This window comes from Nicotiana tabacum, chromosome 10 (genome assembly GCF_000715075.1).
Source record: "Nicotiana tabacum cultivar K326 chromosome 10, ASM71507v2, whole genome shotgun sequence".
NCBI lineage: Eukaryota > Viridiplantae > Streptophyta > Magnoliopsida > Solanales > Solanaceae > Nicotiana > Nicotiana tabacum.
This window is the reverse complement of record NC_134089.1, coordinates 142,055,496-142,127,584: the sequence shown is the minus strand read 5'-3', so window position 1 is coordinate 142,127,584 and position 72,089 is coordinate 142,055,496. Positions and strand designations below refer to the sequence as shown.

General features: G+C 39.9%; 1 long non-coding RNA gene across 1 annotated transcript; it reads left to right on the top strand.

Moving 5' to 3' along the window:
• Positions 1-18,540: 18,540 nt before the first annotated feature.
• Positions 18,541-54,634, top strand: LOC107764978 (uncharacterized). Its single transcript, XR_012695798.1, has 2 exons — positions 18,541-18,882; positions 54,430-54,634. It is a non-coding gene; the product is annotated as an uncharacterized LOC107764978 (long non-coding RNA).
• The last annotated feature ends 17,455 nt before the right edge of the window (positions 54,635-72,089 follow it).

The following is a 72,089-nucleotide window of genomic DNA, read 5'->3' as shown; positions in this document are numbered from 1 at the left end:
AAAGAAAGCAGAGGGTGCGTTTGATATGAAGAAAATATTTTCCTTAAAACTAGTTTTTATGAGGGTAAGTAATTTTCTTACATATTTTCTAGTGTTTGTTAAGTAAACAGAAAATATTTTTTAGAAAATATAACGTGACAAATTAACTAATTTTTGGGAGGTGGGGGTTGGAGTGGAGTGCGTTTGGGTGGTGTGGGGGTTTGGGATGCGTGGAGGCAAGAGTGGAATGGGAGGGTGGGTTGGAAATTAGAGAGTTTCGATAAATGGCTTTCCTCTTCTTGCTTGGAAAGTCATTTTCCATAATAATTAAGTTAATTAAATATGAAAAAATAAAAATAAAAATATTTTCCTCCGTACCAAACTCCACGGTACAACTTGGGTTATAGGGTTAGGCATCTTAGGCCACATTGGTCTAGAGCCTATTGGCTTAGATTAAACCAGCGGCCTCCTAATTAAATTGATTTTGGGGCATTCTGGCCCTAACATTGGTCTGGCCTCTAGCTAATAATGCTCAATTTAAGGCTATTCTGGCCCTAAAATCAAAATCAAACCTTTAAGGTTCTGCTTGTGGAAACTTGAGTGCTATTTGGAAGAATCAAAACTTTTTTGATGTTTTTTTTTGGACAAAAAACACTTTTCTATTTCTTAAAAAAAAGTTACATAAATGAGTAAAACGCATTACTATATTGCGAACTACTTTAACGAAAATTAGTCCGTTAAAGTAAAACGCAGTAGTACCATACTGCGTTTTATTTTAATTTTTTTTTTTGTAATTCGCAGTACCATACTACGTTTTACTTTAATTTTTTTTGTAATTCGAAGTATAATACTGCGTTTTATACGAAAATTTGGGCCCAACTATTTTATTAAAGCTGTTCGCAGTATTATACTGTGTTTTACTTAAAACGCAGTATAATACTGCGAACAACTTTAATAAAATAAACCCCCTTCTTCTTCCTTGGACCATTGAACCGAGCCCCCCTCTTTTAAAAATTTCGATTCTGCTGGTCTCCCCCTCCCCCACCCCGCGACAAACTTAAAAAAAAAAATTCGGCCCCACCCGTCACCTAAAGAGCAAGGAGTGTAGGTCCCACATACAAGATAAGCTTTGGATTCCTTCTTTCGGGTGCAAAATTCGATTTCAATCAAATTCAAAAAACTTAAATCAAGGTATTTCGATTTTGTTTATGTCGAAACTCGTATAGTACATGCATATTTGTATTGTTTAATGTGTTTCCATGTTAATTTGTGTTATGTTTGTGTTTAAATTTGTATCTTATTTATACCCGGATTGATTTATTAGCTTTGGTACAAAAATTGTTAAAATTTGATAAATTATTTGTATTGTTAAAAAAATTAATATTATTTATTTTGTTTGTTGTTCATATTTGTATTTTATGTTAGTTGTTTTTATATGTAATATTGACCTTTTAGCGTAGTAAAATAAATAGCCTTTTAGCGTAGTAAAATATAGAGCCTTTTAGTGTAGTAAAATATAGAGCCTTTTAGTGTTGTAAAATGTAGAGTCTTTTAGCGTAGTAAAATGTAGAGCCTTTTAGCCTAGAGTCTATGTAGTTTAAGTATGTAGTAACTGCAAACTCTATCCAATTACACTTTACAAAATTAATTATTTAATTTATAACAATAAACTTACAAAAGTAACAAATTAATATATGTTGTAAAATTAACTCAAATATCGAGCCTGGAACCCATACATAATTATTCAGTCCAATTTTAAACATAATTAATTATTTAATTTATTAAGGTAACACATACAATTCTAAAAATGTTGAAATTAACACGCATAATAATTAAGGATAACTCGGTGCTACCGGGTCTCAAATATCGAGCCTGGAACCCATACATAATTAATCAGTCCAATTTTAAACATAATTAATTATTTAATTTATTAAGCTAACACACACAATTCTAAAAATGTTGAAATTAACACACATAATAATTAAGGATAACTCGGTGCTACCGGGCCTCAAATATCGAACCTGGAACCCATACATAATTAATCAGTCCAATTTTAAACATAATTAATTATTTAATTTATTAAGCTAACACACACAATTCTAAAAATGTTGAAATTAACACGCATAATAATTAAGGATAACTCGATGCTACCGGGCCTCAAATATCGAGCCTGGAACTCATACATAATTAATCAGTCCAATTTTAAACATAATTAATTATTTAATTTATTAAGCTAACGCACACAATTCTAAATATGTTGAAATTGACACGCATAAGTCATGCAATGCCTTGTCAGGATATTTCTTCTGGAAATTAGCCTTTAGGTGACGCACACAGTAACGATGGTATGCATATGGTTCCTGTCATTCAGGCAAGTGATGTACAGAACTTAAAATACCACCATGCCGATCTGATATTAGACAAATACCTGAACGCTATTTGACAACGTGCTGCTTCAAGCGGTTCATAAAAAGCGTCCATGTCTCTTCACTTTTGTTGACACATATGGCAAAAGCTAGTGGAAATATTTGCCCGTTGGCATCTACTGCAACTACAATCAAAAGCTTAATATCATACTTTCTATAGACATGAGTACCGTCTATGGAAATAACAGGACGACAATGCACAAAACCATCAATTGCTGGTTTAAATGACCAGAACACATAGTTGAAAATATATTCGGGTCTGTCCGGACTCCGCTCACGCCTCTATTCAACAATAGTCCCGGGGTTAAAGTGTTGCAGTGCAGCCATGTACCTGGGCAGATTTGAAAAAAACTTATCCCAGTCGCCATAAATAAGTTCAAAGGCACGTTTGCGACCGAGATATGCCTTTCTTTTGGTTATAGTACAACCATACTCCTGGTGGACGGCTGTAATACACTCTTTAATCTTGAACCTAATGGATACTTCCAAATATGGAATCAAGACAAGAGAAATCAAGTCCACATCCAAGTTGAAGTGATTCTCATTGTATGTGTCCATTTCACATCTGTGCTCGCTAATAAATTTACCCACTTTCCACAAACCTGATTTCTTATTGGTGGCACGCAACATCCAGTGACAACCCATAAAGTCTCTACGACATACAACCTTGTATTTCTCTGTAGTTGACTCACTTACCGTCATCTCACGACACTCTCTTATATTGTAGATTTTTACAGTCCTAATTAAGCGAGCTTTATTAAGGAAATACATGCCCTTTGTCAGAACAACTGGTCTAGACTCATCCCACATCGCTGACCGAAATTCATCATCATCCCTTGTGAGGGAATCCACGTTCGGCATGCTTGACAAATTATCAAGGTAGGAAATATTCCTCTCATGAAATGGCATGTGGGACTCGTACACTCTTGGTCTAGCGGGAGGTGGAGGAACATGCTCCCTCGCCAGCTCAGGTTCAACATTTACTTTCTCCTCATCATCACCCTCATCGTGGAAGGGTGTGTCATCCCCAGACTCATCCACATTGTTGTCATAATCACTATCAACTTCCTGACTTCGCGCATCTGCCAAATCACGAGTAAATACATCGTCTATGGGCAACTGTGTGAGGTTAGGAGCTTCAAGAATCTCGTTTTCACTGCACAAAAATAACAAAATGATAATATACCCAACTAGATAAATACTTTAGATATAGCTATATCACTTTACTTACAAGTTGTGCAGTCTTGATGTTTCATGATGGATATTTGCTTGTTGGTGATGACTCCCGGATGGACCACCGTGGTCCAATACTCCAGAACTACACATATTCCAACTAGGGGCGGGGTCATAACTTGTAAAATTCGTATCCGGACGGTACCCCCTATGAAAAATATGAGTGTTAATACAAATCCAATTAAAACATAAAATAAACATCGCTAAAGCACCCACAGAATTGAAGTTTACCAGTCGTCTTGTTGATTATATAAAGTCGAAAAATTATTTTGCGGCTGCTCATTCGCTGGTGGTGATAAGTTTAAATCAAGGCAAGCTCTTTCATCAGCAATCTGTCCGGCAAAAACTGCTCCAGAATAACCACCCGTTGACTGGGGGTTATCCCTACTATGCACGCCCTCATTATTGGGAACGTCTTCCACCTTGACGTACATTTCCAATAATTTTATTACAATAAATTCCCTATATTCATCCGGAATCTGCAAAAAATCTCTAAGAGTTTCATCATCCTCGATGTTAAACTCAGAATAATAAGCAAACCTCTGCGGAGTCACTGAATACGAAAATCTACCGGTTATTTTAAGGTTAACCGAACGCCACCTCTCATTCATTTTTTTTACGTAACAACGATACCAATTTATCGTACTCCATAGTAAGCGGCAATTTAACATGACATTATGGAGGTGAGCTATACCTCACAGAGTTATTCTTCAACACAACCTCACCCCCCAATATAGTGAAACCCTTATTTTTGCCACTTCAGATATTGTAAAAAAATGACTGATAAGAAGAAGAGAGAAGTATGAACGTAAGTTTGAAGATTGAATGAATTTTCATAAAATTGAAACGCCTTTAAATAAGGCAAGTCCGAATGTAAAACGCAGTACAATACTACGTTTTATGTATTGAATTATTGTTATGTCAGTTCATTATTGGTGGGCCAAAAACCAGAGTAAAATATAAGTAGAACGCATTATTATACTGTGAATTACAAAAAAAAATAAAATTTAAAAGTAAAACGCAGTATGGTACTGCGAATTACAAAAAAAAATTAAAGTAAAACGCAGTATGGTACTGCGTTTTACTTTAACGGACTAATTTCCGTTAAAGTAGTTCGCAGTATAGTACTGCATTTTACTCATTTATGTAACTTTTTTTTAAGCAGTAGAAAAGTATTTTTTGTCCAAAAAAACATCAAAAAAGTTTTGGACTCCTATTTGGAATCACATAGTTTTTCATCTGCCTCTATCCCCTATAACTTGCTGCCTTTTAGAACCTTAAAGTCTATTTAAAAGGTTTCCTGTCTCAGTTCGGCTTTAGGCATAACAGAGAAATTAGAATTTCTTATATCGGTGGCATTATATTTTCCCTGGTGGAAACAATTAGATCCTCATTTCTTAATGCTTAACATTTTCATTTCAGGAAGCCTATCAAAAAAGTTTGGAGGAATAGCGTTAAAGTCAACCGGAATAGGAAGATGGTAGCTCAACCCAAGTGTTACTCAATGATGTAGCTTCAATATGGTCACAGGTGGTTGGTGATGGAAAACATGTATAAACAGCGGAAGCAAATAGCCAGGATTACTTGCATGTAATATAGACAACACATAATCACAAATAATCAAACATAAAATTGATATTTATCTCTTGAAGCGTGACTGCGATAGCGAAAAGAAACTCCAAACAAGAGCAAAAACGTCCATGAGACCATCCTCCAGTTCCACAGTCTTCTGCTGTGTGACCCGAATAATGCCCGGAATTAGCGAAACTCGTGTGGGCGAGTTTCTCCTAGAAAAATAGTAAAAACTATGGCCTCCTTATGGAATAAGACCCCTTTATATAACAATAGGTTTTAGGGTTTAAAACTTTTTCCTAAACCTGTTGGGTCTTCCTTTTCCACCAAGAAATATTATTTCATTTAATTCCTAATTATTCGGCCACAACAGGGACCGCAATATTTAATTAACGAGGCTTCTTATTATGGACATAATTCGAAATATCCGAATTAATACTGTAAGCATGCAAAATTTATTGAATTGAAATTCAATAAAATATTTTGGACCGCACTTTAAATATATGTTAGTCCAAATAAATATTATGGGTCAATATGATTAGATTAATTATATGAGTCCAATATACATATATTAAATAAATAAGTTTTAATCTTTTGGGCTAGCCCATTTAATTGGGATAAAGTGATGAGCCCACTTAATTAAGCCCAAGATGTCATCTTCCTAGAGGCCCAGTTTGGTGCCACATGTCAAATGACGTGGCACGCCAAGTCAAACGAAAGAGTCAATAGGACTATGCCACATGTCAAAATGACAAGGCATGTCCAGTCATGCTAAAAGGCCAATGAAATTGCGCCACATGTGCGAGTGATATGTTTTGGCCAATCAAATGCAGCCATGTCACACTTCAATTTGATTGGTCGGAAAGAGTTTGTTTTTATCACAACTCTTCCCTTCCACAACTATAAATAAGGGTCTTTATAACTCAGAAAAGACACCAGAAGTTATAACAAGAAGCAAAAAAGAGCTCGTGGATCAAACGCTACAAATTCCTCCACAAGTTTCAGGCTTCAAGTTCAAGTTCAAAAAATCAAGTGCAAGTCCAAGAACGAAAAACAAATCAAGGTCAAGTTCAAGCAATCAAGTTCAAGCTCAAGAACAAGATTATCGTTCGAGGCAACAAATACATATTCAAGATCAAGCTCAAAGGCCCTTAAATTTATTTACTATTGAAAAGAAGAATCAGAGGATTCATAGAGATTGTAACACTCAAATATTCGAAATAAAATACTACGATTGTTGCGATATTTTTCGGTTTTGATTTTATTTTCTCGACGCAAATTTATTGTCTACAAATTCTGGCACGCCCAGTAGGATAATCTCTACCTCTCATCTCAACTTTTCAATCACCAAAGTTCAAGAATATTGAAATGTCTTCGAAGAAAATCAACTCCAAATCAACATCCACCAAGGCTGCTAACTCCAGGTTCTATGCTGATGTGGAAAGCATCCTCGATGTCACCTTTGGAAGATTTGGACCAGTTACGAGGAGCAAAACAAGCTCTTTAGGACAACAAGCACCCCAAGTGTCGTCCGCATCAACCCCTGTTTTCAGATCTTCCTCCTCAAAAGGAGCAAGATCTTCCACAAATGCATCTGAAGGAGGAAGCGATGTTGCTGAAAAGATCAAGAAAACTCTTGCTCTGCTTGACCTCTCCGGCTCCAAGCACTCTGCTATGAAGGAAGATGATGATGCTTCAAGCGATGGATCCTCCCCACTTACACCACATAGCGTGACCCAGTCAAGGATCAATCTGTGTGAAAATCCATGCTATTCTCCGTCATCGATGACAATCATGCAAGCCATGGTGACAAACACTTCATCTATGGAGGAGCAGTTGACAAACTTGATGGAAGCAATCACTGGCTTGACCAAATGCATGCAAAATCAAGAGGCTAGAATTGACAAGCTAACAGACAGGGTGAGAATCTTGATGGAATAAGAATCTACCCATGCACCCGGCAAGCTCCCAAAAGTTCTAGAGAGTGACTCTCCCCCAAGACAAGCAGCATCCACTAAGGCTATACCTGTCTCATCTGAAGGGATGATTCCAATCGATCAACTGAAGGAGTTCATCAAAGGAACCATTAAGAACAAATATGAAGTTGTTGCCAAATCTTCCCTTACATATGCAAAGCCGTACACTGCAAGGGTCGATATGTTGAAGATGCCTACTGGCTATCAACCTCCAAAGTTTCAACAGTTTGATGGTAAAGGTAACCCAAAGCAACATATTGCGCACTTCGTTGAGACGTGCAACAATGCTGGGACTTATAGAGATTACCTCGTCAAGCAGTTTGTTCGCTCGCTAAAAGGAAATGCTTTTGACTGGTACACGGACCTCGAGGCTGGATCTATCGACAGTTGGGATCAACTAGAGCAAGAGTTCCTCAATCACTTTTATAGCATAAGACGCACGATGAGTATGATAGAGCTCACAAATACTCGTCAATGAAAGGGGGAACCAGTTATCGACTTTATCAATCATTGGAGGAATGCAAGCCTCAATTGCAAAGACAGGCTTAGTGAAGCTTTAGGCATAGAGATGTGCATCCAAGGCATGCATTGGGTATTGCGCTACATCTTGCAAGGTATCAAGCCTAACACATTTGAAGAACTTGCAACTCGTGCCCATGACATGGAATTGAGCATGGCTTCCGTTGGAAATGAAAGGCTACCCATCTATGAACCTCGCAAAGTGAATGATAAGCAAGAAGTCAGGAAGTGGGGCAAGTTCGTACCCAAGTCTGAAAGCAAAGAAGCTATGAATGTCAATACGTCACTTGTGAAGTTCACGACGAAGGAGAGTAAGAAGCAGAGTATGAAATCCACTTCGTTTCAAGATAAGCCAAGTGGGAAGTTGACTCTAAAAGAAATGCAGGAAAAAGAGTACCCATTCCTAGATTCTGATGTGCTAGCCATTTTCGAAGAACTCCTCGATTTAAATCTCATTGAGCTTCCGGAGATGAAGTGACCAAATGAAGCTGGGAAAATAAATGACCCGAACTACTGCAAATATCACCGACTTGTAAGCCACCCTCTGGAGAAGTGCTTTGTCTTCAAGGATAAAGTCATGGACTTGGCTCGCGAAAATAAGATCGTGCTTGAGGATGAGAAAGCAAGCGCAAACCAAGTCTCTATCACCTTTGGCTCACTCAGTCCGGATGACTTATGTGGTTTTAAAGAAAGTAAAGATGAAGAATTACTGGAGAGCAACAAAGCTGAAGTCAATCAACCTGATGACGATGAAGGTTGGACATTGGTGACTCGTCGTAGGCACCACAAAAGGAGCCCACAAAAAGAATCAATAGAACAACCAACAAGGAAGATGATGGTAAAAAGACCAACGAAAAAGAATCCAGTTAGGCATTTGAAGAAAGCAAAAGTGGAGATGCACCATCCTCAAAAGCCACGAAATCCAGTGACCTTGGAGGAGTTTTTACCAAGTTGGTTCCGCACGAAGATTGCCCATGAGGGCATTGATGCCTCTTGTTGCCATGCTGACAAAGGGGAAGAAAAGATTGATGACCTACCGCTGGCACCACCTTCGGAAAAGCCCATTGAGTCCACTCCTCAAGAAGCTAATGTTTGTGAGGAAAAGGTCATGTTCACAAATGACGATCTTTTGCTAGGTGACACTCTTCATAACTGCCCATTGTACCTGGTTGGCTATATGTGAGATGAAAGGGTAAATAATGGAGGATCCTCAGTGAACATTTTACCAATCCATACTGTGAAAGAACTTGGTATTCCCATGAACGAACTCTCAGAAAGTCGTGTGATGATCCAAGGATTCAACCAAGGGGGGAAAAGAGCCGCGATCAGGCTGGGAATCACTATTGAAGATATGCGATCAAGTGCATGGCTGCATATGATCGGCGCGAAGACTTCATACAATGTTTTTCTTGGGAGGTCTTGGATACATGATAATAAAGTTGTTCCATCTACCTACCATCAATGTTTGAAATACTACGAGGGCGAAGTCGAGAAAACGGTAGTTGCTGATGATGAGCCATTCACCGAGGCTGAGTCACACTTTGCCGATGCAAAGTTCTACTTGAAGAACTGCATTGTGAAGGAGCTGAAAGTTGATGATGGTATGAAAAGCAAGAATGACGAACCCATAACTAAAAGAGCTGAGGTGACTATTGGTAAAGCCAAATTTATTACCGAGGAGATACCCGCCAACGTGAATAAATCTCATAAAGGGGGTATTGCGTCTTATGGAAAGAAAGTAAGTCTCACGCTCCAATATGTCCCTAAAAGGAAGAAAGACGAGGGCGAATCATATAATATCTAAACCAAGACGCTAAGGGAGTTAACTCTTCCGGTAAAACGAATTGAGGCAGTAAAGTTGCCCTCAAAGTCGCTTGCAGGGTTTGTAGCCCATAATCGTTTGCAGAATGTGGCACTCCCTACAAAGCGAACAGATGAAGGTTTTGATCCTAACGCTTACAAGCTATTTGCAAAAGTTGGATACAATCCCAATGAGCTGTCAAAGTTAGGGAAGCTCCCATCAAAAGCTGCAACGAGGCAACCCCGTGAAGGTCTGGGATACAAGCAACCGTCACTAGTGTGTATCTCAATAAGAAGGGCAAGTAGCAATTATATCACTGTAGAAGACGAATCTGCCGCTTCTAATAGGCCTTCTGTCTTTGATCGGCTTGGAAAATCAACTGTGAGAACTTCTGTATTTGAGAGATTGGGTCCATTAAAGAAGGGGAATAAATTCCAGAGAAATCATCGAAATACAAGAACGCTCGCTTCACCTAAAATTCAGGAGATTTCTAAGGATTTCCAAAGTTTGGTTCCTTCCAAAATGAGGCGACAAACAAAACTGATGGTTTCATGTGAAGAAGTACTGAAGGTAAAGCCATATACTGTGGTCTGCACTAAGGAACGTAACGAAGATGAAGAAAGTGTAGGTTCTTCGTATCATATCACTGTACAAGGCGAGAATGATGTTTCGTCTTCGATGGAAGATAATGTGGAATTGGAGGATGCTTCGTCATGTTATCACATATCCTTCAATGATGGGGACCCTCAAGAAGATGAAGATGCGAAAGATGCTCCACCTGAACTTGAAGAAGGAGTGAAGACGACAGTTGATGCCTTAAAAAAAGTTAACCTTGGCACCGATGAGGAACCAAGACCCACCTACCTAAGTGCTTTACTAGAAGCTGATGAAGAAAGAACTTATATTGAGTTACTCAAAGAATTCAGGGATGTCTTTGCTTGGAGTTACAAAGAGATGCCTTGCTTGGACCCGAAAGTAGCAGTCCATCACCTTGCAGTCAGAAATGGTGCTCGCCCTGTTAAACAAGCTCAAAGGCGTTTTAGGCCAGACTTGGTTCCCCTGATTGAAACTGAAGTTAACAAACTCATTGAAGCTGGATTTATTCGGGAAGTTAAATACCCAACATGGGTTTCAAGTATTGTCCCTGTAAGGAAGAAGAATGGCCAGATTCGAGTATGTGTTGACTTCAGGGACCTCAATAATGCATGTCCCAAAGATGAATTCCCGCTTCATATTCCAGAGCTGATGATCGATGCTACTACTGGTTACGAGGCAATGTCTTTCATGGATGGTTCGTCGGGCTATAACCAAATTCGCATGGCACCAAAAGATGAAGAGCTTACTCTATTTCGCACCCCAAGGGTATTTATTGCTACAAGGTAATGCCTTTTGGCTTGAAGAATGCTGATGCTACTTACCAAAGGGCTATGTAGAATATTTTTGACGATCTTCTCCACAAGAATGTCGAATGCTATGTTGACGACTTGGTGGTGAAATCAAGAGAGAAGGGTGACCACATGAAAGACTTGAGGATGGTATTTGAATTGCTCCGGAGGTACCAACTTAGGATGAATCCGTTGAAATGTGCCTTTGGAGTTACTTCTGGAAAGTTCCTTGGTTTCATTGTCCGGCATCGAGGGATTGAAATTGATCAAGCCAAAGTGGATGCCATTTTGAAAATGCCTGAGCCTCGAGATATCCATGAATTGAAGAGTCTGCAAGGAAAGCTAGCATACCTTAGAAGATTCATATCGAACCTGGCTGGGAGGTGCCAACCATTTAGTCACCTCATGAAGAAAGGTGTTCCTTTCAAGTGGGATCAAGCTTGTAGTAATGCCTTCGAAAGTATCAAAACCTACTTGATGAAGCCTCCAGTTTTAGCAGCTCCTATACCAAAAAAGCCATTGATACTATACATTGCGGTGCAGGAAAGGTCTGTTGGAGCATTATTGGCCCAAGAAAATAGTGAGGGGAAAGAAAACTCTCTTTACTACTTGAGCAGGATGATGACACCTAACGAGTTGAACTATTCGCCAATTGAAAAGTTGTGTTTGGCGCTAGTCTTCTCAATTCAAAAGTTGAAGCACTACTTTCAAGCTCACGTTGTCCGTCTTATTTCTAAAGCAAATCCCATCAAGTTCGTGATGTCAAAACCTGTTCTTAGTGATCGACTAGCGAGATGGTACCTCCAATTTCAACAATTCGAGATTTTGTATATCCCTCAAAAGGCTGTAAAAGAACAAGCATTGGCAGACTTCTTGGCAGATCATCCGATACCTGATGACTGGGAGCTAACTGATGAACTACCTGATGAGGACGCAATAGTCGTTGAAGTTCAACCCCCATGGAAGATGTACTTTGATGGTGCTGCGCATCGTGGGGGAGCCGGGGCTGGCGTAGTATTTGTCACTCCTCAAGGTGAAGTCTTGCCCTACTCCTTCACCTTGACACAACTTTGTTCCAACAATGTTGCTGAATATCAAGCATTAATACTTGGGCTTGAAATGGCCGTTGATATGAAGCAATTGCAATTGCAAGTCTTTGGTGACTCCTAGTTAGTGGTCAATCAGCTTTTGGGTAGTTACGAGGTCAAGAAGCCTCAACTACGCCCATATAACGATTATGCAAAAAAGTTGATGGGGTGGCTCAGCGATGTGACTATTCAGTATGTACCAAGGAAAGAAAATAAGAAAGCTGATGCTTTAGCTGCTCTAGCTTCATCATTAACCCTGCCTGACCAAGCGCAAGTTACCGTATGCCAAAAATGGGTAGTACCGCCGCCAAATGAGGTCGAATGTGAAGAAAACGAACTCAAGCATCTTGTTGTTGTTTCTGAAGTTGATAAAGAAGAATGGCGACAACCCATCATCGACTACTTATGCTATGGGATACTTCCAGAAAATCCGAGGAGGAGGACTGAAATCCGTCGTCGTGCACTTCGCTTCCTTTACTATAAGGATACTCTATACAGAAGGTCGTTCGAGGGAGTACTCTTGCGATGCCTAGGAGAAGAAGAAGCTCTCCAAGCTTTGCAAGAGGCACATTCTGGGGTATGTGGGTCACACCAGTCCGGACCAAAGCTCCACTTCCATATAAAAAGGATGGGATATTATTGGCCAACGATGGTAAAAGATTGCTTGGACTACGCTCGAAGATGCAAGGCTTGTCAATTCCATGTGAATTTTATTCATCAACCTCCTGAAGTGTTGCACCCAACTGTTGCATCCTGGCCATTTGACGCTTGGGGATTGGATGTTGTTGGACCACTACCAAAGTCCTCTGGTGGGCATCTATACATCTTGGCTGCAACTGACTACTTCTTAAAATGGGCTGAAGCTGTTGCTCTTAAGGAAGTAAAAAAGGAAAATGTTGCAAGTTTCATCCGAGTAAACATTATTTATCGCTTTGGCATACCTTGTTACATAATAACGGATAATGGAAAGCCATTCGATAATAGGTTGATGAACAGGATTTGTGATCTCTTTCGCTTCAAGCAACGTAACTCTTCGATGTACAATACTGCCGCCAATGGTCTAGCTGAGGCATTCAACAAGACTCTATGCAACTTGTTAAATAAAGTTGTCTCCAAATCCAAACAAGATTGGAATGACCGTATGGAAGAAGCTCTATGGGCATATAGAACGACTCATCGCACGCCAACACAGGCGACTACTTATTCACTCGTTTATGGAGTCGAAGCTGTCTTGCCACTTGAGCGTCAAATACCTTCGTTACGACTGGCTATTCAAGAAGGGATCACTGATGAAGAAAATGCTCGACTTCGATTAGCAGAGTTGGAAGCTCTTGATGAAAAGAGATTGGAAGCTCAACAAAGTCTTGAATGTTATCAAGCTCGATTGTCTCGCGCCTTCAACAAAAGAGTTCGTCCGAGATCCTTTCAAGTAGGAGATCAAGTCCTTGCCGTACGAAGACCCATAATTACTTCCCATAAACCTGTAGGGAAGTTCACTTCAAAATGGGATGGACCATATGTCGTACAAGAAGCTTATTCAAGTGGGGCTTACAAGCTGGTTGATGCAGATGGTATGAGAATTGGCCCTATCAACGGCAAGTTTTTGAAGAAGTATTATCCATGAAGTTGAAAGTCATGATGCTCCTCGACGTACGAGCGTAAACTGCAAGTCATGATGCTCCTCGACGTACGAGCCTAAACTACAAGTCATGATGCTCCTCGACGTACGAGCCTAAACTGCAAGTCATGATGCTCTTCGACGTACGAGCCTAAACTACAAGTCATGACGCTCCTCGACGTATGGCCTAAACTGCAAGTCATGATGCTCCTCGACGTACGAGCCTAAACTACAAGTCATGACGCTCCTCGACGTACGAGCCTAAACTGCAAGTCATGATGCTCCTCGACGTACGAGCCTAAACTGCAAGTCATGATGCTCCTCGACGTACGAGCCTAAACTACAAGTCATGATGCTCCTCGACGTACGAGCCTAAACTACAAGTCATGACGCTCCTCGACGTACGAGCCTAAACTGCAAGTCATGATGTTCCTCGACGTACGAGCCTAAACTACAAGTCATGACGCTCCTCGACGTACGAGCCTAAGCTGCAAGTCATGATGCTCCTCGACGTACGAGCCTAAACTACAAGTCATGACGCTCCTTGACGTACGAGCCTAAATTGCATGTTGCTACACTCCTATCCCGAAAGAGTATAAACTGTGTACGGCCCAAAAAAAAATAGTCCGCTAGGTTGAAAATCTCGAAAGAGGCGGCCTAGGCAAATCTACCTAGTCTGAACTATGGTATGACTTGATCCTCTTCACCGAGGTACGTAGGCAGCTTAGAGTTTCATTCTAAGTTTAGTCGCATAAGTTAAAAAGATATATATTGCCCCAATTAGTGTTCGAGTGAAGTATGGAGGAATGCAAAATCAAGCTGAAATGCCATGCTCTTGTGGAACTTTGATCTCATTTGATTTAAAAGGGTCAACCCTCCATGGTAAATTGATATCTTTAAGTCCGTCGGTACTCAAGTTGAAGTCCCCAAGTTGAAATCTTCAACTCCGTCGGTCTTCAAGTTGAAGTCTTCAAATTCGCCGATCTTCAAGTTGAAATATTTAGGCACTCCAAGTCTCAAAGTTGAAGTCTTCAAGTCCGTCGGTCTTCAAGTTGAAGTCTTCAAATTCGCCAGTCTTAAAGTTGAAATATTTAACCCCCCAAGTTGAAGTCTTCAAGTTCGTCGGTCTTCAAGTTTCAGTCTTCAAATTCGCCGATCTTAAAGTTGAATTGTTTAAGCCCTCTGAATCTTCGAGTTAAAGTTTGGAAAGTCCGCCAAATCTTCAAAGTTTTCCAAGTGTTCAAGTTGATGTCATCTTCAAGTTGAAGCTTTATAACTTTCCAATCTTAAGGTAGGCATATAAGTCCCTTTGCACCTTAAGTTGGCCTCTTCATGAGTTTGTCCTTAAAAGGAACTATAACTTTCCAATCTTAAGGTGGACATATGAGTCCCTTTGCACCTTAAGTTGGCGTCTCCGGTAGTCGGGCCATTTTGAGAGTAATCTCTCCAAGAATTGGGCCACATTGAGAGTAATGTCTCCAAGAATCAGGCCATTTTGAGAGTAATCTCTCCAAGAATCGGGCCATTTTGAGAGTAATCTCTCCAAGAATCGGGCCATTTTGAGAGTAATCTCTCCAAGAATTGGTCCACATTGAGAGAAATCTCTCCAAGAATCGGGCCATTTTGAGAGCAATCTCTCCAAGAATCGGGCCATTTTGAGAGTAATCTCTCCAAGAATCGGGCCATTTTGAGAGTAATCTCTCCAAGAATTGGGCCACATTGAGAGTAATCTCTCCAAGAATCGGGCCATTTTGAGAGTAATCTCTCCAAGAATTGGTCCACATTAAGAGTAATCTCTCCAAGAATCGGGCCATTTTGAGAGTAATCTCTTCGGTAGTCGGGCCATGAAAGTAATCCCTCCGATATTTGGGCAGGGATGAGTACCCATCCCCTCACATCCCAAGATTATCTTCTCCAAGAATCGGGCCATTTTGAGAGTAATCTCTCCAAGAATCGGACCACATTGAGAGTAATCTCTCCAAGAATCGGACCATTTTGAGAGTAATCTCTCCAAGAATCGGGCCATTTTGAGAGTAATCTCTCCAAGAATAGGGCCACATCTCCAAGAATCGGGCAAGGATGAGTACCCATCCCCTCACACCCCAAGATTATCTTCTTCATGCATGGATAATCTTATTGAAGAACATATCTTTCTCGCTTGACCTACAAAAAAGAAAAAAAGAAAAAAAAGACAACAAAGAAGAAAGCACAAGAAAAGAAGAAGAAGAAATTACCTTCGCATCAATGCCTCCAAGTCGTTAAAAGTAGACTCAAAGCAATTTGAACACACGCTGAAATTGGTACTAATAGAATGAAGAGTGTGTGGTATTTATAGATGGCATAAGGTTGATAGAGAGAGCTAGATATCGATGTGGGATGGCTGCTGTGAACGAAATCCAACAAGGATTTGAATTGTACTAGTTAGTCTCCTAATTGAAGTTGGTTCACGTGAGAATCCAATAAGGAGGATATTTCCTTAAAGAAAGGATACCATATCCTTCTCCAATTGGAAGACAAGAAAGTCACGTAATGCAACATGCTAAGTATTCATAAATGAATTATTATATAATTTACTAATTGCTACTCAAACACTGGAGTCATGCTAGCATTTACGTATATCACTGAAATGCCACGTGAAGCTACGTACAAAAATAATGAAAAATGAAAGAGTGATCCTCACATGTACTTCAAGTCTAGTCTTAAAAAAATCGATAAGCCTTGAAGTAGGGGGCATTTGTAAGCATGCAAAATTTATTGAATTGAAATTCAATAAAATATTTTGGACTGCACTTTAAATATATGTTAGTCCAAATAAATACTATGGGTCAATATGATTAGATTAATTATATGAGTCCAATATACATATATTAAATAAATAAGTTTTAATCTTTTGGGCTAGCCCATTTAATTGGGCTAAAGTGATGAGCCCACTTAATTAAGCCCAAGATGTCATCTTCCTAGAGGCCCAGTTTGGTGCCACATGTCAAATGACGTAGCACGCCAAGTCAAATGAAAGAGTTAATAGGACCATGCCACGTGTCAAAATGACAAGGCATGTCCAGTCATGCTAAAAGGCCAGGGAAATTGCGCCATGTGTGCGAGTGACATGTTTTGGCCAATCAAATGCAGCCATGTCACACTTCAATTTTATTGGTCGGAAAGAGTTTGTTCTTATCACAATTCTTCCCTTCCACAACTATAAATAAGGGTCTTCATAACTCAGAAAAGACACCAGAAGTTATAACAAGAAGCAAGAAAGAGCTAGTGGATCAAACACTACAAATTCCTCCACAAGTTTCAGGCTTCAAGTTCAAGTTCAAAAAATCAAGTGCAAGTCCAAGAACGAAGAACAAATCAAGGTCAAGTTCAAGCAATCAAGTTCAAGCTCAAGAACAAGATTATCGTTCGAGGCAACAAATACATATTCAAGATCAAGCTCAAAGGCCCTTGAATTTATTTACTATTGAAAAGAAGAATCAGAGGATTCATAGAGATTGTAACACTCAAATATTCGAAATAAAATACTACGATTGTTGCGATATTTTTCGGTTTTGATTTTATTTTCTCGACGCAAATTTATTGTCTACAAATACTACCATAATAAATTACGAATTATTGCACTAAAAATTCGTAACTGCACTCCTCAGTTCAATTTCGAAATTCTTCCATGAAACCTTATTTAACTCCCCATGTTAAGCTAATCGAATAAATTAAATTATTGACAATTTAATTCATTGATTATTTCCTTTAGACTTTCGCTTAACTTATTTCATGCGACGGATACAAAATCCACCTGCAGGGTTTGCACATGAAAACTTATAAGCTTTCATAAAGGTGTATCATCAATCTTTAAACCGAGACATAGATTCCATCAACTAACTATTATTCGCCAATGTACATTATTATTATCCAATTTACCAGGCATATTGACCCACGAAAGAATCTTGCCTTTTAATAAATCAAAATAATAATAATGTACACAACTAATAATAATTATATCAAGATTAAGAGTATAAGTATATTTAATGGCTAGAGAGTTTATTTTATTAAGTCAGTATAAAATACTTATCTCTACTTGGTCCGTTCAATACATACAAAATGTACTAGCGGAAGAAGTCGAAATTAAACCATTCCCATAATCAAGATAAATAATATTTAATCTTGTGCTACAATCATTCATGATGGGTTGTCCAATTCCATCATTAGATTTTGAACATGATCTTTATACTTATAAGAACCGATAATTTAACCTTCTGTGTATAAGCTAAACTTTATATACTAAATCATCTACTATATAAATAAATGACACAAATGAATATATGATCTATTTAAAATATTATTAAAATTGAATAAATAATTATTCCATAATAAATACTATATCCAAACCAAAATTCATGGTTAATAGTATATATCCCAACAATCTCCCACTTAAACTTTTAACCATGGCAATTATTAGAATGTACTATATCTAAAAACATGGTTAATAGTATATGCCCTAACAGTGGCGAAGCCAGAAATTTTATTTAGGGTGTTCAAACTTGAAAGAAGTATAAAAAATCTTCAATAAAGGGTGTTCAATATATGTTATATACCACTAAAATCTAATATTTTACCTATATATACCGTGTAAATTTTTGATGAAGGGTGGTCAGTTGACCACCCTTGGGGCTACATAGCTTCGCCCATGTGCCCTAACAATCTCCCACTTAGACTCATAACCATGCATCTATAACACTACTGAAAATTGGACCTATGGCAACAGTTTTTGCCGCAACGGTTTTACAACCGTTGCAATATATGGTCTATTGCATCGGTTTGAACTGTTGCAAAAACATCCTGACCCTATTGGAACACTTTCGCAATCAAACCGTTGCATTAGCTATAAAACCGTTGCAATAGAGGTATTTAATCAGAACAATTACTTTAATCGTTCCACTAAATTCCTCAACAACAACGGTTCATTAAAAATATTAGCTATAGAGACGGTTTTCAGTTCCCTCCCCACTTTCCCTCTTCTATTTGCCCAAGTCCTTTTTAAGTCTTTTTATATTCTACTTTTGTTTGTTTTTTTGTCAAAAACAGAACACATCGAAGCTTATAGCACTCTCAAACACATCGAAGCTCTGAAATCTCTCTGTGGGCAACAAACCTCTCTTAGAGGAGCCGAGAATCAAAGCTTTGAAATTTGATCTTCAAAGGTTAGAAGAACTGTGTCGAATCTCTGAAGGAGCTCTGAACTCGGTGTCTTGATCTCTTCAACTTGCTTCATGGTTGTATGATCAAAGGTAAGCAAATCCAGATCTAGACCTCAGTTTCTCGATTTTCAATATTTTTCTGGTATTTTTCGAATTTCTTGAATGATGATGATTTATGTGCGTATGTTTTTGTAGCTAGAGTTTTGAATTTATGGGTTTGTAGTTAGAGTTTCGAATTGAATATACTGTTGTTGCGCATGTATAGTTTTGTACATTCAGATCTATCAGTTTTATGTATGCGTGTGTATTTTTTTCTTTTTTCTTTTTCATTCTTTCAAGTAAGGGGGTAGTATTTAAACCCTAAAGTTGCTAGTATTTGATTTGGTTTTCTGGGGTTAATTTTAATTTCTGCTGGTTAGAGTCCTAAAATAAAATTCTTGGTATAATAAACAGAGAAACCCATGCCTATACTCCAAAATTAACGAGATTGGAGAAAACGATACTCTTGCCGTGAAAAGTATTTGCAGTTTTTCTATAGTCATCTTCCTCTTTGAAATTTGGAGACCATCTAAATACAATATTCGATCTGAGATCATACTTCTGAGGTACTTTTGCCTTCAGTCAGACTTATTATTTCTTACATACCCCATGACAAAGCCACGGTAGAGAACTGCATTCTACAGGCCTAGGTAATATTGAACATATGTGACACACAATGACTTTTTTGAAGGCATACCCATTACATACAGTGCATTGCCAAGCATTACAAATTTTTTCTTTTGGTTCATGGCTTAGTAGACATTATTCTTAGCTTTTGGTTTACATTGTATCATTCAAGAGGAAATGCTTGAATGATATATATGTCTACTATATATATAAGGATAAAATTTAATCTTTCGTGTCCCGCTGGGCATGCCAGGGTGAGGTTAAAGAAATAAAAGTTAAGAAAAGAGTTAAAATCTTTAAAAGATTGGGAAGAAGAGATGAATAGAGTGGAAGATTAAAAAAAAAAAAGTAGTAACGGGGTAATATCAGTTCATAATTTGGATAATATGTTAACTGTACAAGTCTATAGAATAAGAGAGGGAGAGTACCGAGTAGGATTTTCACAAACATAAGTTTTTAACCGCCGCAAAATTTTTACTATTAATGTCCAATAATCGTAACAACTATACCCATCCAGAGAGCTTTGCTAGAAGAATTCATACTAGACATAGAAAAATTCATATTAGACATAGAATCAGGATTCTATTCTATAGTAGATCTGTAATAGTTTTAATTAATTTTTCTATTTCGTTTTTCGTAGATATTTTTTCTAGATTAAACTTATTATTCAAGAGTTGTATTTTTCTATCTATTTCTAGTTCTTGTGATTTTATGAAGTCTAGATTTTGTTCTAATTTTTCTAGAGTCCTTTTTTGTTTGGTTTGTAATACTTCTACTAGTTCTAGTGTTCTTAATAAATTTTTATTATTTTCTTGTGTTTTTTCTCCAAAATTTATTATTAAGTCTATTAAAGTGTTGTATTGCTTATCTTCGCTATGTAATATATGTTCTCCACTACTAAAATTGCACTTAATTATCGTATTATCTTTTAATATTCTATACTTCTTTTCCGGATATATTTTTAAATCTAAATATTCTAGGTTCTTTAAATTAGCTATTTTGATTAACATAATGATATCCAAATTTTTCTGTTCTTAAAAAATTTTATTCTTTGATTTTCTCTATATATTTCTCCTTCTATATATTGTATTTCCCACTCTAAAGCTGATATGGTTTCTGAACTAATACTACGTTTTACTATAAAACTTGGTTCTCTATTGATTTTTAAGTCTAATTCTTCTATTTGTTTAGCTAATTCTAAAGTTGATATTAATAAGATTTTAGTCTGTCGTAGTATTTTCTTTAATTCTTCTTTTCTCAATATTTCTCTTCTTAAAAGCCAATAATTACAGGCTATCTCTTTAGTTATAGGATGTTGTCTTAACATATGTTTTACCCTAATGGAATATATTTTATCTTATTTCTAGTTGTTAGGTGTCACGACCCGAATTTCCCACCATCGGGTGTCGTGATGGCGCCTACTATCGGAGCTAGGCAAACAAAATGTTTAAAACACCTTTCCTGCTTTCTTTCAACAATATAATAAGCGAGACAAAATCTAAGCAAAAGACTTTAAATTTAAAACAACTGAAAACCAAAAGTGCGGAAGTTTGAACCAAAATACTACCCAGAGTTTGGTGTCACTAGCTCACAGACTACTACAGAATGCTACAAACAATGTCTGAAAGGAAAATACATCATGTTTGTCTAATATAAGATAAACAAACGAAAGGGACTTCGGCCTGCGAACGCCAGCTAGGCTACCTTGAGAGTCCCTGGACTGAAGATAGCTCCCAAAAGTCCTACTGCTGCGGTCCGAAAGCTGCTCCCTGATCTGTGCACAAAAATGCACAGAGTGCAGCATCAGCACAACCGACCCCATGTGCTGGTAAGTGCCTGGCCTAACCCCGGCAAAGTAGTGACGAGGCTAGACAGGACCTACCACAATTAACCTGTACAGATATATATAACAAGTGCAAGAAAACAATAACAGGATAATACAAAGTAAAGCTGGGAGGGGACATGCTATCGGGGAGTAACAGATAAAAATGAAATATCGGAAATAAACAGAAGAAACTCCGGTTTCCATAATATATATATATATAGTGGACGGCGTGCCACACGATCCGTGGACGTCGTGCCACACGATCCCATAATATCATATATAAGTGGACGGCGTGCCACACGATCCCATAATATCATATATAAATGGACGGCGTGCCACACGATCCCATAATATCATATATAAGTGGACGACGTGCCACACAATCCCATAATATCATATATAAGTGGACGGCGTGCCACACAATCCCATAATATCATATATAAGTGGACGGCATGCCACACGATCCCATAATATCATATATAAGTGGAAGGCGTGCCACACGATCCCAATTCATCTTTATCACAGTGCACAATATGTCACCGGCAACGGAGGTCAATAACCAAGTGGACGACGTGCCACACGATCCCATAATATAGTATATAATATCTGACTTCATATAGTAGGCCCCTTCAGGGGAGGATAACAACTCAATACCTTTAACCCGACAAGGGTACAGCTAACAGGCCAAAATATCCCGACAAGGGAGAGTATATATCAGTCTACACATCCCGGCAAGGGAGTACTCACAACACATTCTCTTTTTAAATCATTTCTTCCTCAACTAACACATTCATGTTCGAGCTAACGCTCCAAAAGTACACCAATCACAATTCTACCTCAATCGTTCACATTATATGAAACTCATCAAGTAAACAAGGAGATTGTGTCACATTATTCGAATTAAAAGCAATTAAGACTCACGATCATGCTAGACTCCGGTGCATAGATAACCGTCACCATGCCTATACACCGTATTCCACATTAGCAAGTAGCAAATAACATCCTAATCCTATTCCCTCAAGCCAAAGTTAGAACAAACACTTACCTCGATGCCTTGAATACCACTCAAGTCTCAATTATAGCTTTACCTCTTGATTCCACCACCAATTCGCTCGAATCTAGTCATAAGTTACTTCATCACATTAATAATTACTAAATGAATCACCCCCAATGCATGAAAATAGATTTTTACAAGGTTTTTCCCCAAAAGGTCAAAAATACCCCCGGACCCACGTGGTCGAAACTCGAAGATCGGACCAAAACCCGGTTACCCATTCCCCTATGAATCCAAATATATGATTTATTTTGACCCCAAATTGAGATCCAACTTCTCTATTTGTAGAAAACCTAGGGTCTACCCAAAACACTCAATTTCACCCATGAAAATCTTTGATTTGAATTTGAAATCATGTTAAAAGATGTCAAGGAATAAATAAATTAAGTTAGAAATCACTTACCAATCGTTTTGGAGAAGAAAAGTTGTTTGGAAAATCGCCTCTTACGTTTTGGGTTTTTGAAAAGTGGAAAAATGACTGAAAATCCCGAATTTATACATTTTTGCTGGGGGCTGGCGCGGACCGCACAGAAATGCACCGCGCCCGCACCGAGGGAGGGAAGAAGTGGGCTTCCTCTGAACCCACCCAGCGCGGACCGCACTGATTTGGTGCGCGGCCGCGCTAGTCGACCTGGCTACCCCCTCTGAACCCCACCACGCGGACCGCACAGAAGAGTGCCGCGGCCGTGTGGCTGCCAGCGCGGACCGCGCGGAAATGGCCGCGGCCGCGCCAGACCTGCAACACCTGAACCTGTATTTTTTTAAGTTAAGACCTCCTGGGCCCCACTAGAAACTCACCCGAGCCCTCAGGGCTCCAAACAAACATGCACACAACCTTAAAACATCTTACGGACTTACTCGTGCGATCAAATCGCCAAGATAACATCATATACATAGAATCAAGCCTCAAAACATATGAGTTTCTCTCAACTTTCATAAAACTCAAATTCCCCATTTTAAGTCCGAAACACATCATATGACGTCCGTTTTTAGCCAAACTTTACAGATAGTGCTTAAAACATATTTAAGACTCGTACCGGGCATCGGAACCAAAATACGAGCCTGATACCATGGTTTTCCGATCAATTGTTTTCTTCATTTTCCTTAATTAATTTCAGAAAACAATTTCACACAAAAATTCATTTCTCGGGCTTGGGACCTCGGAATTTGATTCCGGGCACACGCCCAAGCCCCATATTTTTTTCTAGGACCCTCTGGGACCGTTGAATCACAGGTCTGGGTTCGTTTACCCAAAATGTTGATCGAAGTCAATATTATGTATATTAATATCAAAATTCATCAAATTTCTCACAAAATTCGCATATTTCAACATAAAAGCTTTCCGGCTTCGCGCCCGGACTGCGCACGCAATATCGAGGCAACTAAAAGCGATATTTTCAAGGCCTCGGAAGCACGGAACAAGGAAGAATTACGTTGATGACCCTTTGGGTCGTCACATTCTCCACCTCTAAAACAACCATTCGTCCTCGAACGGACAAAAGAAAGAAGTACCTGAGTCAGGAAATAAATGAGGATAATGGCTCCGCATATCGGACTCGGACTCCCAGGTCGATGCCTCAGGAGGCTGACCTCTCCACTGAACACGCATCGAAGGAAAACTCTTCGACCTCAACTGTCGAACCTGCCGGTCTAGAATAGCCACCGGCTCCTCTTCATATGATAGAACTTTGTCCAATTGGATAGTGCTAAAATCTAACACGTGCGATGGATCTCCGCGATACTTCCGGAGCATAGATACATGAAACACGGGTGTCACACCTCCTTTTTCACCCGCGCCACCGCCAAGGGGCGGAGGGAGTTTTTCCAATTAAAGGACAATCGAAACGGGATTTATTATTTAATTCATAGTCGCCACTTGGGAGATTTATGGTGTCCCAAGTCACCGGTTGAATCCCGAATCAAGGAAAAAATTGACTCTGTATTACAGTCCGCGAACCAGAAATCTGGATAAGGAATTCTGTTAACCCGAGAGAAGGTGTTAGGCATTCCCGAGTTCCGTGGTTCTAGCACGGTCTCTCAACTGTCATATTCGACTTATTTATCTGATTTTAATACATGTTGAACCTATGTGCAAATTTTAACTTTTTACCGCTTTTATTATTATTATTTTTAATGAGAATTGCAACGTCATGAAAACGTATCTCGAACCACGTCACATCAATGTACCCGTGGTTATCGACACATTTCGACTCCGTTGAGATTTGGATTTGGGTCACATAAATGTGCACCCGAGTTTAAGAAAGTAAATTATTAAAGGCGCGCCTAAAACGACTAGAGTATCATTATTTTGGGTAGGGCCATGAAATTTTGCTAAACGACCCATCCCGAAGTCTAAGGAATTTTACAAATACTTAATGAGGGCCCCGCATCTTATGTATTTCGTTCGTCGAAGCTCGTCTCGTTCATTATTAAAAAAGAATTGCAATGTCATGGAAATGCACCTCGAATCACGTTACAATCAATGTACCCGTGATTATCGACGCATTTCGACTTCGTTGAGATTTGGATTTGGGTCACATAAATGTGCACCCGAGTTTAAGAAAGTAAATTATTAAAAGTACGCGCCTAAAGAAACTAACGCATTGTTATTTTGGATGAGGCCGGAAAATTCGCTAAACGGCCCGTCCCGGAATTTAAGCATTTGATATATATATATATTTACAAAGGGCCCCGCCATTATGCGTTTTACGAAGCGAGGCTTATCTCGTTTATTTTAAAAAGACAATCCTAAGGTGACTACACTTTCTATTAAGTTCGTCTCTGAAATAAAAGAGAAGAAGTCCTAATTAATTAATATTATAAAAGCGGGCTTCGAGTTCAAGTTCGAGTCCAAACCAAAGGACGGACCTTTAAATTTGAACCCGCTACCTAACTCAAAGCCCCCAAACTTATATTGTGCTAATTATATACTGAGACCTTTAAATCAGGCCCAAATTAAATGGGCCAACTAATTCTACTTGTGAACGAACAACAGGTGGGCCTTGAGGCAAACCCAAAACCCAATGGGGCGTGCATTGCTGCGTAGGAGAGATCGAGCCCCTGAGGTCAAGCATTTACTTATTCATTTGCATGTCATTAGGTAAGCATCCTAATTTTATAGTGAAAGCAGTACATCGTTCTACTTGGAAAAACTTGAACAAAATATCCACAACACTCTTTGCGGGCCAATTTTAACATGCCATGATGTAGTAAATAAACAGTCCTATTTTAGTACCAAAAAAAAAAAAACACCTGACGACTATTACTAAAGGTTGATTGCAATGTGAATTGCTTTCAAATGACTTCACGAAACAAATTACCAAAACTGAAATTAATCTAACTATCCTATTAACCTAACATAAAACTAAATACAACCACTGCTCGAGATCACATGCTTACATACATTCAAGACATATTGAGTGATTATCTAGCTAATAAAGAAATAGTTTTATTTTATTTATACAGTCATGTCAAATAGAACTAATAGCTGCATTCCCATTTCATCTCAACTTCAACTCCAAATTCGAGCTTACATCAACACAAGTTTTTTGAATGTGTACCTGGAGATGGAATACAATGGAGAAGAAGTAGGATCAACAACAGTAGCAATACAACAGATGGTACATCACAACATCAACAGTAACAGATATCCAGCAGCAACTCAGGAAAAATAGTTAAAAAGGATTCCCCAGTTATACCATACAGCAACACAAACAAACCAACACAGCCATAACAGCACCCAATATAAACCCAACTTGAAACCAACTTCAAACCAAAAGAGTAGCAGAAAACAGTCCAAAAACCAATTTTAACAGACAGCACACTAGTTTCCACTTCAGATTTTCAGAATGTTTTCCCTCTTAAAGCCTGGCCAAAAGAATGGCCCGAACCAACTCAAAAGCTTGGAAAATAAACTGATTTTCTATTCTAAAAACCAGCCTTCTACTCTGTCCAAAGGAACAGACAGACCAGACTCAGAAGCTTGAAAAAGAACTGATTTTCTGCTCCCAAAAACCAACCCTTTGACTGTGTAAAAAAACTGTACTGTGTACACTCCTCTCCAGATCTTTTTCTCAGAAGGAAAAATTCGTGTCCAAAACTCCTCCCTAAAATCTGTCCTAAGTGACTCTATTTATCACCAAACACTGACCCTGCCCCTCAACTTTCAAAAGCACTTTGGGCAGAATTTTCCCACTAATTCTGCCCATCATCTCCTTTTAATTCCACTAGTACATGTTTTGTTCCCCACTACAATTGTCTTTTCTTTATTCAAATAGGTATGGGCACCTATTTCTTAATCCATTTTCTTTAAACCTTTCCCCCACCATTATGTCTTGTTCCCCATTAGCAGTAAACAATTGTATTAGTTTAATGGTATTTTAGTACCCTACTATCAGCCCACTTAAACTAGCCAATTTCTGAACATTTCAATCCCCAAAATACCCCCTTAACCCCTGTGATTACTATCCTACCCACTCCCTTTCACCCTGCATTGAGCCTTTCAACTCCAACCTATTCAAATCTACCCACTAGCCAAGCTGAATTCAACAAACTACAACAGCTATAATCAATCCAGCCTACCAAGTTTCTAACAACTAAATGACTAAGGCTGAATTCTAACTGGAACCAATAGACTGAACTTGAATCAAAACCATATTAACACCACACAGACCCCAACAAAATCATTGAAGCTAAAGCTGAAACTGAATCAAACAACGCGTTGATACAGGGATTAAGCTATCACAATTCTAACCTAGACAAAATAGATGAACACTGAACGAAAACAAACTGAACTCATACAAAAGAACATGGTGGATAACCATGAGAAAGGGAAATTGGAACACTTCGAAACAACTGATTCCATCAGGCTTACTTCAACACAACATTAGAACAGAGAAGAAATAGGAAGGTAAACCTACGTGGATGAACCAAAATTTAAACTATTATCATGATAATCTAACATTCAAACATAACAGACTAATCGACGATACTTATTCAATTAATTACACCCATTACAACATACAACAACCGACAACAAACAGAAATGATGATAAAATTAGACCAAATAAGAAGGTCTGATGGAGAAGGAAAAAGAGTAATTGATAAAATACAAATTCGAACTCATCTTAAACAAACAAACAAACAAAACATGAAAACAAACAGAGAAACAAAAGAAATACCTCTAAACTCAGACCTATCTTTCACTCGCTCTGCTCGTAACTCCGACTTGAGCCTTTTGGGGTAAAAACGGACTTTAATCGAGTGTTCTCAACTGGGAACACTCGACTAAAGTCGATTAGAACCCCCAATTTTCCTCGGACTGCCTCTAGGTTTAGGGTTTTCTCGTTCGATTTGGGACTTGAATAGTTTCGATGAGATTCGAACGAAAATAGGGTGTGATTTGGGGCTGGGGAGGTCTAGTGGTCAAAAGGTGTGAGTTTGGGAGGGTATAGGTTAGGCGCCACCACCAGGGGATTTTGTGGAGGCGCTAGGGTTCTTGGCTCAAAATCAATATTCGAACGGCTGGGACTAGATTCGAAGGAAGGGGAAGGTGGATTTGGAGAGAAGAAGTCAGGGCGGAGCTATGGTGTGAAATTGGGGGTCATTGGATGAACTAGGGTTCCGACCTTATTTCGATCTAATATTCAACTCAAACGGCTGGGATTCGAGGGATAAGGGTTAGGGGTTCTGATTGGGGAGGTCGAGGAGAATCAATGGTGTAAACATGGGGTCGTTTGGACCACCGGAACCGTCGTGAGGCGATTTCCGATGGGCGGTGCACGGTGGCAAGAGGCGGGGGATCTGTTTGGTCTCTGAAGCTCAGAAACGAAGAGGTGGGGGGCTTGGTTTAGGGGGCGGGGTAGGATTTAGGAATATATACCAGGTGGGGAATTTAATCCCGGCCGTTAGATCAATTAAGATCAACGGCCAGGATCAAGGAGATTAACCTAATACAGTGTCGTTTGGTTTAGTGTTGGGGTCGGGGTCGATCCGGGTAACGGGTCGGGCCAGGGAATGGGTAAGGGGCATTGATCTGTGACCGTTGGATCAAGTCGTATCAACGGCTATGATTAAGAGTGACCAAACGACGTCGTTTTAAGACGTCTCTGACCAGGCCAAACTGGACCTGGTTCATGGGTGATTTGGGCCTGATTTTTGCACTGAAATCGGCCCAATGTCCACTCTTTTTCTTATTCTTTTTTCTTTCATTTTCTTTTAATTCCTTTTCAAATAAAATCCTTATTGAATAATAACATTGACAATTAACCTAAAACATTAACTCTTAATAACAGCTATCACATGCAATTAAACACCCAATAAAGATAAAATCACACAATTCGGACATTAAACGCCAAAAATGCAAAGTACATATTTTTTGTGATCTTTCCATTTTGTAGAGCAAACTTGATTGTTTAATTAATTCCTAAATTGTAAAATTAAATCCTAAATGCGCATGCAACACATATTTTTGTTTTTTTCTTATTTAAAGTAGAAATAAACATGCATAGACAAAAATACAAATAAATCACAAACAACACAAAACCATTTTATTTTGAATTTTTGTGGTAGTAGTTCTTGTAGGGCAAAAATCACGTGCTCACAGCTGCCCCTCTTTGTCCGGAAACATGAAGAGTTTCCGTGCAAAGATAAAGTGAGCGGATACGAGCGATTTTTTCCCGTTCGGCTACTCCATGTGAAGCATTTTTTTGTAAGATTTGACCGAACCTCTGCTTCAAAGGTTTCCTACATATCCCCGGCTAAAAGGGAATCAGGTCAATGTAGTTCGGATAATTTTGGTAGCAGGGACTACCCTGGAGCTGTGGATTTACTGTTACTTCTGTTGCTGCTACTGCCGCTACTTACTGACCTCCTTGTTACACCTTGATAAAAATAAAGAAGTTATACTAAGCTTTGGTCTATGAATTACAAAGATTTATTCTCAAACTTGGTCATGTGACTGTTGTTGCCTTGTTGCTTTGCTGTCTTGCTGTCTTGTGTTTCCTCTGATGTTTCTTTGCTTCTGACTTGACTCGTATTCTCTCTTGATTGCCGAATTTGAACTCCTTATTTCCTTCTGGTGAGCTTCGAATTACTTTTCCTTCGAAGCTTGAACTGCCTTCTTCTGACTAGTGTTGCCTTCCTTCCGACTTCTGAATTTTAACTTATGCTGGGGATTTTTTGTTGTAACCCTCCGCTTTACTGACTTCAAACTTCAATGTATTCCCCTGTTATATGGGCGGGCTCCCAGCTTCAAAACAAGAAAATAAAATGCCATTCCTTTCTTCAGGTGGGCTCCTGACCTCAATAACAACTTCGAAAAATAAAGCACCATTCCTTTCTTCAGGCGGGCTCCTCACCTCAACAATAACTTCAAAAAAATAAAGCGCCATTCCTTTCTTCAGGCGGGCTCCTGACCTCAACAACAACTTCGAAAATAAATCGCCATTCCTTTCTTCAGGCGGGCTCCTGACTTCAACAACAACTTCGAAAAATAAAGCGCCATTCCTTTCTTCAGGCGGGCTCCTGACCTCAACAACAACTTTGAAAAATAAAGCGTCATTCCTTTCTTCAGGCGGGCTCTTGACCTCAACAACAACTTTGAAAAATAAATCGCCATTCCATTCTTCAGGCGGACTCCTGACCTCAACAACAACTTCGAAAAATAAAACGCCATTTCGTTCTTCAGGCGGGCTCCTGACCTCAACAACAACTTCGAAAAATAAAACGCCATTCCTTTCTTCAGGCGGGCTCCTGACCTCAACAACAACTTCGAAAAATAAAACGTCATTCCTTTCTTCAGGCGGGCTCCTGACCTCAACAACAACTTCGAAAAATAAAGCGTCATTCCTTTCTTCAGGCGGGCTCCTAACTTCAATCAGCAACTTCGAAAAATAAAACGCCATTCCTTTCTTCAGGTGGGATCCTGACCTCAACAACAACTTCAAAAAATAAAAATGTCATTCCTTTTTTCAGGCGGGCTCCTGACCTAGGACTGTATTCTAGGCCGGGCCCGGGCCTTCGTGGGCCAAACGGGCCGGACTTCGTGGGCCTGGGCTCTGATGGTCCCGAGCCTGGCGGTCCCAGGCTTCGTGGGCTCAACGGGTCGGGCTCGTGGGCTTAGCGGGCTCCTGACCTCAACAACAACTTCAAAAAATAAATCGCTATTTCGTTCTTCAGGCGGGCTCCTGACTTCAACAACAACTTTGAAAAATAAATCGCCATTCCGTTCTTCCCATTCCGTTCTTCAGGAGGGCTCCTCACTTAAACAACAACTTTGAAAAATAAATCGTCATTCCGTTCTTCAGGCGGGCTCCTGACTTCAACAACAACTTCAAAAATAAATCGCCATTCCGTTCTTCAGGCGGGCTCCTGACCTCAACAACAACTTCGAAAAATAAATCTCCATTTCGTTCTTCAGGCGGGCTCCTGACCTCAACAACAACTTCAAAAAATAAAGCGCCATTCCTTTCTTCAGGCGGGCTCCTAACTTCAACAACAACTTCGAAAATAAATCGCCATTCCGTTCTTCAGGTGGGCTCCTGACTTCAACAACAACTTCGAAAATAAATCGCCATTGTTTCCCCTTACCTCCTGAACCATTTTCCTTGTAACTTGAATTATCTTTCTTCAAAACTACTTCCCTCAAAACTTGTACTGTCTTCCTTCTTCAAAACTACTTCCCTCAAAACTGGTGTCTCATTTCTCTGCGAACTGCTGGGGATAACACTTTTTCAAAAATATGTTATCTTACTCCTTCAAAGGCTACTTCCCTTAAGACTGATGTTTCATTCCTCTGCAAATTGTTTCCTTTTGCAAAACTGGTCTTCCTCTTTTATTCTTTTTCTTCTTTTTTTTTTCTTTTTCTTCTTCCTTCAAAGACTACCTCCCTTAAAACTCGTGTTATCTTCCTCCTGACATTGCTTTCTTTAAAACTTATTTTGCCTTCTCCCGAAAACTGCCGGGGATACCTCTTTTCACCAAACTTGTGTTAGACTTCCCGAAAATTTTCGAAATGAACAAAAAATTTCTGTCCCAGTTTGACAATCTTTCTTGTGGCGCATCTTTCCGTCATCAGTAACATTCCCTGTCCCTGTCAAATCAAAGAAAATTTGGTCTGTTTAAAACGTGGTGGTTGGTTGTGATACTCATGCTGGGATGCTATCAACCATTTTCCCATCTATGCGTCGTCTGACCATCTTGAAACTTGGTTGATACCTTCCGACCTTCTTGACGATTCGTTATTCACAAACCTCTCAAACATTTTCCAGTCTCCTTATCTGACCTCATGTATTTTCATGATAGCTGATTTCACTTGAAGATCTTGCATGTTCATTGATTAATCACTCCCTCCATCGTCTGTATTACTGAAATACCTTTTTCCGGTGCAGACCCAATATCTTCTTTTGCGGTACTGTCCGTGAACTGGCATTTCCCCAACCTTTGAGTCTCCTATGAATTTCCCAATTATGTCCATTGCTTTCCGCGTTATTCTTTCTTGATTTTCCGCTGGCCTTGGCCTTATAACCCTCGATTTCTGTTGGGGATATCCTTCTTGACACTGGTCCATCCTTTTGTCAATCTCATCATCGAATAAACCTTCGGTTCAATCCCCCTGGCCCTCTTTTTGTTACATTGTCCCTGAATTGATATGGACCAATCTTGGGTATTTTGCGCGAACCTCAAAACACGTTGACTATTACCAGCTCATTGTGCTTGTTCTTTCCTGACTTATACCACTTTGATGTACTAGTCAAATCTCGTCTTGCATAATTGGAAAGTTGATGGCAAATTTTGAAATCATTTCTCGCTTATTCTGACCAAAGAGACTCAAGAAGAGGAAATGACAAAGGTAAAAGGAACAGAGTAAAAGGCAAAAGAAAGAGATGACTCCTAACAAGAAAACTACAAAGTAAAACCTATCAGATGTGGATACCAACTCTATTGGCCATGACATGCACACGTGGCCTATCCTCCGTCGTTAATCGCCTTTCACAATCTTCGTCTGGTGCTTTCCTGTATGATTCTCAATCTTTATTCGACTTGTAGTGCCCGAAGGGTTTTCACTATCAAGCCTCTCTCATTTTGATTTTTCTCTCAACTTATAGCCGCCTCAAGGTGCCCGTGAAGGTTTTCACCGATAAGACTCTCTCATTTTATTACTTTCTGTCGGGGATCAGAGTGTTATTCTCGACTTCCATTTGCATGACTTGGCATCTTTCGAAGATTGGTCAAAAGGTCTTTCTTTGGACCTTAACGTGGGATTTTGGATAGGTCTAGAAAGAAAGGGTATTAGCGGCTCAAAACGAATCAATTTGGGTTCAAAATTTACAACCTTGGGAACCAGATTTCTTTACATTAAACACAACTTCTGCCCCAGTTTTTGCTTGGGAATTTTTGATTTTTTGTTACACTATGACCGAGCCGTGAAGCGCCTACGTATCCTCTTTGAGGAATCAGGTCAAGCGTAGTTCCCAATTCCCTTTTTTGTCTTCCTTTCCACTTATTTATTATTTTCTTTTCTTTTTCTTTTTCTTTTTCTTTTTCTTTCTCTTTTGCTCATTTCTCCTTTCTCTTTTCTCTTTTGTTGTTTTGTTGTTTCTGTTGTTTTCTTTTCTTTTTTTTTCTTTTTCTTTTTCTTTATCTTCCATGCTTGTGTTTTCTAATCTTTGCTAGTGATTCCGAGCGAGGGGTATAAAAGAAAACCAATAAGGCTCAAAGGGTTAACGAAGGATAAAGTGTTTAGATAGAAGAATAAAATGCCTTCGTCATTCCAATCTTCAAAACATGCCAAGCACAAACAACACAATTAAACATTCGCCACATCTTCTGATTGTGCCGGACTTGATAACCATATCCACACATTTGCCTTTTCATTTGTCATTTTTAAAGCACCGTTGGGCAATACTCTCACTTTCGTTACATGAACGGCCTCCTTGTCAATATGGCTAACTTGCTTTTATGGTTTTTCTTTATGTTTTACTTGCCCCAATTTCACGTGGCTCGGGCTTCAAATGACCTCAAGCTGTTCTTATTTCCCTTAAGTGTCCCGATCATCTCCCAATGGCTTTATAATTAACTCTTAAGATTAGGCCCAAACTGTGCGTGCATGTCATGTCACTAGAATCGGCGTTGAACAAAGACAAAACAAAAGGATAAAAAGAACTAAACAAAGAAGATAACCGGAGGTAACAAAAGACCTAAATTTGCATTTAGACAAGCGGTGAAACGGTTCGTATAACGAAACAAGCAAAACAACTGGGGTACAACCTTGGAACAAACCTAAAACAATCCTAGACAACACTAAACAAACCACTATGACAAAAATGGAAGGATAGGAGGGTTTGACACAAGACAATGTCCGGATTACAACCCTGTAAATAACCCGCACAATAGAAATGACAACGAAATGAACCACCAAAGCTCCGCTCCGACTGACCAAGAAAGGAAGCGTCTTCCCAATTACCAAGCACGACATCTTAGCCACTGAGCTTCGCATCAAAACCACTATCTGCTTCCACATCTTCAACTTTAGTCAATATCCTAAGAGGGTTCATATGCTCTTTATTACTGTCGTCGATCACAACCACTCCTTCGTGAATCATTCTGTCTATTTCCTTTTTCAACGAATGACATCTCTCAATGCTATGCCCTGGAATATTGGAGTGGTATGCGCATCATGTAGTAGGATCAAAGCTTCTTGTACGTGGATCTGGAGTATATCCGGGGAGCGGCTCAATCAGGCCAGCATGCTTTAGCCTTTCAAATAGACTTGCATAAGATTCTCCGATAGGGGTGAGAGCCCTTTCTCGTTTCAGCAACCTCTCGTTCCTAAATGCCTGATTTGGCCTAAAACCTGATCCAAGGGGTTTCTGGTGTGCTCATGGATAGTCCTTTTGGGGAGTTGGGTACTTGGAAAGTGAAGCATGTATTTGGGAGTCCCGTGGAGAGAAGTAGCGTCGGGGAGGGGAGTAGCGTTGAAAAAACATAGTTGGACGACGAGTGATGGAGCTACTCGGGTGGCTGGGAAATCTGTCATAGGTGGGTAGATATGGAGAGTATGGAGGATCATCCGTTATTGTGTGAGGTGTTTGGGTAAGGATAGAGTTCAGGAAGCTAGGTGGTGGCGGGGGTGGTGCTATCCCAGTCATCCATGCCCGATACATGTCTGCCACATGCTGTCTCAATATTTTTACCTCTTCTACCAACCCGTAGTCCTGTTCAACCAACTGCTTTCGGGCATCGGCACCAACCCACTCAGTTCTGTTGCTCTCTGCCATTGTCTTTTGCCTTTGTGTTGCAGGGAAGCGTTACTTTAGAATCACAACCAACCACCCTTCTGGTTATTGAAAGAGGACAAAATAGAAGCAACCTGTTAGCGTTAGGGTTTTCAACAGATAAGAAAACACACATTGAGGATGCAATGCAACAAAGCAATTAACCCTTTCTATCATGCATTTGCTTCAGTTACGTGCGTCATTCCGGCTTCTTGTAATTGTGCTCACTTTTTCTTCTTTTTTTTTTCTCTTTTTTTTTCCTCTTTTTTTTCTCTTTTCTTTTTAATGGTGGTCGAATCTTATGTGGATTGCCTACATATCATGTCCCCGCATGAATCAGACCGTGCGTAGTTCTGACATAAGTGCGGAAAATAAAGACACTATTTTTTGGATTTTCCAACATTTACTAGCAAAACGTTTTATTACAAGGCAAAATATTTTTGAAAGGAAATTGACAGACTTGATACAGACTACAGACTTTATGCCAAAAAGGGAAATACAAACTCCGACGGACAACAAACTCTGAAGACAAGGAAAATACAGACTCAAACTATGAATGTCCTAGAGTTTTTAATTTTGGGCGCCCGCGGGGGATCGTTTGGCCTCGCCGCGGGTTTTGGTGCATGGCCTCTCTGCAGATCTTTTAAATTTTCCATGATCTAGTGGACGTGAATCCTTATTGAAACAAATAAGGTGGTACAGGACATATCCTCACAAGCTAGGCACTCTATGGTGATGTAGTGCCCGATATCGTCGATCCTTCCCTTGATTCTGTTCCTTTCCGTAAGCAATCGCTTTGTTTGTTGATTCCGCATCCCCAGCACTTGAGCGTTGTAAAAGTGTTGATCCTGAAACTCATTCATCTGTTTCTCCATTCGGGCCATCAGATCATAGCAGCGCTTCCTATCTGCTCTGGCATCTCGGGCTTGTCTAAAGATCCGCTCTTTGAGAGTGGATATTGTTTTTCTCAATATAGCGATGTTCCCTTCGTAGTCCCTCTTTATTTGCCGCGTATGCTTTGCTCGCGCTTATGTACCCCTCGAAGAAATCTGCCTCGGCTTTACAAGCTGTGAGAGCTCAGTACATCTTGGATACCATCATGGGGCAAGCGTGCTTTTATTGCTGGTACTCAGGGTTTTGATGACTCTTGCCACCTTTAAATCAATATTTCTGTCTTTTTCGGAGAAGCGCCACAATGCCCAAGGATGCTACCATGAAGGCGAACCGCCTACGTTCATCCCATTTTATCTGATTCCCTTTGTTGCAAACCCCGCTTTTTGGATCATCGAACCCTCATATATGCCCATGAACTGCAGAGTAGAAAAACTTTATCCGACTTAGAGTACGGGACTCCCTTGATTATCTTTAGTAGATCCATGACCTGGTGCGTATCGACGGCTCTTGGAGCAATCTGATATTTGTGCCTTAGCCCCTCAGTAATGTCCATATAACCTTCTACCTCTTGGGGTGAGTTTAAAATCTGAGAAGTGGAATACATTGTGGGCCGTGTTCCAAAATATGTAACCAAAGCCTTTATGATATCCCCCTAGGATTAATCTTCAGCCACCCAGTGAGGCCTCCCAGGTATAGCTTGACCACGTCGCGCTCTGATCCGCCCAAATCATCCCACCACATGTGCAACTCCAAAGGGATCTTGTTCACTATTGTTATGTGTAAATTCTGACTTGTGCTCATTCTGCACATTTATTAGGGTGTTTAAAATTTAAGATTTATTTGACTCAAAATAAAATTAACACACATTTTTCCCAAAAAATAAAAAATAAAAAACCTGATTTCGCACATACGGCCTTTCAGCATTTCGAGAATGCAGATTTTAAGGCTGTATGGATTAACTGATCGAAATCTTAAAACGACCAAAGGTGGCTATTTATGCAAAATTGGCCTTCCGTCGTCCCTTTTGGGGACATTTGACTATTTTTGACAAAAACGACATCACCCGATTTATTTATGTTGACTATTAAAATTTAACATTTTTGGCTATTTTTGCAAAAAGGGTGGTTGGACCCGATGAGGGTTGCCTACGTATCTCACACCCAATGAGAATTAAACTGGCGTAGTTCGGGCCAATAAAACAAAATTCTTTTGAAAACAAGACTCTTTTTCATTGGTAAATAAAACTATTTTTCATAAACAAAACCCTTTTTTTTTCTTCTTTTTTTCTTTTTTTTTTCTTTTAATTTTCTCAAAAATTCGGCAGAGTTTCGACACTATTTGGACACTAGTTTTTTCAAAACAAGCGATTTAACTCTTCTTAACCCTCGTACCTCTATCTCTCTTTCCTAAAAAATATTCAAAAGTCGGTCAGCATGCAAGTCCGAAGCAAACAAATGCACAAGTAACAAGTAAGATGCATCAGGATGGTCTTTTGTCATTTTGGTACACCTGTCCTAGACAGACCCAACCCCTGTGTTGAGCCTCCAAAGTCAAATGCACGTGATGCAAACACACGTTCCTACTAGGGATCCGACATGAAGCTGAGTTATTCTAGGTTTATACCCTGGGTATTTGTTCTAGACTGTGTACCCGAGCAGACAACTCGAGTCGAGGAGGGGGCTACGTACCGGGAACCAAAAGGCCATCCGGCTTAGTAACTTGTCCGGCCTCTTTCTCATTTCAGGGTATGACACTAACAGAATAGGGAGTCTCAACCAGTAAGCACATCCCCAGAGATGAGAAGAGAAGGATTTCGTAACAGTTTATATATAGTTCGGATAATATCAAAGCGGTAAAAAGCAGCACTTAGCACATTAGGCCCAAGCATGTGAATAAAATCAGATAATAAATAAAGCCAAATATAACAATTATTCTAAGCTCGAATTCTTGAACCCTAAACCAGAGATTCTGGGTTGGTATCCCTAGCAGAGTTGCCAGAGCTGTCACACCTCCTTTTTCACCCGCGCCACCGCCAAGGGGCGCAGATGGAGTTTTTCCAATTAAAGGACAATCGAAACAGGATTTATTATTTAATTCAGAGTCGCCACTTGGGAGATTTCTGGTGTCTCAAGTCACCGGTTGAATCCCGAATCGAGGAAAAGATTGACTCTGTATTACAGTCCGCGAACCAGAAATTCGGATAAGGAATTCTGTTAACCCGAGAGAAGGTGTTAGGCATTCCCGAGTTCCATGGTTCTAGCACGGTCGCTCAACTGTCATATTCGGCTTATTTATCTGATTTTAATACATGTTGAACCTATATGCAAATTTTAACTTTTTACCGCTTTTATTATTATTATTTTTTAATGAGAATTGCAACGTCGTGAAAACGTATCTCGAACCACGTCACATCAATGTACCCGTGGTTATCGACATATTTCGACTCCGTTGAGATTTGGATTTGGGTCACATAAATATGCACCCGAGTTTAAGAAAGTAAATTATTAAAGGCGCGCCTAAAACGACTAGAGTATCATTATTTTGGGTAGGGCCATCAAATTTTGCTAAATGGCCCATCCCGAAGTCTAAGAAATTTTACAAATACTTAATGATGGCCCCGCAACTTATGTATTTCGTTCGTCGAGGCTCGTCTCGTTCATTATTAAAAAAGAATTGCAATGTCATGGAAATGCATCTCGAATCACGTTACAATCAATGTACCCGTGATTATCGATGTATTTCGACTTCATTGAGATTTGGATTTGGGTCACATAAATGTGCACCCGAGTTTAAGAAAGTAAATTATTAAAAGTACGCGCCTAAAGAGACTAATGCGTTGTTATTTTGGATGAGGTCGGGAAATTCGCTAAACGGCCCGTCCCAGAATTTAAGCATTTGATATATATATATATATATATATATATTTACAGAGGGACCCGCCACTATGCGTTTTACTAAGCGAGACTCATCTCGTTTATTTTAAAAAGGCAATCCTAAGGTGACTACACTTTCTATTAAGTTCGTCTCTGAAATAAAAGAGAAGAAGTTCTAATTAATTAATATTATAAAAGCGGGCTTCTAGTTCAAGTTCGAGTCCATACCAAAGGACGGACCTTTAAATTTGAACCCGCTACGTAACTCAAAGCCCCCAAACTTATATTGTGTTAATTATATACTGAGACCTTTAAATCAGGCCCAAATTAAATGGGCCAACTAATTCTACTTGTGAACGAACAACAACAGGTGGGCCTTGAGGCAAGCCCAAAACCTAATGGGGCGTGCTAAGTTGTGTAGGAGAGATCGAGCCCCTGAGGTCAAGCATTTACTTATTCATTTGCATGTCATTAGGTAAGCATCCTAATTTTAGAGTGAAAGCAGTACGCGTTCTACTTGGAACAACTTGAACAAAATAACCACAACACTCTTTGCGGGCCAATTTTAACATGACATGATGTAGTAAATAAACAGTCCTATTTTAGTACCAAAAAAAAAACACCTGACGACCATTACTAAAGGTTGATTGCAATGTGAATTGCTTTCAAATGACTTCACGAAATAAATTACAAAAACTGAAATTAATCTAACTATCCTATTAACCTAACATAAAACTAAATACAACCACTGCTCGAGATCACAGGCTTACATACATTCAAGACATATCGAGTGATTATCTAGCTAATAAAGAAACAGTTTTAGTTTATTTATACAGTCATGTCAAATAGAACTAATAGCTGCATTCCCATTTCATCTCAACTTCAACTCCAAATTCGAGCTTACATCAACACAGGTTTTTAGAATGTGTACCTGGAAATGGAATACAATGGAGAAGAAGCAGGATCAGCAGCAGTAGCAATACAACAGATGGTACAACACAACAACAACAATAACAGATATCCAGCAGCAACTCAGGAAAAATAGTTAAAAAGGATTCCCCAGCTATACCATACAGCAACACAAACAAACCAACACAGCCATAACAGCACCCAAAGTAAACCCAACTTGAAACCAACTTCAAACCAAAAGAGTAGCAGGAAACAGTCCAAAAACCAATTTTAACTAGACAGCACACTAGTTTCCACTTCAGATTTTCAGAATGTTTTTCCTCTTAAAGCCTGGACAAAAGAATGGCCCGACCCAACTCAAAAGCTTGGAAAATAAACTGATTTTCTATTCCAAAAACCAGCCTTCTTCTCTGTCCAAAGGAACAGACAGACCAGACTCAGAAGCTTGAAAAAGAACTGATTTTCTGCTCCTAAAAACCAACCCTTTGACTGTGTAAAAAAACTGTACTGTGTACACTCCTCTCCAGATCTTTTTCTCAGAAGGAAAAATTCGTGTCCAAAACTCCTCCCTAAAATCTATCCTAAGTGACTCTATTTATCACCAAACACTGACCCTGCCCCTCAACTTTCAAAAGGACTTTGGGCAGAATTTTCCCACTAATTCTGCCCATCATCTCCTTTTAATTCCACTAGTACATGTTTTGTTCCCTACTACACTTGTGTTTCTTTATTCAAATAGGTATGGGCACCTATTTCTTAATCCATTTTCTTTAAACCTTTCCCCACCATTATGTATTGTTCCCCATTAGCAGTAAACAATTGTATTAGTTTAATGGTATTTTAGTACCCTACTATCAGCCCACTTAAACTAACCAATTTCTGAACTTTTCAATCCCCAAAATACCCCCTTAACCCCTGTGATTACTGTCCTACCCACTCCCTTTCACCCTGCATTGAGCCTTTCAACTCCAACCTATTCAAATCTACCCACTACCCAAGCTGAATTCAACAAACTACAACAGCTATAATCAATCCAGCCTACCAAGTTTCTAACAACTAAATGACTAAGGCTGAATTCTAACTGGAACCAGCAGACTGAACTTAAATCAAAACCATATTAACACCACACAGACCCCAACAAAATCATTGAAGCTAAAACTGAAACTGAATCAAATAACGCGTTGATACAGGGATTAAGCTATCACAATTCTAACCTAGACAAAACAGATGAACACTGAACGAAAACAAACTGAACTCATACGAAAGAACATGGTGGATAACCATGAGAAAGGGAAATTGGAACACTTCGAAACAACTGATTCCATCATGCTTACTTCAACACAACATTAGAACAGAGAAGAAACAGGAAGGTAAACCTACGGGGATGAATCAAAACTTAAACTATTATCATGCTAATCTAACATTCAAACATAACAGACTAATCGACGACACTTATTCAATCGATTACACCCATTACAGCATACAACAACCGACAACAAACAGAAATGATGATAAAATTGGACCAAATAAGAAGGTCTGATGGAGAAGGAAAAAGAGTAATTGATAAAAGACGAATTCGAACTCATCTTAAACAAACAAACAAACAAAACATGAAAACAAACAGAGAAACAGAAGAAATAACTCCGAACTTAGACCTATCTCTCAGTCGCTCTGCTCGTAACTCCGACTTGAGCCTTTTGGGGTAAAAACGGACTTTAATCGAGTGTTCTTCACTGAGAACCCTCGACTAAAGTCGATTAGAACCCCCAATTTTCCTCGGACTGCCTCTAGGTTTAGGGTTTGCTTGTTCGATTTTGGACTTGAATAGTTCCGATGAGATTCGAACGAAACTAGGGTGTGATTTGGGGCTGGGGAGGTCTAGTGGTCAAAAGGTGTGAGTTTGGGAGGGTTTAGGTTAGGCGCCGCTACCAGGGGATCTTGTGGCGGCGCTAGGGTTCTTGGCTCAAAATCAATATTCGAACGGCTGAGACTAGATTCGAAGGAAGGGGAAGGTGGATTTGGAGAGAAGAAGTCAGGGCGGAGCTGTGGTGTGAAATTGGGGGTCATTGGACGAACTGGGGTTCCGGCCTTATTTCGATCTAATATTCGACTCAAACGGCTGGGATTCGAGGGATAAGGGTTAGGGGTTCTGATTGGGGAGGTCGAGGAGAATCAATGGTGTAAACATGGGGTCGTTTGGACCACCGGAACCGCCGTGAGGCGATTTCCGGTGGGTGGTGCACGGTGGCAAGAGGCGGGGGATATGTTTGGTCTCTGAAGCTCAGAGACGAAGAGGTGGGGGGCTTGGTTTAGGGGGCGGGGTAGGATTTAGGAATATATACCAGGTGGGGAATTTAATCCCGGCCGTTAGATCAATTAAGATCAACGGCCAGGATGAAGGAGATTAACCTAATACGGTGTCGTTTGGTTTAGTGTTGGGGTCGGGGTCGATCCGGGTAACGGGTCGGGCCAGGGAATGGGTAAGGGGCATTGATCTGTGACCGTTGGATCAAGTCGTATCAATGGCTTTGATTAAGAGTGACCAAACGACGTCATTTTAAGACGTCTCTGACCAGGCCAAACTGGACCTGGTTCATGGGTGATTTGGGCCTGATTTTTGCACTGAAATCGGCCTAATGTCCACTCTTTTTCTTCTTTTTTTTTCTTTCATTTTCTTTTAATTCCTTTTCAACTAAAAATCCTAATTGAATTATAACATTGACAATTAACTTAAAACATTAACTCTTAATAACAGCTATCACATGCAATTAAACACCCAATAAAGATAAAATCACACAATTCGGACATTAAACGCCAAAAATGCAAAGTACATATTTTTTGTGATCTTTCCATTTTGTAAAGCAAACTTGATAGTTTAATTAATTCCTAAATTGTAAAATTAAATCCTAAATGCACATGCAACACATATTTTTGTATTTTTCTTAATTAAAGTAGAAATAAACATGCACAGACAAAAATACAAATAAATCACAAACAACACAAAACCATTTTATTTTGAATTTTTGTGGGAGTAGTTCTTGTAGGGCAAAAATCACGTGCTCACAACGGGATGCACAACTGACAAGCTAGGTGGCAAGGCAAGTCTATAAGCCACCTCTCCCATACAATCAAAAATCTCAAATGGACCGATGAACCTAGGGCTGAGCTTGCCTTTCTTCCCAAATCTCATCACGCCCTTCATAGGCAATACACGGAGCAATACCCGCTCACCAACCATGAAAGCAACATCTCTGACCTTGCTGTCTGCATAACTCTTCTGTCTGGACTGAGCTGTACGAAGTCTATCCTGAATCATCCTGACCTTGTCCAAGGCCTCCTGAACCAGATCCGTACCCAATAATCGAGCCTCTCCCGGATCAAACCATCCAACTGGTGACCGATATCGCATACCATACAACGCCTCATACGAAGCCATCTGAATGCTGGACTGGTAGCTGTTGTTGTAGGCAAACTTTGCTAACGGCAAAAACTGGTCCCACGAGCCTCCAAAATCAATGACACAGGCTCGGAACATGTCCTCAAGAATCTGAATAGTCATCTCGGGCTGACCGTCCGTCTGGGGATGAAATGCTGTACTCAACTCAACCTGGGTGCCCAACTCTCGCTGAACCGCCCTCCAGAAATGCGAGGTAAACTGCGTACCCCGATCCGAAATGATAGATAGCGGCACCCCATGAAGGCGAACAATCTCCCTGATATAAATCTCGGCTAACCTCTCGGACGAATAGGTGGCTGCAACAGGAACAAAATGCGCTGACTTGGTCAGCCTATCAACAATAACCCAAACCACGTCAAACTTCTTCCACTCGGGAAGCTCAATCCTCTGAAATAAACCACCGGGCCTCTGATGCTCGTACTTAACCTGCTGACAGTTCAAATAACGAGTCACATATGCAACAATGTCTTTCTTCATTCTACGCCACCAATAGTGCTGCCTCAAATCCTGATACATCTTCGCGGCACCCGGGTGAATAGAATACCGAGAACTGTGGGCCTCCGCTAAGATCAACTCTCAAATCCCATCAACATTGGGCACACAAACTCGCCCCTGCAATCTCAATACACCATCATCATCTAAGGTCACTTTCTTGGCACCTCCACGCTGCACCGTGTCCCTCAAGACACACAAATGGGGATCATCGAACTGCCGATCACGGATACGCTCCAATAACGAAGAATGAGCGACCATGCAAGGTAATACTCGACTAGGCTCAGAAATGTCCAACCTCACAAACTGATTGGCCAAAGCCTGAACGTCCAAGGCAAGCGGTCTCTCACCGACCAGAATATAAGCAAGACTGCCCATACTGGCTGACTTCCTACTCAAGGCATCGACCACCACATTGGCCTTTCCCAGGTGATATAAGATAGTGATGTCATAATCTTTCAACAATTCCAACCACCTCCTCTGCCTCAAATTCAACTCCTTTTGCTTGAACAAATACTGAAGAATCTTATGATCCGTGAACACCTCACACGCCACACCATACAGATAGTGTCTCCAAATCTTCAATGCGTGAACAATGGCTGCCAACTCCAAATCATGCACTGGATAGTTCTTCACATAAACCTTCAACTGCCTCGAAGCATAGGCAATGACCTTGCCATCCTGCATCAACACTGTACCAAGTCCAATACGAGATGCATCACAATAGACTGTATAGGGCCCTGAACCTGTGGGCAAAACCAATACCGGTACCGTGGTCAGAGCTGTCTTGAGCCTCTGAAAGCTCGCCTCACACTCGTCTGACCATCTGAATTGAGCACCTTTCTGGGTCAATCTGGTCATAGGGGCTGCAATGGATAAAAACCCTCCCATGAACCAACGATAGTAACCTGCTAACCCCAGGAAACTCCGAATCTCCGTAGCTGAAGCTGGTCGAGGCCAGTTTTTGACTGCCTCTATCTTCTTCGGGTCTACCTGAATACCTGTTGTTGATACAACATGACCCAGGAAGGTGACCGAACTCAACCAAAACTCGCACTTCGAGAACTTAGCATACAACTAACTATCCTTCAGGGTCTGAAGAACCGCTCTGAGGTGCTGCTCATGCTCCTCCTGACTGCGGGAGTATATAAGAATATCGTCAATGAAGACTATCACGAACAAGTCCAAATAAGGTCTGAAAACTCGGTTCATCAACTCCATGAACGCTGCTGGGGCATTAGTCAATCCGAATGACATGACCAAAAACTCATAGTGCCCATACCGAGTGCGAAATACTGTCTTAGGGACATCAGACACCCTAATCCTCAGCTGGTGGTAGCCAGATCTCAAATCTATCTTTGAAAACACCCTCGCACCCTGAAGTTGGTCGAATAAGTCGTCGATCCTCGGCAGTGGGTACTTGTTCTTAATCGTCACCTTGTTCAATTGCCGGTAATCAATGCACATCCTCATCGAACCATCCTTTTTCTTCACAAATAGCACTGGTGCGCCCCAAGGCAAAACACTGGGTCTAATGAAACCCTTCTTAAGTAAATCCTGAAGCTGATCCTTTAAATCTTTCAATTCTGGCGGCGCCATACGATACGGCGGAATGGAAATGGGTTGAGTGCCCGGAGCTAGATCAATACAAAAATCAATATCCCTGTCGGGCGGCATGCCTGGCAGGTCCGAAGGGAAGACCTCGGGAAACTCCCGAACAATAGGAACAGAATCAATAGACGGGACCTCAGCGCTGGAGTCGTGAACATAGGCCAGATAAGCTAGGCACCCCTTCTCGACCATGCGTCGAGCCTTTACATAAGAAATAACGCTGCGAGTAGAATGACCAGGAGTCCCTCTCCACTCTAGTCGGGGAAAATCTGGCAACGCCAAGGTCACAGTCTTGGCATGGCAATCCAAGATCGCATGATACGGGGACAACCAATTCATCCCTAATATGACGTCGAAATCCATCCAAGAGCAACAAGTCAACACGGGTCTCAAGACCCCTGAATACCACAACACAGGAACGATGAACCCAGTCCACCACTATAGAATCCCCCACTGGTGTAGACACGTATAGAGGAATACTCAAGGCCTCACTAGGCATAACCAAATAGGGTGCAAAATAGGACGACACATATGAATACGTAGATCCGGGATCATATAGCATAGAAACATCCCTATCACAGACCAGAATAGTACTTGTAATCACAACATTTGATGACTCAGTCTCTGGACTAGCAGGCAAGGCATAACAACGGGGCTGGGCCCCACCTCCCTAAATCATATCCCTGGGACGATCTGCTGTTGGCTGACCCCTACCTCTAGCGGTCTGAGCTCCACCTCTAAGGCCTCTACCTCCACCTCTATGTCCTCTACCCCCGCCTCTAGCTGGCTGGGCAGGTTGTGGGGCAACTAGTGCCTGAATCATCGTGCGAGGACCCTGCTGCTGTGAGCTGATAGAAGCTCGAGGAATATCTGGCAATGTGACTCACGTTGCCGCAAGTATAACAAGCCCTCGGCTGCTGAGAATAACGAAGCCTGCTGAGAAGTGGTGGTGCACTGATAGGTGCTGATGGTGAACTGAAGAGCTGCTGGTCAGAATACTGCAGCTGAGAACCACGACCACCTGGTGTACCATGAGAAGCCTGGAGAGCTGACTGAAAGGGCCTCGAAGGATGGCCTCTACCATAAGAATCCCTACCTCCAGATGAGGTACCACTGAATCTACCCGAATGACGGGGCCTCTTATCAGACCCATGACCACCTCCCTGAGAAAGTGCCAACTCTATCCGGCGGGCACCATCTGCCGCCTCCTGAAATATAATCTCACTCCCGGCACTCATGGCCATCTGAACACGGATCGGCTGGGCCAACCCATTAATAAACCTCTGCACCCTCTCTCTATTGGTGGGGAGTATCACAATGGCATGACGAGCAAGATCAATGAACAGGGTCTCATACTGGGTGACCGTCATAGGACCCTGCTGGAAATGCTCAAACTACCTACGAAGAGCATCTCGCTGAGTAACTGGAAGAAACTTCCCCAGAAATAACTCTGAAAACTGATCCTAGGTCAATGATGGCGACCCTGCTGGACTGGCTAAACAGAAATCCCTCCACCAAGTCTTGGCGGATCCTGCCAGGTGAAAAGTGGCGAAGTCGACCCCATTGGTCTTTACAATGCCCATAGTCCGTAGAACCTCATGACAGCTGAAGATGAAATCCTGAGCATCCTCTGAGGGAGTTCCACTATATGTAGTAGTGAAGAGCTTGGTGAAACGATCAAGCCTCCACAAAGCATCCGCGGACATAGACGCACCATCACTGGACTGAGCCGCAATACCTGGCTGGGCTGCCACAGCTGGCTGAACTGCCACGGCTGGCTGAACTGTTGGAACCTGAGCCTGAGGAGCTACCGGCTCTAGAGTACGAGTATCGGGAGTCTGAACTCCTCCCCCAGCCTGAGATGTGGCTGGAGCTACGGGAAGCAAACCCGCTCTAGAAATACCCTCCATAAAGCCTACCAGTCGGACCAAAGCGTCCTGAAGCACTGAAGTGGCTATGAAACCCTCTGGGACCTAAGCTGGGCCCACTGGAACAACTGGGGCTGGAACCTCCTCCTCAAAATCGACCTGAGGCTCCGTCGCTGGGACTGCTGCTCGGGGCTGAGCTCTGCCCCGGCCTCGGCCTCGCCCTCTGCCCCTAATAGGAGCTGCTGCTGGGGGCTCAGGCTACTGCGCGGTAGAAGATGAAGCACGTGTTCTCGCCATCTGCGAAAGAACAAAGTGGAAAGACAATCAGTACTTGAGAAACATAATCGCACGACAAGAATGAACAAAGTGAAGTTTTCCTAACTCAGTAGCCTCTGCGGGATAAATACAGACGTCTCCATACCGATCCCTCAGACTCTACTGAGCTTGTCCATGAGTTGTGAGACCTAAGTAACCTAGGGCTCTGATACCAACTTGTCACGACCCGGATTTTCCACCATCGGGTTTCGTGATGGCGCCTACTATCGGAGCTAGGCAAGCCAAATGTTTAAAACACCTTTCCTACTTTCTTTCAACAATATAATAAGCGAGACAAAATCTAAGCGGAAGACTTTAAATTTAAAACAACTGAAAACCAAAAGTGCGGAAGTTTGAACCAAAATGCTACCCAGAGTTTGGTGTCACTAGCTCACAGACTACTACAGAATGCTACAAACAATGTCTGAAAGGAAAATACATCATGTTTGTCTGATACAAGATAAACAAACGAAAAACATGGAAAGGGACTTCGGCCTGCGAACGCCAGTTAGGCTACCTCAAGAGTCCATGGACTAAAGATAGCTCCCAAAAGTCCTACTACTGCGGTCCGAAAGCTGCTCCCTGATCTGTGCACAAAAATGCACAGAGTGCAGCATCAGCATAACCGACCCCATGTGCTGGTAAGTGCCTGGCCTAACCCCGGCGAAGTAGTGACGAGGCTAGACAGGACCTACCACAATTAACCTGTACAGATATATATAACAAGTGCAAGAAAACAATAACAGGATAATACAAAGTAAAGCTGAGAGGGGACATGCTATCGGGGAGTAACAGATAAAAATGAAATATCGGAAATAAACAGAAGAAACTCCGGTTTCCATAATATATATATATACTTATATATATAGTGGACGGCGTGCCACACGATCTCATAATATCATATATAAGTGGACGGTGTGCCACACGATCCCATAATATTATATATAAGTGGACGGCGTGCCACACGATCCCATAATATCATATATAAGTGGACAGCGTGCCACACGATCCTATAATATCATATATAAGTGGACGGCGTGCCACACGATCCCATAATATCATATATAAGTGGACGGTGTGCCACACGATCCCAATTCATCTTTATCACAGTGCACAATATGTCATCGGCAACGGAGGCCAATAACCAAGTGGACGGCGTGCCGCACGATCCCATAATATAGTATATAATATCTGACTTAATATAGTAGGCCCCTTTAGGGGAGGATAACAACTCAATACCTTTAACCCGACAAGGGTACAGCTAACAACCCAAAATATCCCGACAAGGGAGAGTATATATCAGTCTACACATCCCGACAAGGGAGTACTCACAACACATTCTCTTTTTAAATCACTTCTTCCTCAACTAACACATTCATGTTCGAGCTAACGCTCCAAAAGTACACCAATCACAATTCTACCTCAATCGTTCACATTATATGAAACTCATCAAGTAAACAAGGAGATTGTATCACATTATTCGAATTAAAAGCAATTAAGACTCACGGTCATGCTAGACTCCGGTGCATAGATAACCGTCACCATGCCTATACACCGTACTCTACATTAACAAGTAGCAAATAACATCCTAATCCTATTCCCTCAAGCCAAAGTTAGAACAAACACTTACCTCGATGACTTGAACACCACTCAAGTCTCAATTATAGCTTTACCTCTTGATTCCACCACCAATCCGTTCGAATCTAGTCATAAGTTACTTAATCACATTAATAATTACTAAATGAATCATTCCAATGCATGAAAATAGATTTTTACAAGGTTTTTCCCCAAAAGGTCAAAAATACCCCCGGACCCACGTGGTCGAAACTCGAGGTTCGGACCAAAACCCGGTTACCCATTCCCCCATGAATCCAAATATATGATTTGTTTTGAAATCAGACCCCAAATTGAGGTCCAACTTCTCCATTTGTAAAAAACCTAGGTTCTACCCAAAACACTCAATTTCACCCATGAAAATCTTTGATTTGAATTTGAAATCATGTTAAAAGATGTCAAGGAATAAAGAAATTAAGTTAGAAATCACTTACCAATCGTTTTGGAAAAGAAAAGTTGTTTGGAAAATTGCCTCTTAGATTTTGGGTTTATGAAAAGTGGAAAAATGACTGAAAATCCCGAATTTATACATTTTTGCTGGGGGCTGGCGCGGACCGCACAGAAAAGCACCGCGGCCGTGCCGAGGGAGGGAAGAAGTGGACTTCCTCTGAACCCACCCAGCGCGGACCGCACTGATTTGGTGCGCGGCCGCGTTGGTCGACCTGGTTACCCCCTTTGAACCCCACCACGCGGACCGCACAGAAGAGTGCCGCGGCCGCGTGGCTGCCAGCGCGGACCGCGCACCAATGGCCGCGGCCGTGCCGGACCTGCAACACCTGAACCTGCATTTTTTTAAGTTAAGACCTCCTGGGCCCCACTCGAAACTCACCCGAGCCCTCGGGGCTCCAAACTAAACATGCACACAACCTTAAAACATCTTACGGACTTACTCGTGCGATCAAATCGCCAAGATAACATCATATACATAGAATCAAGCCTCAAAACACATGATTTTCTCTCAACTTTCATAAAACTGAAATTCCCCATTTTAAGTCCGAAACACGTCATATGACGTCCGTTTTTAGCCAAACTTTACAGATTGTGCTTAAAACATATTTAAGACTCGTACCGGACGTCGGAACCAAACTATGAGCCCGATACCACAGTTTTCCGATCAATTTTCTTCTTCATTTTCCTTAATTAATTTCAGAAAATAATTTCACACAAATATTCATTTCTCGGGCTTGGGACCTCGGAATTTGATTCCGGGCACACGCCCAAGCCCCATATATTTTTCTAGGACCCTCCGGGACCGTCGAATCACAGGTCCGGGTCCATTTACCCAAAATGTTGACCGAAGTCAATATTATGCATATTAATATCAAAATCCATCAAATTTCTCACAAAATTCGCATATTTCAACATAAAAGCTTTCCGGCTTCGCGCCCGGATTGCGCACGCAATATCGAGGCGACTAAAAGCGAGGTTTTCAAGGCCTCGGAAGCATGGAACAAGGAATAATTACGGTGATGACCCTTTGGGTCGTCACATTTGGATATAATCCTTCTCCTCTTGTATTTCACTATTAGTTATTTCTATTTCACGAAAAAGGAAATTATGAAAATCTTCAGTATTTAAGATATCTAATTATTATTCTAATATTCTTATATATTTTATATAATTTCTAATGGTCTTACGGCTAATATATATTAGATGGTGATGGTAACTTATATATTTAGCGAAAATTAATTGTTTCATAAACTATTTGGTCCGAAAATCTTCTTGCTCTGATACCAGATTAAAAAGATTAAATTATAATATTAGATTATTTAAAGATGAGTAAAGATTAAAAAGATTAACTTATACCAGATTAAAAAAGATTAAAAAGGGATAATTAAAAAGGGATTGGTATCAGAAAATGAATATTATATAGTATCTTATAAAACGACGCCAAACTCATATTGTTCTGAAGAAACAATACCCTAGTAAATACCCTAGGGTATTTACTAGAATCTGAATATTCCTAGTGTACCAGTATATAACCTAGCTCTGAACAATATAACCTTTTTTGTTTCTTCAGAAGATTGGAGGAGGGTTGGTGATAAATTATTGACCTAAAACATTAAGTGCTGCTATAAAGTATTTAGTATCTTTCTTATTATATGTTATCCATAAATTATCAATTAAGCACCTTTGGGATCTGTCTATGACACATTCTGGTAGAATTCTGAAAGACATATTTGATGGCGGAAAAAATATTAGACTATGCTTTCCAAAATTCACTCTTTCTAGATTGGTCTGTTCTGTAAAAGGATGTGGCTTAAAATGGAGATTACCTAATACTGTCTGTAAATATCTGTCTGGGGGTGAGGCTTGAATGCCCTTCCCTTTGTCTTCAGTCGTGGGGACTGTTGGTCTCATGCTGTAGATATGAAATATTTTCTGTTAATTAACCGTAATTTTAAGCCTACTTAATTGATCTTCTAAATTATTATCTTTTCCTTTAATATGTTCAAAAACTAAATTATATATCTATACATCCTTCTAGATAGCATAGTTTACATTTAGCTCTTTATTTTTATTAGGGTGCCATTTATATATAAAACACTGGTTACTATCTAACTCTTTATTTCTTTCGAAATTATGGGTACATTCTTCTGATATGTTTACAAAATTATTTTCTTTTAAATTTAATCTTTCTAATCCTATTTCATTTATTAAATCTTCTTCTTCTGATTCTGAGCTGTCAATTTGAGTTTTTTCTTCTATTTCTACACTTACTATTGAGTATATGCTTTCATTGTCTAACATATATTCGTCTACATTTATTAGAGTTTCTTGGAAATCTTCTATTAACTGTGAATTCCTTGTTTTATTATTAATTCTCTTTGGACATGTATTTGCCAAATGTTCTACACTACCACAAGTAAAGCATTCTAGTTTATTTTTGTAATTTCTATCTGTTCTATATTTTCTAACGTGTCTATCTTTGTCTAAATATGGCTTTCTAGCTGATGATTTTCTAAGATAATAATTTTTTCTATTATATCTTTTATTGTATTGTGGTTTATATTTTCTAGATAAAGTTTAAAACCTTTTATAACCTGTCCCACTGGGATAGGTTAAATTTTTTGTTTCTTAACTTTTATTTCTTTAACCTCACCCCGGCCATGGTTAAACACTTATTCCCTTCTTTAATCATTTTCGGGTTTTTCTTAACCAGTTTCTTCTAGGAATTTACAGGTTAATCCATCATATTTGTTAAGAAATTGGGAAGCTAACCATATACTAAGAGTGTTATCAAAATAATCTAACATATGAACAAACATAAACTTATATATAACAACATAAATAAAGTAACATAAAAACTGGGGTAATATTTATCAGAAACATAATTTAAATAAAGATGAGTAACTTACATTTATAGGAGAGAGATTTCCCTTTCGGGAAACCCGAAAGACGTTACTGAACTTTTAGAAATAACAGACGATCACACATATACCTAAGCCTTTATTTATTTTACAAGCTTAAAGGAGTAGGAACTACTACAATATTCATAGGGATATATTTTACAAAGTGATTTTTGGAGGAGGATTGGTGATGAAAGGTTGGTTTGATATGGTTTGATGAGTTTTTCTTCATAATTTTTTCTTATAATTTTACTAGGGTATTTAGATACTATATAATATTCAGAACAATATGAGTTTAGATAGAATCTCAACATGATTCTAGTATTAGCGAATACCCTAGGGTATTTACTAGGGTATTGTTTCTTCAGAACAATATGAGTTTGGCGCCGTTTTATAAGATGAGTTGGAGGAGGGTTGGTACCAGTACAATATGAGTTTAATCTGAATATTTCTAGTGTACCAGTATATAACCTAGTATATAACCTAGCTCTGAACAATATAACCTTTTTTGTTTCTTCAGAAGGTTGGAGGAGGGTTGGTGATAAAATATTGACCTAGAGCATTAAGTGTCCCACTGGGAAAAGATAGGTTAAATTCTTAACTTTAACCTGGGATAGGTTAAAGTCCCACTGGGATAGGTTAAAGGTAGATATATTACAAAGTGAATATTAGCGAAAATTAATTTTTCTAGTTATTCTTTATAGAATAAAGCCTTTGTATCTGAAAAGCCTTTGTATTAGGAAAATATTTTAAGCATAGTCTACTATATATATATAGTTCTTTAGCATGAAGCCAAGAATAATATGTCTACTATATATATATATATAGTAGACATATTATTCTTGGCTTTTGGTTTACATGTATCATTCAAGAGGAAATGCTCGAATGATATATCTATCTCTCTCTATATATCTATCTATATCTATCTATATATATATGTTCTATTATATTGGTGGCTCTGTTTGTCGAATTAAACGTCAACTACTATTATTCATAATCTTTGGCTCTTTTTTTTTTTTTTTTGCTAACTATAAATAGCATTAGTTATATACTCTATTACTATTCACTAAGTTTTTGAACATGTTCGACAATATATTTTCTCTAATCTGCAGAAATTTGATACATAACACACATGTACTCTCCTTTTTAGCATTATATTCTTCTTTTTCAAGGGATAATAATATATCAGTTCATTGGTAGCTTTATATATGATGTATAATTTTAGTACTATAACTTGGAAACAAAACAACTTCGTAAAGAATTTACTGAAACTTGAATGTAATTATTGTTGTGGTAAGTTTTGTTTTTCATAAATGAGTTTGGAGTTCTTACACTTTTATGTTTCAATGGACTTATCTTTTTGCCGTGTATCTAATGAAGATTAAGAAAAAGACTTTCTATATAGATCAGTATTTATATAATATGTGCTTTAAATCTCCAGATAGCATATCCTTTTTGTTTTTGTTTTGAGTTCAAAATATTATGGTATAGCTTCCTGAACTTACCATTGTTTGGTTATATGCCAGAAATTAATATTGCTAGTTGCTAGAAATCAAGGTCATGCTAGGATTTGGGCAAACTGATACCTTCTTCTTCTTTTTTGGTCTTTTCGTCTGAACAACTTGCTCCATAATCATTTTATTAATGTAAACTGATGCGTGCTCTTGAATCATAATTATTTGCATAATCCTTTATTCTTGTTGTGCTAATTCTGATAGTTCCCCCTGTAGAGGACTCTTTTTCTTGATGATGTTTATTTTCTAGTTTCTAATGTTATGTTTTCTGTTTCATTTACTGCCTTCTTGTTGGGTATGCAACTCTGTCAACGTTTCACTTTTGATTGTTGGTAGTTCAATATTTAGACCATGACGTTTCGAATCAAACAGTAAATTATATTGAAAAATAGAGCTTCTTGTTAATTTCTTCAGGTACTAACAAGAAGCCTCCTCCTGAGAGGTGTTCCAATCAACTTATCTCTATTTCTCAATATAGCAGTTTAATTGTTTCTGGGATGAATTGGTCAACGGGGTGATGGGCCATAGTGTAAGACTATAAGTTGTAGGACTATGTTGTTTGTAGAAATTCACCAGCATCTTGCAACAAAAAGGGAAGCTGTAGATCATCTATGGTATATTATTTATGCTTTGGTGATTTATACCCCTGTCCATCATTCCATGTGATAATTTTTCCCCTCGATTCCAGGCAATTGAAGAAAAGAACTTTAGCATACTTCCAATAAATAACTCTTTTATTGCCCAGAAGAAATATTGCTTGGTTCAGTTTGAAACTCTACCCTATTCCACAAGAGCAATGCTTATCCTGGACCTCACTATTTATATTTTAGCATTCAATTAAATTTATTCTCTGCCTTTTATTTTTAGTTAATTTTATGTAACCAAATCTAGTAAAGATTGGAGTTTTGATGATTTTGTAGGTGAAGCAAATGAACAAGAGTAGGTGAATGCGGTGAAGACCTTACTGAAGAGTATTGGTTGATCACTGATAGACTTTAAGATGTTCTAGAATCTTGTATTTTAAACTATTTTGCAATCTTATGTGTTAACTCTTGAATTGTCAAACAATATTATGTATTTTGCCTTTATATATGAATAATAATAGTTGAATATGTTGGATTCCAATTTTGTTGGTGAGTATTTCCTTTGTGATTTTTATAAGTTTTAAGATATTATATTTTATTATATAGGTAAATAATTATTGCGATAGACCAACGTACCGTTGCACTAGCTCTTAATAACCGTTGCAATAGACGGTACCGTCACGTGAACTACTAATAACTGTGGCAATATATCATCTAAACCGTTGCTATAGCAGAAAATACCATTCCCTAAAATGCTATTGAGATGATTTCAAACCGTCCCAGTTGACTAAGTAACCGTTACAATAGATAGACCTATTGCAAGGGATTCCAAAACTGTTACCATACATGGACCTATTGCAACAACTATGCAACCGTTGCGATAGAGCTATTGCTACTTGACCGGATGTGACGGTCCCTAAACCGTTGCAATAGGTCTATGGTAACGGTTTTCGTATCTATTGTTACGGCTTTGCCACTGTTGCCATAGATCAATTTTCTAGTAGTGAACTTTCACAACTATCCTTTTGCACGACTATTAAAAGTCTCTGCCAATAAGCTTTTGTTAAAAGGAGCTTGCCAAGTTATTTTCAACTGCAATCTTTGTCTAATAGTGCTTTGTCGTAACTAACTAGTTTGGTATTAAACTCTTTAGGGATCCTGTTACCGAAACTATCCTAAGAGTGTACACCGAACTATGATTTTCCTTAGTATTCTCCCACTAAGACGAAGTACTACTAATATTACCTTCATTACCTTACTGTATTGAAATATTAGCTACTTCTTAATTAAGTGTTCACCGTTCAAACATCACTCCCACTCGACAATGGCATATTTTGTCTATTAACGTTCTCTCACTACTTAAATGTAATGGAACATCAATTTCGATGTGGGTTTTGATGTTGTTGCACATGTAATTATTTTTTTGCCTAGTTCCTGTAAAATTAGTTTACTTTTAGGAATATGGTTTATTGAACAGTCCTTATCTAGAAAAAAAACATTTGTTTTAACAATTGTCTTATTTTCTTTAGGACAATAAAATAAACTCCATTTTTTTCTTGGATATTTAATAAACATGCACCTATACATTCTTAGTTCCAACTAACATACTTGCTTTGCCTTTCAGCATATGTGCTGGACAATCCTATATTTGAACATGCTACATGCTGAGTTTACATTCAGTCCACAGTTCTACAGATCTCACAAGTACTAACTTAGAAGAAACTAAATTCAGAATGTAATTTGCAGTTTATAGGAAATATTCCAAAAACGAATAAGGCAAAACTGAATAACACTTTATTAATCTATCCGTGCCTCAAAGAGACTTATTTCTTCTTTCTACCACACTACTCTATTATGGAATTTACGGTGTAGACAATTGAGATGTAATCCCTTATTCTGATAAGTAACAAAAGAACTTTTTATATATGTGCTCACCACTACAATCAAATTGCAGTTACTTAATATATTTCCTTGGTGCTTCTCTGTTTCATGTCTTAAAAACCTTGAATTATGTAAATCATTAAGACTTACGGTGTATCAAATAAATATATTAATATTTTGAGTAATCATTTATGAACGTCACAAAATTACTCAAAATAATCTCTTACCAGCATGTTCTTTTAACTATACAAATCAGAAGGGATTCATTCTAGCTTAGCACTAGCTTTATTTCCTTTTGAAGGGAAACATCCCTTAGTCAAATTTCCTTCCAAACGGGATCCACAAGTTAGTAGTGCCTCTTCTTTCAATGAACCTTAAGGTTGACCAACTTGAAATCTTATCCATATCAATATGACTTAGATAAAAGTGCACAGATAAGTTTTACTCAATTTCGAAGAACATATTCTCTTATAAGGTAAACTAATATTGTTCTATTCAGGAAAGACATTATATACAACAACAAGGTCATGCATTCATGTACCACAAGAGATAAAATTTATCAAACTCAATAACTCAAGAGTTATTCGAAAAATAAAATAAATATCCATCTCTTGCTTTGATCAGAAATTGGAATTAGATTCCTTCTAACAAAAGGAACATATATTGCATTCTTTAAATTGACGTCTTATCACTATCAAAAGAAAATTTTAATAAGTAATATGACAAATTGCATAAAGTCATTATGGAGCTGAGATAAAACTTTAAATAGATCATAATAAGTCCAAACACTAAATAATAAAATTCAGACTGCATTCAATATATATATATACACATACATGCATCTCGAATAACAAATTTCCATGGGAAAATAATCATTCATGCAAAGTATATTATATAATACAAAAATTATACAACCTAGAAAGAAAGCAGAACCAGTTCAGATGGAGAATATACTGTTATTTTCAAACAATTGTATATAACCATTTAATATTAAAATGTCAAACACGCTACACACATATATGTATTTATGCATCCCGAATAGAAAATTTTGATGGGAAAAGAAATACTCATGCAACATACATATGTAATGCCATATTATTCACTCTAATAAATTAAAACAGACCCAACTCAGATAGAGAGTATACTGTTAATTTAAGTCAAGTGAACATCATAATTAATTGCTCTAGTTCCATTGATCCAACATGTATACTCACATGGAGAGTAAGTACATGATATCAATACCTATTTTTCACTTAGTAAGCTTACAATAAATTTATCCGATATGGAGAAAGACCTAAAGTCGATACATAAACTTACACTCAGTTATAATTTAAGGTGAAAACCATAAAAATATATTTCTATCACCACTTAATCATGGTTGCATTATAATTACAAAATTGATTCAACGTGTAAACTCAAATGGAGAGTCAATACATGTTATCAACTACTAGTAATTATACTTAGTAAGTTCATAATAAATTTATCCGATATGGAGGAAGACTTAAAGTGTCACGACCCAAAATCCACTAAGGGTCATCAGACACTACTGTCAGGCAAGCCAACTACAATTTACTAGCAATTTCTCATTTTAATTATTTTGAAATCATTTTCTTTTAAACAATAAATAATAAATAATAAACCCCGCTGGATAAATGAGGATGTCTTTACAAAATTTAACTACTGAAAAATCCCATGATCATCCTAGAACCCGGTGTCACAAGTGCATGAGCAATTTCTAGGAAATAATGTAATACAACAACCATCCAGAATACAATATTTGACAGAAAGTAAATACATAAATTCGAAAGAGACTCTGCTGGCTGCAGGTCATCTTGAGAAGTGCAGCTTACTTAAGTCTCCATATCAATCATGCTGCTACGCCCAGTAGGACACTAGAGATGCATGTGCCTGTGCAACAAAAATACACAGCAAGTGTAGTATGAGTACGAAAACAACGCGTACCCAATGAGTATCCCGTCTAATCTTGAAGAAGTAGAGAGGAAAGGTTGACTTCAACACTTACTAGTGGTCCAATGATAATATAGTAAATATGTGAGGAGACTAGGGCATTTTATAAAACAACAATTATAATTCATAAAGCCAGATAACAGGTAAACAACTTCCCAAATAATAATAGATTTTCAAAGATTTACTTTTCATTATCTTTATCAATTTATCTTCGGCCAGGAAAGGCAAATGTCAACATTTATAAATCTTGAGCAACAATTCAAGCATGCGCATATCATGCCGAGGTCGTACGGCCCGATCCAACATAAATGTAAAATGTGCACTGCCAAGGGTCGAACAGCGCGAACCATAGATGCATCTATTACCCTGCTCTCGAATCATACATGCAACACAGGTACACATAGAAATACATGCTCAAACAAGAAATTAAAAATTTATCGAGGAACGTTTATCCAAATAAAAGCCAATTCTCTTTTAGAGATTTAAGAAAATGAAGTTTAATTCCTTTTAGAAATTCATTTACCAATGCGATAAGATTTAAGCAATTCAACTGCCAACAAGATTACAGATATTCCAAGTATAGCATGCTTTTAGGTCCTAGACTACTCGGACATTACACATAATAGTAGCTACGCATGGACTCTCGTCACCTCGAGCATACATAGACCCCACAAATAGGAGCACATAACCAATAATATCACATATGGGGACAATTCCTTCTTACAAGGTTAGAAAGGAGACTCACCTTGCTCCGAAGCCTATATTCCGATTCAAGAACGCGCTCAAACCCCCAATTTGGAGCCGAACGATCCAAAACTATTCAAATAGGGTAAGAACTAGTCAATACATACTCAAAAGTTCATATTCTAATTATTAAACCAATTTCCCAACCCTAAATGCAAGGTTCCTAAACTTCATCCCCGGGCCCACGTGCCTAGATTCCAGAAAATTTTGAAGAAAAGTTTTACCCATAACCTAAGGATCAAGAATATATGATTTTTACTTCATTCCCTAACAAATTTCGTGGTTAAAATTCAAGAATACCAAATTTCTAAGTCTTCCTCAAAACCCCCAAATTTTCACTAATTTCCATGCGAAAATCTATACATAATCAACGTATTTAACTCCTATTAAGTGGGGATAACTTACCTTGCCATTGAATGATGAAACCCCCTCTTGAAATCCTCCAAGAATTGCCCAAGCCAAGAGAAAAATAAAAAAATGGGCCAAATCCCGTCTTAAAACAAGTCATTGCCAAGCACTGCCCTTCTTCGCAATGCGAAAATGCCCTCGCATTCGCAAAGAAAAACCTGTTTCACCCCAAAATTTCTTCATTGCATTCGCGACACGACGCTCGCGTTCGCGAAGGCCAACTGTGATGACCCGGCCAGTCCTCTCATGAGTTACCGCTCTGTTTTCCCTATTTCTGCTTTGTTATGCTTTATTTATCCATTTTATGTGGTATCAAGTTGGTCAGACCGAGTTCAGAAAGGATTTGGCAAGGTTTGAGATACTTAGTCTCTTTATAGTGAGTTTAAGTTGGAAAAGTCAACCGAATGTTGACTTATGTCTTAGGTGGTTCAGATGTGAGTTCCAATGGTTCGGTTATCTTCGGGAGGTGATTTGTGATTTAGGAACGCGATCGAAATGAGTTTTGGAGGTTCGGATTAGATTTAGACTTGAATTGGCGAAGTTGATATTTTGGCAATTTCCGGTTGGTAGGTGAGATTTTGATATAGGGGTCAGAATAGAATTCCAAGACTTGCAATATCTCTATTGTGTAATTTGGGATGTGTGTGCAAAATTTCAGGTCATTCGGACGTGGTTTGGTTGGGTTTTTGATCAAAAGCGGAATTCGAAAGATTTTTGAAAGTTAGGCTTGAATCCGATATGTTTTGGTTGATTTGATGTTGGTTGAGGTGTTTTGAAGATTGGAACAAGTTTGGATAAGGTATTGAGATATGTTTGTGCCTTTGGTTGAGGTCCCGGAGGCCTCAGGTGAGTTTCGGGTGGTCAATCGGACTATTTTGTGAAGTTTGGAGTTGCAAAAATTGCAGTTTCAGTGTTGCAGACAATAGACCTTCGCGTTCGCGAGAGGGTAGCCGCGATCGCGAAGGGTTAGCTGGTCAAGGCTGGATTTTGGCCTTCACGTTCGCAAGAAAGCTTCGCGTTCGTGAAGGGCTGGGAAGTGATACATCGCGTTCGCGAGAAGGGCAGCGCGTTCGCGTAGAGGAATTGGGTCAGCTAGGTTTTTGGTCGAGTTGTTCATCGCGTTCGCAAGAGAGGGAGTGCATTCGCGAAGAGTAATTCTAAGGAATCATCACGTTCGCGATGTCCTTTTTGCGTTCGCGTAAGAAGATTTTGGTTAAAGTCATTTTTGTGCTTCGCGAACGCGAGGTGTTGACCGCATTCGCGAAGAAGGAGTTAATGCCTGGGCAAAAAGTTTTTTAAGGTCGTCTTGTCTGCGAATGTGGGGTTTATTTCCTCCATAGTTGGTTGTTTTGGGATATTGAAGAGGGATTCAAGGGAAAACATTTGGAGGTAAGAATTGTGGACTTAAAACTCGATTCTATTGTGAAATTTACCTAATAAATCATGGAATCTAAGCCTAAAATTGAATAATTAGCGCTTGAGATTTGGAGATTTAAAGTGAGGATTTGATGGGCCATTTGGACTCCGATTTTAGTGTTCTTGGTATGTATGTACTCGTGGGGAGATAAGGAATCTATTTATGTAAAAATTATTGAATTCTAAGACGTGGGCCCGGGGTCGGTGTGTCATATTTTGATTGTTTTCACTTGGGCTTCATTCCCTTAGCATATTTTGACGTTCTCGTTCTGATTTTGATAGATTCGACGTGCGTGGAGGCCGATTCGAGGGGCAAAGACGTCACGAGTTAGAGATTTGACCGATTCGAGGTGAGTAATGATTGTAAATAATGTTCTGAGGGTTTGAAACCCCGAATTTGCACATCGTAGTGCTATATTAAGGTGAGGCACATGCTTGATGACGAGCGTGGGGTTGTGCACTGTTGGGGATTGTGACTTACTCCGTCTCGAATGACTATTTTACCACGTATTTGACTGAAATCTCTTTGTTATCATCATAATTTGGGATGAATGCCACATTTGGGCCTTGTGCCAACTATTTGGACCCTTAGGGGATTTTTACTGGTATTTCCTCACTATTTTCACTTTATACTTGAACTCAGTCATGTTATATTTCACTATTTTTCGTACTTAGCCAGGTTTACTCTGTTTTAACACTTATATGATCTTTTAAATGATATTTTTGGCTGAGAAACATGTTTTACTACTGCCCGAGTGGCTTGTGAGGATTTTTGACTGAGTAAGGCCAAGAGCCTATGTTGTAAGGAAACATTTGATACTGATTTTGAGGCCGAGGGCCTGAGATATGTATGCCATGAGGTGGCTTGATTGATATGAGGCTGAGAGCCTAGTGATGATGCCACGAGATTGCTTGACATTGCGCTTGGGCCGTAAGGAGCCCCTCCAGGAGTCTGCACACCCCTAGTGAGCGCGGGTACTCATTGTGATATGTGATTGAGCCCGTGGGGCTGGTATTGTTCTATGTGATTGCCCGAGGGGCTGTTACTGTTCTAAGATATTGTCCAATGGGCGAATATGTTGATACTGTGCCCGAGGGTCGAGATTTTATGTGTTTACTTTCCATAATTGACTGTCAATTACCTGCTTAAACATTTAAAAATGCTTTTCATGAAACTACATTTGAGTTAAAGAATTCTACCTATCCTTCACTGATTTATTGTTTTTAAATAGCTTTACTGCTTCATTATAGAATGCTTTGTGCCTTACGTGTTTTCTTACTTTCAGTCATTATTTACATTTGTTACTCACTGAGTTGGAGTACTCACTTTACTCCCTGCACCCCTGTGTGCAGATTCAGGCGTAGATGGTTCCGCTCCCGAGTGTTGATTCATCCCAGCTTTAGGCGGACCTTCGAGGAGTCTTTAGGTAGTTGTTGGCGTTCGCAGCCTGAAGCTCCTCCCTATCTCTTTTCCTTTATGTCCTTAGCTCAGTACTAAACTTTGTAGTTACTTTTGGGCATTCAGTGTTGTTAGATGCTCGTGACTTGTGATACCCTGGTTAGGGCTGTATTGGGTTGTACTTCCGCATTTTATTAATATTACCTGCTACTTAGTATTATTAAATCATGTTTTAGACTGTTTTCTTGCTGTTTAACTATTTAACGTCGAATTGGGGAATAGTTGGCTGGCCTTATCTTCACGAGAGGCGCCATCATGACCGAGTTCGGGTTTAGGGTCGTGACAAGTTGGTATCAAAGCCTAGGTTACATAGGTCTCACGAGTCATAAGCAGGTTTAGTAGAGTCTCGCGGATCGGTACAGAGACGTTTGTATTTATCCTCGAGAGGCTGCAGAACCTTTAGGAGAAACTTCATATTCTTGAAATTCTTGTCTGGCGAATTTGTTGATACGAGTACTCAACTTCTCTTATTCTATTCTCTCACAGATGGTGAGGAACGCGCTACCGGTTAGGATGGACGACCACCATTGCCACCTACTGTGGCCACCAGAGGCTGAGGACACGGTCGTGGTAGAGGTAGAGTAGCTAGGGCAGCACCTGCAGATCCACCAGCTGCCCCAATTCAGGATCAGGTCTCAGTTATGAATGCTCCAACAGCACCAGCCCACCCACCAACTCAAATCGTATCAGTTTGCACTGGCCTAGCTCACGCGGTTTCAGCCACTATAGCCGCAACTACTTCTCAGGTCGGGGGAGGCAATCAGACTCCCGCCGCTCGCACACCTGAGCAGGTCGTGAATGGACTTCAGACGCCAGGGGCACATCTAGCCTAGCCGGTTGCAGTTGCTCAAGACTATGTAGTTCCTGCCATACCGGAGGACGAGCAGCGTATGTTGGAGAGATTTGGTAGACTTCAGCCTCCGACCTTTAGTGGAGTAGAGGGCGAGGATGCCTAGGGCTTTTTGGACAAGTGTCAGAGGATGCTTCGTACAACAGGTATTCTGGAGACAAGCAGGGTCGCTTTCACTACTTATCAGTTTTCAAGAGCTGCTTTCACTTGGTGGGAGAATTTTGAGAGGCGTAGGCCTGTTGGTGCAACACCCCTTACCTGGTAGCAGTTCTCCGTTCTCTTTCTAGAGAAGTATGTGCCGCAGTCTCGTAGAGAGAAGTTGCGCAAACAGTTTGAGTGGTTGCATCAGGGGGATGACCGTGTCGTAGTATGAGTTGAGGTTCTCTAAGTTAGCTCGTCATGCCATCTGGTTGGTTCTGACAGATAGAGAGAGGATTAGGAGGTTTGTTGATGGTCTCACTTATCAGCTCCGTATTCTCATGAATAGGGGGAGGGTGACTGGTGCTACTTTCGAGGAGGTTGTGGATATCGCCCATGAGATTGAGTTTGTTTGGTGCCAGGAGAGAGAGGAGAGTGAGGCCAAGAGGCTTCGAGGATCTGTTAATTACAGTGGTGCTCCTTCGAAGGGTCAGTTTCAGTACGGTAGAGGTCATCCATTCAAGTCTGCTCAGCCAGCTCGCCCAGGTTATAGTAGGGTGTCATCGGGTCATGGTTCTCACAATTCTCATCATGGCCAGATATCACTTAGTGCCCTTCCAGCTTAGAGTTCATCCCATTCACCATCAGGTCAGGGCTCTTCAATGCCAGGTGCATCTACTAGTCATTCCGGTGCTAGGGGTTCCCTTTAGTCCCCTTCTCCAACACCTGGGAGTTGTTGAGAGTGTGGTGAGATAGGTCACATGTGGAGGCAGTGTCCTTGTCGTTTTGCTAGTTCATCCCAATAGAGGGGTAAGTCATCGGCTTTAATGCTAGTTGCTTCATCACCACTCGCCCAGCAAGCTAGAGGTAGGGGTCAGTCAGTTAGAGGCCTTCCCAGAGGGGAAGGTCGATCAAGAGGCGGTCAGGCCCATTTTTATGCACTTCTAGGCAGACCCGATGCTATTGCTTTAGATGTTGTCATTACAGGTATTGTTTCAGTCTGCCACAGAGATGCCTCTATATTATTTGATCTTGGTTTCACCTTTTCTTATGTGTCATCATACTTTGCTCGTTATTTGGGTACACCTCATGAGTTTCTTACTGCACCTGTTCATGTATCTACCTTGATGGGCGATACAGTTGTTGTAGACGTGTGTACCGGTCGTGTGTGGTAACTATTAGATGTCTGGAGACCTGTGTGGATCTTCTATTATTATGTATGGTGCTTTTGATGTCATTTTTGGGCATGGATTGGCTATCTCCATGTCGTGCTATTCTGGACTGTCATGCTAAGACAGTCATATTGGCTATACCGGGTGTGCCACAGATTGAGTGGTGAGGTATGACTAATTATGTTCCCAATAGAGTGATCTCGTTTTTGAAAACCCAGCGTATGGTTAGGAAGGGTTGTCTTTCGTATCTAGCCTTTGTGAGGGATGTCGGTGCTGAGACTCCCAGTATTGATTTTTTTCCAGTTGTGAGGGATTTTCCCGATGTGTTTCCTGCAGACCTGCCGGGCATGCCACCAAACAGGGATATTGATTTTGGTATTGACCTGGTGCCGGGCACTCAGCCCATTTCTATTCCACCATATTGTATTTCCCCAGTAGAGTTGAAGGAATTAAAGGAGTAGCTTCAGGAACTCTTTGATAAAGGGTTCATTCGTCCTAGAGTGTCACTGTGGGGTGCGCCGGTTCTATTTGTGAAGAAGAAGGATGGCACTATGAAGATGTGCATTGATTATGGGCAATTGAACAAAGTAACAATTAAGAAAAAGTATCCTTTGTCTCGCATTGATGATTTATTCGACCAACTTCAGGGAGTGAGAGCGTTCTACAAGATTGATCTCCGTTCAGGTTATCACCAGTTGAAGATCAGGGACTCGGATATTCTTAAGACAACTTTCAGGACCCGATATGGTCATTATGAGTTCTTAGTGATGTCTTTTGGGCTGACCAATGCCCCAACAACATTCATGCATTTGACAAACAATGTGTTTCGGCCTTATCTTGACTTGTTTGTCATAGTCGTCATTGATGATATTCTAGTGTATTCACGTAGTCAGGAGGAGCACGCGAAGCATTTGAGAGTTGTGTTGCAGAGATTGAGGGAGGAGAAACTTTATGCAAAATTCTCCAAGTGTGAGTTTTGGCTCAGTTTAGTGGCTTTCTTGGGGTACGTGGTGTCCAGCAAGGGTATTCAATTGATCCGAAGATGATAGAGAAAGTTCAGAGTTGGTCCAGACCGTCCTCAACCATAGAAATTCGCGGCTTTCTTGGTTTGGAAGACTATTATCGCCGGTTTGTTCTGGTATTATCATCTATCGCATCGCCTTTTACCAAGTTGACTCAGAAGGGTGCTTCATTTGTATGGTCGGACAAGTGAGAGGAGAGCTTTTAGAAGCTCAAGACAGCTTTGACCACAACTCCAGTGTTGGTTTTTCCATCAGCTTCAGGTTCATATGTTGTGTATTGTGACGATTCGAGAGTTGGTATTGGTTGTGTTTTGATGCAGGAGGATAGAGTTATTGCTTATGCTTCTCGTTAGTTAAAGCCCCATGAGAAGAACTATCCCGTTCATGATTTGGAGTTGGCTGCCATATTTCACGCATTGAAAATTTGGAGGCATTACTTGTATGGTGTGTCTTATGAGGTGTTTACTGATCATCGTAGCCTCTGGCACTTATTCAAACATAAGGACCTCAATTTGAGGCAGCGGAGATGGTTAAAGTTGCTTAAGGATTATGATATCACTATATTATTCTATCTGGGAACGGTCAATGTGGTGGCCGATGCCTTAAGCCAAAAGGCGGTGAGCATGGGGAGTTTGACATATATTCCAGTTGGGGAGAGACCTCTTGCGGTTGATGTTCAGGCCTTGGCCAATCGATTCGTGAGATTGAATATTTCGGAGCCTAGTCGGGTATTGGCTTGTGTGGTTTCTTGGTATTCCTTATATGATCGCATCAGAGAGCACCAGTATGATGATCCGCATTTGCTTGTCCTTAAGGACAGAGTTCAGCATGATGATGCCAGAGATGTGACTATAGGTGATGATGGGGTGTTGAGGATGCAGGGCTGGATTTGTTTGCCCAATGTGGATGGGCTTCGGGAGTTGATTCTGGAGGAGGCTCATAGCTCGCGGTATTCCATTCATCTGGATGCTGCGAAGATGTATCAGGATTTGAGGCAGCACTATTGGTGGATAAGAATAAAGAAAGACATTGTGGTATTTGTAGCTCGGTGTCTCAATTGTCAGTGCGAAATATGAGCATCAGAGACCGGGTGGCTTGCTATAGTAGATAGATATTCCCGAGTGGAAGTGGGAGAGGATCACTATGGACTTTGTTGTTGGACTTCCACGGACTTTGAGGAAGTTCGATGCTATTTGGGTGATTGTGGATCGACTGACCAAGTCCGCGCACTTCATTCCTATGTGTACTACATATTCTTCAGAGCGATTGGCAGAGATCTATAATCGGGAGATTTTTCATTTGCATGGTGTCCTAGTTTACATCATTTCAGATAGGGACACTCAGTTTACTTCGCAGTTTTAAAGGTCTGTACAGCGAGAGTTGGGTACTCAGGTTGAGTTGAGCATAGCTTTTCACCCTCAGATGGACGGACAGTCCGAGCGTACTATTCAGATATTGGAGGATATGTTGTATGCTTGTGTCATTGATTTCGGAGGGTCATGGGATCAGTTTCTACTACTTATAGAGTTTGCTTATAACAACAACTACTAGTCGAGTATTCAGATGACTCCATATGAGGCTTTGTATGAGAGGCGGTGTAGATCTCCAGTTGGTTGGTTCGAGCCCAGTGAGGCTAGGCTATTAGGGACAGATTTGGTGCAGGATGCTTTGGAGAAGGTGAAGGTGATTCAGGAGAGGCTTCGTACAGCGTAGTCGAGGCAAAAGAGTTATGCTGACAGGAAGATTCGAGATGTGTCCTACATGGTTGGTGAGAAGGTTCTATTGAAGGTTTCGCCCATGAAGGGTGTTATGAGATTTGGAAAGAAAGGTAAATTGAGTTCTCAATTCATTGGACCTTTTGAGGTGCTTCGGAGAATTGGGGAGGTGGCTTATGAGCTTGCTTTGCCACCCAAATTGTCGAGTGTGTATCCGGTATTTGATGTTTCTATGCTCCGGAAGTATGTTGGAGATCTGTCTCATGTTTTGGATTTTAGCACGGTTCAATTGGATGATGATTTGACCTATGATGTGGAGCCAGTAGCTATTTTGGGTCGTCAGGTTCGGAAGTTGAGGTCAAAGGATATAGCTTCAGTGAAAGTATAGTGGAGAGGTCGGCCTATGGAGGAGGCTACCTGGGAGACTGGGCGGGAGATGTGCAGCAGATACCCTCATATGTTTGAGGCTTTAGGTATGTTTCTTGACTCGTTCGAGGACGAACGTTTGTTTAAGTTAGGGAGGATATGATGACCCGGCCAGTCGTCTCATGAGTTACCACTCCATTTTCCTTATTTCTACTTCATTATGCTTTATTTATCCGTGTTATATGGTATCGGGTTGGTCGGATCGAGTTCAGAAAGGATTTGGCAAGGTTTGAGACATTTAATTTCTTTAGAGTGAGTTTAAGTTGGAAAAGTCAACTGTATGTTGACTTATGTGTTAGGGGGTTCGGATATGAGACTTGGTGGTTCGATTAGCTTCGGGAGGTGATTTGTGACTTAGGAATGCGATCGGAATGAGTTTTGGAGGTTCAGAGTAGATTTAGGTTTGAATTGGCGAAGTTGATATTTTGGCGATTTCTGGTTGGTAGGTGAGATTTTGATATAGGGGTCGGAATGGAATTTTGAGAGTTGCAATAGCCCCGTTGTGTCATTTGGGATGTGTGTGCAAAATTTTAGGTCATTCAGATGTGGTTTGGTTGGGTTTTTGATCAAAAGGGGAATTCAGAAGATTTTTGAAAGTTAGGCTTGAATCCGATGTGTTTTGGTTGATTTGATGTTGGTTGAGGTGTTTTGAAGATCGGAACAACTTTAGATAAGGTATTGGAATATGTTTGTGCCTTTGGTTGAGGTCCCGGGGGTCTCAGGTGAGTTTCGGGTGGTCAATCGGACCATTTCGCGAAGTTTGGAGTTGCAGAAATTGCAGGTTTAGTGTTGCAGACAATAGACCTTCGTGTTCGCGAGAGGAGAGCTGCGATCGCAAAGAAGGAAATAATGCTTGGGTAGAAAGTTTTTTAATGTTGTCTTGTCCGCGAATGTGGGGTTTATTTCCTACATAGTTGGTGGTTTTTGGAGCTTTCTGAAGGAGATTGAAGAGGGATTCAAGGGGAAACATTTGGAGGTAAGAATTTTGGACTTAAAACTCGATTCTATTGTGAAATCTACCTAATAAATCATGGAATCTAAGCCTAAAATATAAGAATTAAGGGCCATTTGGAGACTTAAAATGACTCAGACATATTTGGTAAATGGTTCGTCCCTCCAAAAGGATGGGCTTGCTCTAATACCACAGTATAAAGAACAAAATAAGAGACTCCAAGAAAGCAAACTAAATTATAGATACGAAAGTTTCCCTACCAAGGGGCTGGCTTCAACAACCCATAAGGGACGGCTTACAAGCTACACAAATAGTTAATTTGTTTATAGTCGCAAAAGATTTCCTACAAAGGGGCTGGCTTCAAGAACCCATAAGGGACATTTTTCCAATCTACACAACTCAGAAAACATTTGTACTATAACCAACATTAGCTGTTTATAACTCATAAATCTTTTGTACTACAAATAAGCTAACTTTCAAAGAGTATTCTTACTCTATTTTCATACATGGACCAGCCTTTTCATCCATTCGAAATAAAGAACAAGAGGGAAATTTTGAAAGCACTCATATGTAATATATTACAAAAGATTTACAAAGGTTACAAGATGATCTTCCTACTACTACAAGGCCTCCTTTATATAAGACTAGGAGGTTATTACAAGACAAACTTACATGATAAAATAAACCTATCTTACATGGTAAACTTATCTACATGTGGGTCTTTCTTGGCATGTGAAGGACTTTAGGAGAAGGACCAAAGGAGAAAGAACACAGCTGAGAAGGACCGTCAAGTTCCAGGCATTACTACACAAGTTCTTTGAAAATATGCCTAGAATACAACCCTAGAATCAATGAAGGATAATTATCTAAATCCCTACTAATCCTACCATAATCCTTTATTACCCACCAAAAAACCCTTCACAATCTTCTACCCATGCGAAGACAAATTTCCACATCTTTCCATACTATTCGGCCCCCGCTTCCACTTGTTTTCACATGCTTCCACATGCTTCGTCACATGCAACACCATACTTTCACATGTAGTCACATGCTCCCTCATACTTTCACATGCTACACCATGTATATTTCGCCCCTTTCACATATTTTTAGGATCTTTTTAGTTGTTTTGCCTAAAGTCCTTCACATGCCAAGAAGGACCCACATGTAGATAAGTTTGCCATGTAAGATAGGTTTATTTTATCATGTAAGTTTTTCTTGTAATAGCCTCCTAGTCCTATATAAAGGAGGCTTTGTAGTAGTTGGAAGATCATCTTGTAACCTTCGCAAATGTTTTGTGATATATTACATATGATTGCTTTCTAAATTTCCCTCTTGTTCTTTCTTTTGAATGGCCATGCATGAAAATAGAGTAAGAATACTCTTTGAAAGTTAGCTTATTGTAGTACGAAAGTTTTCTGAGTTATAAACAGCTAACATTGGTTATAGTACAAAAGTTTTCTGAGTTGTGTAGCTTGGCAAATCGTCCCTTATGGGTTGTTGAAGCCAGCCCCTTTGTAGGAAAACTTTTGCGACTATAAACAAATTAACTATTTATGTAGCTTGGCAAGCCGTCCCTTATAGTTTGTTGAAGCCAACCCTTTTATAGGGAAACTTTCGTATCTATAATTTAGTTTTCTTTCTTGGAGTCTCTTATTTTTTTCTTTATACTGTGGTATCAGAGCCAACCCATCATTTCGGAGGGAGGAACAGTTTACCAAATATGTCTGAGTCATTTCCATCATCCTCTTCCCTAACAAAAATGAATATGTCTCCCACTCTATATAAAACCTTGTCCAAAAAATATGATTACCTCTACGAAGTAGATATCCTGCTCGATTAACAAAAAGTATCCTCTACTGAACTACCCCTCATAAACCCCTACTCATCTTTTGCCAAACAATCGTTTGCACCTTGGACCCAAATTCGTTCCTTAGTCCAACACAGACCAAAAGGAGTTAAAGAATATGTTGCTGCCTCAAAACTTGACCAGCATCCTATTTTTGCCACTCGAGAGAAACAATTTATCACCCTTCAAATCCCAGATGATTTTCCCAGGCAATGGAGAGATCATGGTTTTACCCATATCCATTGTGGTGCTATCCGAATCGCTTTAACATATCACGGAAGAAAAGGTTAGCCTGTTGTAGCTCGACTTTCTCTTCTAGATACAAGATACTTGGAGTACCAACATACAAATTTGGGTACTGCAGAAATTACCCTGAATGCTGGGACTATTTTCATAACTATCTTACCAAATTTCAACATGTCCCTTTATGATCCATACTTAACCGAAGCACTAAAAATCCAAGTCCAAATCCAAGGAGCCCCTCAAGCCAAAGATTCCATCCAAGCCACTCTTCATCACTAAGTGGTGTGGCGAGTCCAAAATTTTGCCATGGATCTTTGCCTTCCCGGAGGAGAAAATGCTTTACTCTTAAATATTGATGCTACCAAAGGAAACACCATGTGCACCCAAATACCCAGACAAATTTCCAGAGATGAACTTGTCAAAATTCTTCCTGATTCTTAGATCACAATTTATGAAAATTTAAGAGAACCGGAGGAATCTCTACAATCTGGTGAACCAACATTTACCAAAAGAAATAATAAAACTGTCTGCATAAGCTTTGACCATTCCCATCTCAAAAAACCCAATAAAACCATCTTTACTTGCCAAATGATTCAACCCAAAGATACAACAGATACATACACTGAACCTGATGGAGAGTTTTTTTGGAATATACAAAGCATCATGGAAGAACATGACTGGTGTCAAAAATTTTGACAGAGAAGAAAAAAAGCCTTGGTTGTTCAAATGCCCCTTTACGGGACACTGCCCTTAGGATCTTGATTGCGACTGCCACGACTGTTTGGAAGATCCAATTGGAGAATATGATGAACACCACCAGCATCATTGGGAAAGGTTCAGCCTCAACAAAACCAATCCAAAATCCAAGAAAAAGGGGAAGACCACTGAAAAACAATTTCGAGCCAAATATGAAAATAAAGATCCTTCAATTGGCTCATTAAGCCGTCCAGGTAAATATGAATTTCTTGTCAGCTACAAACCAGGAATGGCCAAAATTACCAGAAAAATTCACTCCAAGCTGGGAGGATAGTGAAACCACACCCAAACCCAAATCACCATCAGCTCATACCCCAGAATCCAAAAAGCCACCTGAACCTGAAACTTCACCAACTCAAAAAACCACAAATCCCACACAACCACAGATATTCATGCTAAGTCCTTCAAGCTCCAGTCATACCCTATATTTTCCTTCACTCCAACATTTTGAAAAGGAGGGTATAAGCCATGCTCCAAAAATTCCCAAGAAAAACATAGTGCTACCTACTGGAGAAAATCTCCCAACAAGTGTCATCGAAGTAACAATGAATTGACAATCAGAAAACTCCATCTGCCAAAACAAGGTGTTGAACAACATTGGCAACACCATAAAGAACGTGGCCCATACAAAAAATAAAATGATGAGCAAAGTGGAAACAATTGAGAAAAAGATGGAGCAAACATCGTCTCACCATGCCAGACTAATCAAAGCCTTGGAACTGAGGTTGGAAAATTTACAATACGAGATTTGTCCTCCAGGAACTTCACTTTTCCAATTTTTCCAACAACAACAAAAAGAGACGATTTCCATTAGAGAAAAAATTTAACTTTTGAGAAATGACCACTTTGAGTCACAAACGACCCCAGTTTTCCCCTCAAAACCTACCTTCTTCCCTATGTTTCCACAAGCATATTCCCCGCCTAAATTAGACTATACCTTTTCTACATTTCCATCTACCTCACAAAATCCAATCACTTTCACCCAACCCTTAAAAGAAGA